This window comes from Chenopodium quinoa, unplaced genomic scaffold (genome assembly GCF_001683475.1).
Source record: "Chenopodium quinoa cultivar QQ74 unplaced genomic scaffold, ASM168347v1, whole genome shotgun sequence".
Lineage (NCBI taxonomy): Eukaryota > Viridiplantae > Streptophyta > Magnoliopsida > Caryophyllales > Amaranthaceae > Chenopodium > Chenopodium quinoa.
Genome location: NW_018745024.1, coordinates 932,872 through 1,004,960, shown reverse-complemented (window position 1 = coordinate 1,004,960; position 72,089 = coordinate 932,872). Strand labels below are relative to the sequence as shown.

Below are 72,089 nucleotides of genomic sequence, written 5' to 3'. Positions count from 1 at the left end.
AATAACAAAACCCCCCTTTTTTTTGTGCTTTACATTCTTCTTTACCTTTTTTTTTTCAATAATTCCTTTTTCCAAGCTTTTTTTTTTGTTTATTTTTTTTTTAAATGTCCTTGCCTCTTTTAACTTTGGACGGCTTTTTTTCTCAAAATGTATTTGGTTTTATGCAAAAAATTATATACAACACATACTTGCTTTGCAAATGAACTTATAATTCTAAACTTGCACCATAAACAATAAAACAAGCTCCAAAACAAAATTGCTTCACAAACTAAAGGTAGGATTTAAAGTGAAACCAAGGCTTCAAGGCTTGTATTGTGGCTAGAGAAAAGAAGGTATATGGCTCAAAAGGGCTAGCAAGAGGGGCAAATATAAACTAAACTCAAAAATAGAAAATCTATCCTATAAAAAGAGAAATTCCTTTGTCATCCCCTAAAGTGGCACGGTCGCGATCTTGGGAGCTAAAAGTCAAGTTCTAGATATGAGAATGCAATAGCCAAGGATCCAAATATGCCGCTCAACAAAGTATGATGAAGGCTAGAACAATTATACATCACTAGGGATAGCAATAACTAACTCTTGATTTCATATCCACTATAGAGAGCAACTCCATCTTACCACAAGCAAGTGAACTAGAGCTTCATGGTCCCAAAGTTCTTAGCCAACTACCTTAGCATACCATATCCTAGAGTCAACCTAACACATTCTCAAACCGTGCACACCTCTAAAATTTAGGAAGAAAGACATTCAAGAATACAAGTCCAAAAGTATTATGTCCAAAGCAAGAACAAAAGAAAACACATTGCAAATTTGCCTTGATAGAAACAAAATCTTTTTGGAATTTTCAAAATAAAGAAAATGGAAATGCATATACAAATGTGCATGGCATATATGAATCAAAATTCTACCAAACATGATAGAATACCCTCCCCCAAGCTTGAATGAGGCAACATGCTCAAACTTTAAACCAAAGAATCCATGGGAGGAGAAAAGAAAGAAAGTCATCCAACCAACCAACATATGTCCAACAAGTCACAAATCATTAGAGGAAGAGCAAGGAAGGATATTACCGTATTTTAGGTGGGTGTATATACCCGCAAATGACCCAATTAAAATTTCCAAAGCCACTCTTCTCAAGAATTGAATCTTGTTTTCCATATGATAGCAATTGTGGTGCCAAACTTCCTTGATTCTTGATCCAAATCAATGCACCAAAGTATATCAAGTTATGTACCTAGAAAAAGGCACACAAACATTTCCATGAGAGAAAATCTATTCTAAAAAGAAAAGAAAATGAAAGCAATAAAACACGGGTTACTTCCCGAGAAAGGCTTGCTTAAGGTCCAAGCTTGACCGCTCTAGTAAATAATATTGCAACGATCGCAAGAGCTTGTCAAATGCACTACTACACATCTCATAAGATAACAAGTAAGCAAATGATATAAGAAGGGCATGCACCAAGATTAGTGCACGCAAAAGAAGGTGAAGAGGGAGTTTCCAAGAAGAAGAAGAATCAAAAGAAAATTCAAGAAAATAAGAAGAAGAATAGAAAGGCAAACTCTCTTCATAAAAATCTTTTTGGGTGGCAAAATCACCCTTTTCCTCAATTGAAGACGAATGAGGGACATAAAAATCTTCATAGGCAAGGGGGTCCCCAATAGGCTCATTAACAAAGGAAGGAAGGGATATAAGAGTGTAGGGGATATGGTTGAAATTCCTTGAAAAAGGGACATGAGAGAAGGGGATAGGAGCAATGGTCTTACAAATGGTCTCTTCTTCACCACCATTCCTCAAATCACCAATTTGAGCATGAAAATCAATCATAGAATCCTCAAAAGAAGAACACTCATGATCATGATCTCCCTCAAACATCCAACTTCCAAGAGGAACTACATAATCCCCTTCACTACAATCATGAACAACAACTCCCTTAACTTCCTTAAAGCCTAAAATCTCAAAGCCATGCATGAATGGATGCAAATTCATTTCAAAATGGTCTCTCTCCCATGAAGCATTCTTAATGAACTCACTCAAAAGGCTATGGGTTTTCATTTGACACTCAATAAACACATTAGACATAACCTTAAATGAATCCAAATACTCATGGATAAAAGGATCACAATCATGCACTTGAGACTCATCAAGATGGGAAAAAGGGTTAGGATTTTCAAAATCAACACTCTCTTCATTCTCAAATCCTTCACCATCACTCATATGCTCACCAATGGGATCCTCACACTCTCTTGGTTGCTCAAAATCATCATCATCATCCTCAACACACACATTAAATTGGGATTTTTCACAAACAAGCATCAAGGGTGACAATTGGCTTTCTAACTCTTCTTTTCTTCTCCTTCCCTCCTCAAGACGCTCCTGATTCTTTTTCATTATCTCTAATTGACCTCTCATAGAATTAAGAATCATTTCCTTACTAGGCCCAAGCTCATTATCAAGCTCAATGCACCTAATTTGAGATTCAAAAGTAGCAATAAGGGATTCAAAAGGCGTTGAAGGTTGAGGCTCAACAAGAGAAGAAGAAGTACAACCAAGATTGGAAAAATCAACATTAAGATCATGAGCATATACATCACATTGGGGAGTGGGGGCACAATCAAACACATGAGATTCATCATTAAGGGAACGAAGCACATCACAAGAAGGCATGGTAAATAATGAAGAATATTGAAACACACCATTAGCATCAACTTGAGCATGTACCTCATCATCATGAACAAAAGAGGAAATAGAGTTGAAATCATGTGTTTTAGGTTCACTTAATGGATCATGTAACAAATCATGGGAATTCATGCTAATATTAGAAGTATCAACACATTGCATATCAATAATAGAATCATGATTACCCTTATTATAGACATCCCAAGCAAACCAAACATAAAAATCCCAAGCATCATCAATTGATAATGCTCTAAATTCACCATTATGCATGCATTCAACTTCATCCCTAGTTTGCTCATTCAAACCAAAATAACAAATCTCACAAGCCTCCCAAAGACTACAACAATCAAAATCCAAATATCCCACAAGTCTATTGAAATATTCACAAAAAGGCTCATTGTCATATTGAGGAAACGAGTTACTTGCCATTTTTTTTTTTACAAAAACAAGCAAAAATTAAAAAAAAATAAAATAAAAAGAAAAGTATACACAAAGACCTAGACTCAAGCAATCAAAAACAATCAAGCATTGACACCGCTCCCCGGCAACGGCGCCATTTTGATGGGCGTTAGAACGGTCGCACATTCCACACTCAATCAAATAAATTTATAAATCCTAAAACTAACCCCTAAACAAGTCTAGTGGTAAGTTCGGAGTCGAACCACAAGGAACGGTAATGCTAGATTGTTCTTAATCTAATGCCTAAGCTATGCCGAAGTCGATTTACGGATAAAGGACACTACAACTACACTAAAACACATATAAAGAACAGGGTATGATAAAGTCTACTAGGGGAAAAGATCCACTTTGAACAATTAACAAGTTAATGGGAATCGATTTGATAATCAATCATGCAAAGAAAGAATTAAAATGGGAATTAATTACCATCAAGAGCAATCTCTCAAATTCCTAGCCTAGATCCCTCATTGACTAGGTGCATAGAAGAAATTTACCCAAAATGAAATCAAATATATAAATTCTAATTCACAATCCCTTGTCAAACTAGAACTAACATGCAATTAAGTTTGCTATCTTGGGAGATCAATCCAATCAAAAACAAACAACATGCCATCATCAATTCAATCAATTTAATCACACAATTATCATCAAATTTATCTCAAATAACTCAATTAACCATAACAAAGCTTCACTCAACACCTAGTAGAAGGAAATCTACTCAAACATGATTAACAAAGCAATTAATAAAGCATAAAGAGAGAAGAGAGTAAGAAATGCTCATTGATATAAAATGGAGATCTTCAAATCATCAAATTCCTCCTTTGATTATCCAAAATCCATGAAAACCATTGTGCTCCTCACTTTCTCTCTCCAAAATTTGAGAGTTTCTCTCTCTAAAACCTAAAACTAACCTAAAATCTATTCTAAACTGAAAAATCCTCCTTTCTTTAATGAGCAAAAAAGAACTATTTATACCCCTTACAAAATTGCTTAGGAAGCTCCGCAAAAAGTCAGCTGAAACGGGAAAAGGTCCGACCGAACTCTGTGTAGGTTCGGTCGGACTCAGGGTAGGTTCGGCCGAACTCAGGGTAGGTTCGGTCGAACCTCCCTGATCCTTGTTTGGTCGAACTTTCCTGGTTCGACCCCTCCTGTAAACATGCTGAAAACTTGGTTGAAACTGCCTTGGAGGTTCGGTCGAACTTTTCAAAAGTTTGACCACACCTTGGTTCGACCGAACCTCTTAAAGGTTCGGCCACACCTCCTCTTGAACTTCCTCTTCTTGCTTCCTCTTCTTCCCTTTTGCTCCACTAGTCTTTGTCCATGCCTCCATACTTGGCCAAGGGGCCTCCTACCGTGCTTAGGACCGTCATGGAACCTGCAAAAGATAGCAAAGATCACGAGAGCATGGGGATGATAAAATTATGCATAAAGATTATCACAACAAGCGCAAATAAGCATACTTTTCATCCATTAAAGAAAAGGAAGCCATAAGAGGAGAAAAGAGGTAGAAAACCTAAGAAAAACAGGAGAAAAGAGACCAATACACTACCCCTAAGGGTAACATAAATGTCACTCATCAACATCTGATTTTGTTTATAATTTTCTTTTAAGTGTTTGTCATCATTGTCATATGTTGCTAATTGAAAGTGAAGTTCTTTCAATTAAATAAGCACCATAGTTTGAAAATGAATGTTTATCAAACCTAGGTTTGGTGGAATGTTAGAATAATTTATAAAATTGTTCTAATCACTTTCCAAAATATGGTCTCATTTCAAAACGAAAGTTGTGTGAGACCTATATTTTTGTAGCCCCCAAGTGTAACCTTAGGTGGCTTTTGCAATTTATGTATACAGATGCTAGTGGATATTTCTCATGTTTATTTGAATCCCCAAGATTTGTATTTTGAATTTGTGGAATATTGCATATGTTTATCATGAATTGTATGATCAGATCAAGGAATATAATTAATTATCTTGATAAAATAATAGGAAGTGGTATTTTTTCCTTTGTCATTTAAAGTTGTTAAGATGGTTCGTAATAAGCTTTGCATGACATTGATTTTGCAACATAAATAACGTGTTCAAATATGTAAATAGAGAGAAGTGGGGGTGTCCAGGCTTTTTTAGTCCCCAATTTGAGGTAAAGAGTGAAAATATTATACTAATTTTCAAGTATTTAGTTGGCAAATGGGAGGAATCATCCTGACTTACCCCCTAAAAAAGAAATGAACAAAAAAGACGGATTTTTATAAAAAAGGAAGGGGAATCCAACTTTTTCATAGAAGAATAAAGAAAGAGAATTAGACATGTTTTCGAAAAGCAAGGATTATTGACTTAATATTTGAATCATCGTGATGACTTGCTTGTGAGGTATACGTGTGATACCGATAATGATCATTTTTTCATGTAACAATCATGTTCAATCAATGTTCTTCGCTTGGAGAAGATGGAGATATCCCACGCTGGCGGACATATTAGTTGCTCATGATAAGTGAGAAGACCAATGCTCAAGAGTTGTAAAAGACATCTAAAGTTGACGTCGAGGCTGTCGATAAATCAAATCAATTTATTGTATTAACTCTTTTTCTTTATAGGAAATGTACATAGAACTTGAATTACCTCGGTAATAAATAACCCTATCATTAAAAGAAAATAAGATGAGTGTTTTTTTTTAAAGTTATTAGTCATCTCATTTTTCTTGGCAAAAATTATGGAAAACATCGAATTTAGTTTGATTCGATATGATTGCTTTACTAAAATGGTGTCATCAAGCCAATGGCTATCAAATCTTCCAAATCATTTGATTTTTTTATATGATTTTGTAACCATAACTCAACACTTTATGCATTTTATATATGGGCATGACAACTCAATAGTAGGTCCATATGTGCAAAGGCCTAAGATTGGCCATATTTTCATGGAATGATGATTTAGGTATATGGTTATGGTCTACCTCAAGGAGGGCCTTTGCAATGTTGTAATGTGGCTAGGCTTGGGGTTATGAAGAATGGACAGGGTCAAGTATACTCCCATAACCCTTACTTTTGGTGATTATCAAATTAAAACCTTTCTGCTTTGTGTGGCAACTTCCTACATTAGGTGCCTTTTTCTTGTCCTCTCTTTCTCTTTTTTTTTGACAAGTTTTGTTTTGGGTTTAGAACGATTTTTTCTTTCTTTCACATTGGGTCTTTTGGTTTAGATTAACTTTGTGTCCCCCTCTTATGTTTCGTTCCCCCAATTTCCTATTTGTATCTCTTTGCACCATTCTCATCCCAAGGTGTGGAATAATGTAGGTTGAATAACAAAGACTCAACTGACGAGGCTCAAAAGGGCTGTCAAAAAGATGGATTTTCTCTAAGGTTAAGAACATGGGATTATCTTTGTGGAGTTTCAAGTTGCCTCCTGGTGAAATCATTAGATCCTTTATTTGTGGGCCAAAGATGGGCCTCTTTTCATTTGATAAATTTAGTAAGCCAAAGCTCATCAAGATTCTTAAAGTTTTGAGTATGTATGCCTTTTTTATATTGCCTGTTTATATGTATACACTTTATTTAATTCAAGCCAAAAACAATAAAGAGATTGAAAAGACAACAAGATAGACGTACTTGAAAATATATATTTTTTATTCATTAATTAATGAGAGTACAAAATAAGTAGATTCGACAACATGAATCTCTTAGTCTATCATTTAAAAAAAAAACAAAAAACAAGACCTAGGGTGCTACATCTTGAATGGTTGACAACTTCTTGAGATTGCGTCTTCGAGCTTTGTCCGTTTCTGACGTAGGTGAAATCCTCTCTAAAAATCTAGTCCATTCATGGTTTCATTTATCAAGTCCCTTTCAATTATTGTTCCCACAATATAGACCTTTTGAAATGTGTCTAAACCAAGGTATTATAAATGACACTTGTATGGTGGAGACATATTGTCTATGAACTTTGGGACAAGTTCATGATCTGGAGGTCTTTGTGGAAGAAGAGAAACCATTTTTTCTTTTTTGGGTGTGAAAGTCGGATACCCTCCATTAATAATAAAAATGACGGAAATTTTTGCGCAAAATTAATCACAATTCTTTGCACACACACATATGCACATAAAAATGAAAAATAAATGCAAAAATAATATAGTCATAGTAGATAAAAGTCTGTATATACAAAATATGTCTAACAAATGAGTCAATCAGGCAAAGTCCTATAAAAGTCAAAATAAATAAACAACCCAGGTACAACTACGGCGCTGGAGGACGCAGATGATGAGGAATGTTCATCATATCAAAGAAATGCGCAGAAAGAGGAGTATGCTTCCCACCAACTCTAGTCTCTCCAAGAGGAGGAAAACTCAGCTCAGGACCCGTCCACCCAAGGTCTCCCTGGTGATGAATCAGCAGAGGCTGAGGCTACGGAGGCTGCGGAGGCTGCTGTGACAATGAGCCGACCTCGTACGTCCCACCACCTCTCGGAGCTGAAGTCGCCTCTCCCTAGCTTGTCGGCTCAGCATGCGCACTCTCAGATGAAAAGCCCGAGCCCTCCACTGCCTCGATCCAGGCAGCGTCAGATCGGCCACCCCGACCACCAGAAGTAGTGCGGCGACGCCTCGAGCTAGACCTAGCTGGCTCTCTTCGAACCGCTAATCTCGTCCGGGTACGGGAAGGAAAGGGATGTCCCTGCAAGTACAAATCAAGTCAGAAGCAACGAAAATAGAAATATAAACAATGCAGAAATAAAGAGAAAAAGCTACCTCCTAAACAACGTCGTCGCGACGACAGGAAGCCACGTTCCTCATCCACACGAGCTGGCTCCGAAAGGCGTCTATGCACCTCGCCATCGCCGTAACCACCTCGCGTGAGAAGTGTTAAAGAGATAAAATCAGTAACCATATAAGACATATATGAACAAATAGCAAGTAAATAACTCACCCGAGTCTGGTGGCGAGGGATAGATCCTTCAACAAAGCGCTGATCCTCGGGAGCCGGAGGGATCATCTCCTCAATAGGCCCGTATATCCCCTAATAGTGGATGGACATACGAGGGGGCACGAACTCAATAGGCTCAGTCTGGTAAAAAGCAAATCAAAGTGAATAAAATATCGCTTGGGGGCTACTTAGCTAAAAAGATAGAATAGGGCCGGAGCTAACAACGGCAACAACTCCTCCTCGTAGCACCGCCTTGGAATAGCATGAGATCGCCAAGGAGTACCAGCAGGCGACCACTTCGACATGCTGAGCAGCCTCGCGTCATTAAACATGTGGCGTGGCAGAAGAGCAGGGACGACAAGAATCTCTGAGGAGTGCTGAATAGCAACTCCCCTTCTAGGTACACCGCCGCCCCATATGTCCCTAGGAAGTAGTGACGCTCAGCAGTATACTGCGCAGCCTGCCTAGGGATAACCAAACCGCCCCATGGCCGGTATAGCACTTCAGGCTCCTGCAAAGAATGCTTATGAGATAAAGATCTACCAAAAAGCGATACAAAGATGTTATTTATGCAAAAGATCATACTGAAAGGATTAGCTCTCGAACACGGGCAGTAGTCGCCCGGTTGTTGTAGCGGCCTCCCCAGCAGGCACCAACAGGAAACTCGCGTGTATGCCTCTACGACTCTCCAGAAGCCAGAAAGAGCGATGTCTCCCATATAAGGCCGGTGTCGACAAGAGTCTCGCAATGCGCGCAGAAAGTCAGCATAGGCCAAGCTGGCCCAATCATAAGTCCCGATCAGCTGAAGATCGCGAACAGTAGGAAGGTAGTAGAGTAGCACCCTATTACCCTTGTCAGGGGAAAACGTCCCTGACAGCAAAATAAGCGCAAAGATGCACACCCTCTGCTCTCGGGTGGTCGCATCGTCCTCAAAAGCTATCGCTAGAGTAGACCGACGAATGCACAAGGAGCTGAATCGTGATGGCTCCACCTCAGCACGGGCCTGAACATCAATCGGACCCAACAGCTCATCAAGCTCAGGAGAGTAGACGCTGAAGTCGATATGAGACTGAAGTCGGCTGGGGTGACCATCATCTCACCCCAACGGAAGTGAAAAGTGTTGGTGGTGTCCCAGAAGAACTCCACCAAAGCACGAACCACGCGGTGACTCTCTCCAAAAGAGTACATGGAATGTGTTGCCCGAAACAGGGAAGTCATCCCATAAGACTCCCAGAGAAGTCGCAACCCCTCATCGATGCTGAAGGACGTGTTGTACAACTTGCCTAGGGTGTCGTTACCCGAGTCGTGTCAGCGCGTCCTACCAACAATAATCCCGCGACGCACCCTCTAGAAATGTGGTGGTCAGGGGCAAAGTACAGTGTCCGCTCATCCCACTCGGGGAAGGGACCAAGAGAAGTGGACGGGTCAGCTTCCTCCTCAACGGGCTCATGCCCCCGTCGTGTGTCTCGGACCGTGAACCTGTACCTCGCTGTCTAGCCATACTACATTGTGCAAAATTGATAAAAATTAAGTTTCTATAGTATCTAAGGTTCGCCTAGCCACATGATACTATGTTCGCAAAAAAAAAACAGAGTACATAGTACTAAAACAGAGCACAATTTCAATTCAAGCACCCAAACAATTTCTTGCAATATTATGATAATTATTGTGACAAATTGGACAAGAATTGCTAGTAAGAACATCAAGAACGAGCCACATTGTTTTCCCGACCTTAAGGGGGTCAACAATGGTGAATTGTTCGTTTCTTCACCAAATTGAGTCAAACAAGTCTCAAAATACTCCCAAGGAAATATAAAAACATAATCAATCAATTTCATGGAATAAAATTTGACAAACCAAGCAAATTAAGCAAAATAAGTTTTGAATTTTCAAGAAATTCGTGAAAAAACATGTGCGAAATTCATCAAAATTCGAGTGAGTTTGGAAAAAAATTACATAGATTAGGAAACTAGATGAACAAAGCTTTGATTTGCAACAAATTTGAGCGAATTTGGTTGAGAAACGAGCAGGAACAAGCAATTCGAAGTTTTTCGTGGCGAAACTCGAAAAAATAAAGTAGTATCAGCAACACAGGGAAGAAGGGGGATTTATACGAAATTTCCAATTCTAGGATTGAACGACAGCTCTGCACCTAGCGACAGAGTGCAGTGTCTAGCGACAAAGTGCAACGTCTGGTGACAGAGCAAAATCGTGGCGCTAGTGGCGTTGCAACGACGACAGAGCTCGAAGCCTCTCAGAACGGTTGTTTCGACCTCGTATAGAAATTTTGGGTTCCTTGGTACGCTATTTAGCCCCTATAAGCAATTTGACATGATTTAGTAATCGGCTCAGTTACTATCACATTAAGTGATCGACTTGATAAATGATCGTCTCACTTAGCTTAAAGCGCCTAAACATTGGCTCATTGCAAAGACACCAACATAATGGTTATAAACAACAGAAGCACCTACTGGTTCACAATTCAGAAGCACCGATATACTGGTTCATAAGTAGAAAAAGCACCGACGCACTAGCATAGAAAAAGCAAAGTTTAGGCGAACTTTAAAGGATCGACAGGCGTTGGTCTTCGGTGATACTCTTCAGGGTATTGTCGCAACAAATGAGGATATCTTCAGGCGAAGCAATCGTCGGTCATGTTCCCTGGCTTGCGGAAGATGGTCACAAAGTGCTAGACGGTCGTTTCAGGCGAAGCAATCTTCGATAGGTTTCTCTAGCTTGTAGAAGTCTATCACGGCGGAATTGGAGGCAGTTACAGGCGTAGCAGTCTTCAGGCGGTATTCTCTAGCTCAAGGAAGATCGTCAAAACAGCGGGATGGCGTTCCCTAGCTTGTGGAAGGTTGTCACAACGACAAATGCAGCAACAAATTGGTTACTCCTAGAGATGTGTGCTCGACGGTGCAATATACGCGTTTTTTTAATTCTTTTATCTGTTTAACTAACTCTAGTTTGCAGGTATTGGAGTTACAAGAATGATTTAGGATCGTAGAACGTTCTGAATCATTCTCCGTCCCTATCGATACTTTGACTTTTGTTTTCAAAACTTACGTTTCTCCAAACTCAGTCAAAGTGCGGGCTTCTGTAGACACCCATATGTGTCTCCCCAAAACCAAACCCAGTGATGAGTACCTTTCACGTTGAATCATAATCGAATGAAGTGAAAGTGTGGAAAGTCTAGTGTTGCGGTTAGTTTTTATTTCTTCTCTTTCCCTTTATTTTTGAAAACCTGTTTTGTGAAAATAGCCAATCCAGTTTGGTTTGGTCCATGTCAAGGGTCCAATAATAGTGTATTTATGTCGGGTTCGAAAAGAGCTTTCCAACAATATATTATAAGCTCAATTCCAATGAATAATGAGGAAGTTATGGCCAAATTACTAAACTAGGCCCGGTTTGATTCCTATATGCGGCCCAATGATCTAGAGGAGGGCCTATTATGATTTATCATTCCTAATGCAATTAGGATTGATTATAGTCTTCTAGAACTAGAATTTTCTAGAAGGTTCTTTTGGATCCTAATTTGATTAGCATTAATAAATTGACTTTTAAGAGTTTTAATTGGAATAAAAGAAGTGTTTTTAAGGAAATTACAGTTTTACCCCCTTGTACGAACGCGTGGAAAAACTGATTGTAGTGCCGGAACTGCAGTATGTCGCCTGGCGTCGCGGCGACACGTCTAGCGCCTGGAGACAGGCACGTGTTTGCCAAAAGCGTCGTGTTTTATTCTTTTCGAAACTCTGATTCGTTTTCTATCATATTCGGATGATTTTATTTATAAATACCCTTCTAAAACCTCCATTTTCAATCACCAACTCTCATTAAGAAATTCTTGATACTCTATATCTCTCTTTTCTAAACTAGCCTTCTCTCATACAAGATTCCGCATTCACAAGATCTAGACACACCTAGCATAATTCGAAGTTGCCTTCACCCTAGACGTGAAAGGTTTAATTTCTGAGGGTTTAGTCCTAAATCTGTCTTTCATTTATTTAATTTAATTGTTGTTTAATATTTTCCTTGAAGTTACTAACGCGTGTATTTTGTTATTAGAAAGAGATACGAGGCATCCAAGTAAGTTCTTCAATTGTTTTATTGATGTTATGATAAAGAAATCATGTCTAGGTTCCTATTTTGATTCCTAGTATCATTTTAGTATAATGTTTAGCATGACAACAATGATTCCTAGTATCATGTCTAGGGTAAAAGTTATAATATCAAATATGTTTATAATAATTTCTTTTATGCCTTTGATTTTCTTTCCTAATATTCATGTTAGTATCATGTTAGGGCTATATATTTGATCTTTGATGCTAAGTGACATGCTAGGGTTTGTTATTAATCTTGTTAGTATCATGCCTAGGATCTTGCAATTATTATGCTTTAACATGATTATGATTATTTTTAATTATTTTGGTTATTATGATGATTATTATTATTATTATGATTATTATGTTACTTGATTTATATTATTGTTATTGCATGATCACACCTTTTATGCATGTTTAAAGGGAATTGGTACTTGTAAGAATGCTTAATAAGATAATTAATAGTCTTGTTTAGGGTTAATATGATTATAATTTAAGTGATCGCCATTAATAAATTTGTTTGTGCATTAATATTCAACCAACATAGATTAAACAGGTTTAGGGTTAGCCTATTGATTGCATGTTAGTCAGAAAGCGCACATGAATACGAGACGAATAAAGTAGAGGCCTATTATTAGGGAAAGTTCAATCTCTTTTAGGTTGGATTTGTACCTTCATCCCCGAACTTCCAGTCATGGTTCCAGACCTATTGGAGTTAACGATCTCCTGGATCGTTAAGGGGTGTAACCTTCACCCTGTGAACGGTTTACAAGTTCCTAAAACTTGTTTGCGACTCTTTTGCTCTAGCTTCCTTCTCTTTGGAGGCCACCATGATTAAGTGTATGATCACAATGGGGTTCAAGTTTGGGGTAATGCTTGAAATATTCCCTACGGATTCTGTAGGCGTCGCTCGAAGTGCGCCTACGTAAAAGCATGTGGTGAATATGCTTGGCACTCATAGGAAGTGGGAATTGACATAATACGATTAGGGACAAAAAAAGTAGGGAGCCGCCAACAAGTTTTTAAGGAACTTGTAAACCGTTCACGGATCATAAAAGGCAACCACGATTAAGGGACAACGATAGGCAACAACGATTGACCCGTGAAGGTTACACCCCATTCATAATCCATGAGATTACTAACTCCATATGGTTCGGAACCACAAAAGGAGGATCAGGGATGATGGTACGAAGTGAGTCATGGAGTCACATTCGCCTGTATTGGCCTCTACTCGATTCTTATAGTGAAAAGTGATTCCTGCGATCTCAAAGGCATACAAATAAAATATTCAATTCGCTCCAAACTATTATTAAGCTAAATTGGTTTAATATTAATGCAACACATAATTCTAAAATATTTGTGATCACTTGAATTAAACAACAACATTAAAAAGGAATCTAAACCGGTTGTCCAAATTATCTTATTAGGCGTGATTTTCAATTACATATTCCCTTTAAACATGCAATATGATGATCATAAAAATAATAATAGAATAAACATTAATATTGGAAGCAATTCAACAATAATAGAGTTAGTCAAATTAAATACAAAATAACCTAATCATGATACTAGCAATAAGAAAATAAAATAAGAGTAATTAAATTAATTAATTACTCACATTTCGCGCGTTCCTTTAAATTGCTACATCATGAATAAACTGTTAGTAACTTCAATAAAAATATAAAGTAAATGGAAATTAAATTAAATTAAAAGTAGAGTTGATTTGGTCCAAACCCTTAGTTATTTGTACCTTTCACGCCTTGGTTTAAGGACGGAACCTCGGGTTATGTATAGACTCCTTGGAGTGCTTAGGGGAATTATTATGGAAGAACAAGGACGCTAGAAATTAGTTTAAAGAGGGAGAAGAGAATGATTTTTGGTGTAAGATGAGAGAGAATGATTATTGCTGCCCCGTACATCAGAAATGAGGGGGTATTTATAGAGAAAATGTGCTGAGGAAGCACACGGAACCCTAAAAAAGTATCCCGTGACACGGCAAACTGTACCGTAACACGGGAAGTCCCACCATCAGACGGAAAACTTTCCCGCGACACGGGAAGTCCCACCGTCAAACGGAAAACTTTCCCGCGACACGGTACATTTTCAGTGTGACGCGGGAAATTTTCAGAAAACGGGAAAGAAAACGCGTTAAGGGTTTACGCAGAAAAGACACGGAATGTCCCGTGACACGGAACAGGTACCGTGACATGGTACAGTACACCGTGGTACGGTATGGGAGACGCGGAAATTACACGGAAACAACTCCGTGTCACGGGGAATCCCACCGTAAGACGGTGTAAATTCCCGTGACACGGTGGAAAATGTCGTGGCGCGGGAGTTGTTTAGGTACGAAGAATGCAAATATGAAACGGAATAGCCCCGCGTCACATCCAGGGCATCGTGTCACGGGGATTCCCACCGTCAGACGGTGCAATTTCCCGTGACACGGTGGAATTGCACTGTGCGCGGTGATTTCAGGTTTTTACCCGTTTTTTAAAACCATCATAACTTTTGATCCGTAACTTGGAATAAGGCATATAATATATCAATGGAAAGTTTATCAAGTCTAATTTCCAACCCAGTTAGAATCAAGTAAAAATAATATCTATTTTTGAAGATATGGTCGTTTTAGTGGAAGGGTGTCGGTTTTAGGCCGAGTTTAGTGTTTTGCTCAAATGTTTTTCGTTATAGCTCGGAATTTTTCTTATTATATATGGTTGGAAAGCTTATTTAAAGAATTTTCGAAAAAAATAATAATTGGATCAAAATTTTATAGCCATAAAATCAGTTTCTCTCAGTTTTGCGATGTGGACACGAAAAGTGGAAAATAGGTTATGGTTTAGGAAATGAGCTAGAAATTGGATTGGTTCATGAAATATATTGGATAGAACATGGATTTAAGCACTCAAAATATTAAATACTCAAATCGACCAATAATAGCGGTGAAAGGTGTTCATCAACGGGTTTGGTATTGGGGAGACATTTTTAGGTGTCTACAGAAGCCCCCACTTTGACTAAGTTTGTAGAAACGTCAGTTTCGAAAACGATAGTCAAAGTAGCCGATAGGGACAGAGAATTATTTAAGATGTTCTGCGATCCTAAATCATTCTGTATACGCCGATACCTGCAGAAAAATGTTAGTTCTACAGATAAAAGAGTAAAGGGATAGAATGCTTATCTAACACCAGTGTATCGGTGGAAAATGAGCTTGGTAGCTTCCTATGCTTGAAGGAATCCACCGGATGACGTCTGTTGAAACGCTTTCCATGCCTGAGGAAAGCCGACTGAGGAGTTTGGTAGTTTTCTAAGCCTGAAGAAACCTACTGGATAATACTTTCCATGCTTGAGGAAAGTCGACGTATGAATTTGGTGTCATTATATGCTTGAAGAAATCCACTGATGATGCTTTCCATGCTTGAGGAAAGCCGACTTGGCGGTTTTCTATACTTGAAGAAAAATCCACCGATAACGCTTTCCAAGCTTGAGGAAAGTCGACTTGGCGGTTTTCTATACTTGAAGAAAAATCCACCGATAACGCTTTCCAAGCCTGAGGAAAGCCGACTGATGAATATGGTGTCATTCTATGCTTGAAGAATTCCACCGATAATGCCTTCCATGCTTGAGGAAAGCCGATTTGGCGGTTTTCTATACTTGAAGAAAAATCCACCGGATAATACTTTCCATGCTTGAGGAAATTCGAAAGATGATGAGATTGCTTGTCCCCGGACGTGGGCTATAGATGGTCCGCTTGTCCCCGGACGTGGGCTGTAGATGGTCCGCTTGTCCCCGGACGTGGGCTGTAAATGGTCCGTTTGTCCCCGGACGTGGGCTGTAGATGGTCCGCTTGTCCCCGGACGTGGGCTGTAGATAAGACCTGCAAAAATAAATTTGCCAATGGACTCGTATATACTGTGATTGACTTGACCACTAACTTGACCAAGTTTGACTTGATGTGACATGACATGTGTATGACTTGTGAGTGTGTGTGTGTGTATGTATATGTGTGTGTGCAGACACAAGCAAACGAAGATGCAAAAGCAAAAATTTTCCGTCAATTTTTGTCATGAGTGGAGGGTACCGACTTTCTCCCGAAAAAGAAAGATGTGAAAGCTGAACTTTTATTTTCGAACTTCCTTCGATGAAAACTTGGAAAAAGTTTTTGAACTTCCCCAAAATAAAATAATGAAAAAGGAGAGAAGTTTTGAACTTCCTCCTTGAGCAAGACGAAATGAATCGTATGGATTGAATTGTTTGTCCTGAAAATAATGTATGCATGATGCATGTCCTTAGGCCTGGAGGCTAAGGACAATTACATCGTGTGACACGATAGATGAATGAACTTAAGTCATGGAGCTAAGCATCATATATGGTGTAAAGAAGCGATTTTGAACGTCACTTAGGTTTGGAAGCTAAGCACGTATAGTGATTATTGCATAATGAACGTTGCTTAGGTCAAGGAGCTAAGCACGATATGCTTTGTATGATTAAAAATCATTGATGTATAAATGTTTCTTAGCACATTATGCGAAACAATGAACATTGCTCAGGTCAGGAAGCTAAGCAAGCATACAATGTTTCTTCTACTGAATGTTGTCTTTAAATATGATGAAACATGCACAGTGTTGAAACAAGATTTCATGATAAAGGGCTCTTAAAGGGAAGGATGATTGATATGGATATGGATGTGTGAGTGAAGTGTGTGAATGTGATACTAAGGCTGGCTGCAAGGGTTATAGCGGTGGAAAGAGATGTGAGAAGAGTTAAAGATGATGACTCTTCAGGCTGGGTAAGCTAATGTGATTTGGGTTCAAGCCCCCAAGTCTAGCTCTAAATGGGTAGGGATAAGCATTAGATATTCTTTGAATCGATCATGCATGGATATGAATATGAATGTGGCCGTACCTCGATGTGAGGTTGCGTACGTATCCGTTAGGAATCAGGCCGAACATAGCTATAACCGAACTTTGCACAAGTGTATGTACACCTCAAAGAGGTCTTTCAAGGGTTGTAATGTGGTTAAGTTGATGGTTTAAGGAAGAAAGGGGTAAAAGGCTTAAGACCCGAGAGAATCTCCAAGATGTGTAATTTTGAATTTGAAAATTTTGAATTTTGCAAGTTTATTTTCAACTTTTTTTTTTTTTTTTTTTTGAATTTCTTTTTTTCTCTTTTTTTTTTTTATTCTTTTGAATCAATGTAGACAATCTCAAATCATGTAGTCCATCACTCACTTAGCATTCATGTTTCTCAGGCACGGTACCAAGCACTCGATGAGAGACGCAATTTGAGACGTGTTCATATCAAAGACATTGGAACACTTGCCTTTAGACATTGTTTTATTGTTGCTTTGCTGCTTTCTTTTTTTTTTTTTTTTTTTTACTTGCTTTTTGAATGTTATACAATTACACATCTTCCAATCCCAGGGTTAAGTGAATGTGGGTTGAAGAAATGAAGGCCAAACGTTAGACGAGGCTCAAAATGGTTGATGAAGAAATGGAATGTGATTGAACGGTTAACAGGGAATGACATGGTTGCAAAGGTTCCTCAAGTCATTGGTGTATCTTGGGTTTAGTTCGGTAATTGATTTTTTTTTTTGAGAATGAATGAATGAAAAATCCTATGATCGAGATGTAAAGGAAAATTGCTCATTTTATTGATGGAAAAGGTGAATGAAACACATGAAACATATAAAAATTCAAAATGGAAAACCTATGCTAGACATGAATGGGGAATGGAGATGAATGATAAAGAAAGAAATCATGAAATCTTGAACAAAGGATCTGTGTGCCTTGTATTCATTACTTCTTGCCGCCTAGAGGGACAGGAAGTTTGTTTGCATCCATCAATTCTTGAATGACGTCCTTCAAATTCCAAAATTGCTCCGTAGTGTGGCCCCTTCCTTGATGGTACTTGCAATAGGCATTGGGATTCCATTTGGCGCTCCTTTCTTCAGGTTTTGGCTCTGGAAATGGTCCAATAGGTGTGATCAAGCCTTGACCGTAAAGGCGATCAAAGGCCGCATCATAAGTCATTCCTAAATGAGTGTAAATTCTTTTCTTCTTGGGCAATGGAGCATCAAGATCTAACACTTCATTGATATCAACTTGGCTTATATTGTTGGTAGTATTTTCGTGCTTAGAAGACGAAGAAGAAGGATGGTCGTTCTTCTTGTTTTTCCAAGTGTTATTATTGTTACTACCAGCAGTCTTTATTAGCTCATCCTCGATATTGATGCCGATGTCGTATACAGCTTCGAAAGTGTTCAGTGGAAGAAATTTGAGATGTTCCCTATATTTATGAGTCAAATTTTGAATAAAGGGGCGAACCATCTCTCTTTCTTTGGGAGGATCTACCAAGAGTGAAGTTGTTTCCCTCCACCTGTTCAAGTAAGCGGTGAAGCCTTCATTCTCTTTCTGTTTGAGAATGGAGAGTTCACGTTCAGAAGTTTTAGTTTGAATGTTACACTTGTAACGATTCATGAAACTGTCGGTGACATCTTGCCAAATTGCAATATGCTTAACATCTAAGGAATAAAACCATTGTTGGCAAGCATGTTCTAAGGAGAGAGGAAACACCGTTGGGAAGAGTGTTACGTCCAATCCCTTAAGAGCCATGGTTTCAGAGAATGCCTTCAAATGGAATATTGGATTGTCAGTAGGCTTGAACTTTGAAATATCAGCAGTGGAGAAATTTTCAGGGAGTCTGTCCTTCACATTCAAAGGAGTGGGAGGCCGTTCCACATAAGTGAAATCCTCAGAAATCTTACTCATTTGTTCCTTCAGTTTGTCAAGGGTGGAAACAGTGACCTTGTTTTGTTCCATGGTAGTGACCCTAGTGGTAAGGGTTTGCATCATGGCAGACAGTGCCTCGATGGATTTGTTGATGTTCTCAATATCTTCTTTAGTGGCCATTGAAAGGTGATGAGTAATGGAGATGGAAAAGTTCTCTTTGAACGCCTATTAGATCTGAGAGATTGTTGCGGTAATGACTCGAACCGTATTAATCTATCCCTGTTCCTTAACCAAGTAATGTGAAATAAAATAATTCACTTAATTGTTTGACTCATTGCTCAAGATAGGAAAGGAAGGAAAAAATAGACATTTGAAAACAGGTGAGAAAACTCCACTCATTTTTTTATTATGACGAAAAAAGGGTGCATGAACCTAATATACGATCATAAACGACCTGGTGCACGACTCGAGTCGGAACATAAAGAAAGTGTGTGGACTATACTTGACTCGTGAGTGACTAAGTGATGTCATAAGACTCGTGGTATGATCGTATGGCTAGATATGTGAACAATAACCAAAATGACTGACGCGAGGACCAAATTAACACGGAAGACTTGACTAACGCGGTTTTTTTTTTATTGCAGGTCCACTGCGCCACAGTGGACTGTGCCGTGGCACGTGACTGTTTACCGCGCCACGGGAAACTCCACCGTGCCACGGGGAATGTTTTTTTTTTTTAAATCTATAATTTTGAAATTCTACTTGTTTATTTTTAAAGGGAGGATATCATCCGACTTACTCCGAAAAAAAAACACAAAAAACAAGAATACCCTAAAATACGGTCAAAAAGTAGTGCACGACTAAAGAAAAAAGTGTGTGAACACGATATGTGAGTGATTAGGTGAGGTTATGGACGCGTACAACTAGACATGACACCAAACCGGACACAGCATACGTACGCACAAGAATAAAAAAAAGACTGACAGGACACTTTTCCTGGGCACCCTGTCACGGTGCAGACTGTCGTGACACGGTGCAGTCTACCGTCAGACGGTAGTGAGCCCCGTGTCACACCACTGTTCACCGTGGCGCGGCAGAACATGCCGTGACACGGTGCGCAGTTCCAGGTCAGTTTTGTGGTTTTTCCAGATTTTAACCGATTTTAGGTCCGTACTAATTACTATGTGAGAATAAAAACCCTCGGTCATGGGTTAAACAAAAGAGTAAACACATGAAGGTTAGCACCAAACAACCACATAACATTTAGGCACGATGATGTAAAAAAAAGTTCGCAACCTAGAGTCAAGATCTATGTTCAACTATAGGTCAAGCTTTGGGTGTCAAAAGGGTACCATGGTTAAGAGTTTGGACGCGTTAGCAAGGCAGCCTCCCTTGAGGGTGTATGCCAACTGGCGGCTCCGCGAGTTCGTTATGAAATCGAACTCGACTCCATGGTTTGGTTGAATTTAATAACTCGGATGAACCCTTATTGCCATGAGCGTTTTTGGGTCGATAGAGCTTAAATTCCCCGAGGCTAAGACGCATGTAGAACACATACGTTTTTTCAGAAAAATCGAAGGAAGTTGACTGTGCGAAGAGAAAATAAGCCACCGGACTGTGAGAAGATCTGACTGGTGCCCTGTTTTCCTTCGCGCGCAACCAATTTATCCAATTTTTCCTACGGGACAGACCTGAATGCGACGTTAAAACGTCTATGCTGATGCAAAAATGCCAAATTCATCACAGGAATATTTTTTCAAGAATCTTTCCAGTCTCATCCACTCATCTTAATTAAATACCGATCACTCAAATCGATAAATAATCAAGAATCCTCCCCAGTGGAGTCGCCAAATTGTAGGCGTCGCTCGAAGTGCGCATACGTAAAAGCATGTGGTGAATATGTTAGGCACTCATAGGAAGTGGGAATTGACATAATACGATTAGGGACAAATAAAGTAGGGAGCCGCCAACAAGTTTTTAAGGAACTTGTAAACCGTTCACGGATCATAAAAGGCAACCACGATTAAGGGACATCAATAGGCAACAACGATTGACCCATGAAGGTTACACCCCATTCATAATCCATGAGATTACTAACTCCATATGGTTCGGAACCACGAAAGGAGGATCGGGGATGATGGTACGAAGTGAGTCATGGAGTCGCATTCGCCCGTATTGGCCTCTACTCGATTCTTATAGTGAAAAGTGATTCCTGCGATCTCAAAGGCATACAAATAAAATATTCAATTCGCTCCAAACTATTATTAAGCTAAATTGGTTTAATATTAATGCAACAAATAATTCTAAAATATTTGTGATCACTTGAATTAAACAACAAGATTAAAAAGGAACCTAAACCGATTGTCCAAATTATCTTATTAGGCGTGATTTTCAATTACATATTCCCTTTAAACATGCAATATGGTGATCATAAAAATAACAATAGAATAAACATTAATATTGGAAGCAATTCAACAATAATAGCGTTAGTCAAATTAAATACAAAATAACCTAATCAGGATACTAGCAATAAGAAAATAAAATAAGAGTAATTAAATTAACGGAAATTTCATGAAATGCCCCTGAGTAATTTTTTTATTCACCAAATACCCATCAAAACTTTCAAATTCACCAAATACTCCTGAGTTTAAAAAAAATTCACTAAATGCCCTTAATGACTAACGGCGGTTAACATCGTTAGTCATTAATGACTAATACACCACGTGGCAGCCTTTAATTGGTTGTTGTAATATAAATAAATTAATTATTAAAAATACTATTAAAATATAAAGAAAAACTTAAAAAAAATTAAAAAAAATACCCCCACCACCCCCAAGACCCACCCCTCCCCACCACCAGCCCTTCTCAGACGGCGCCGGCCGCGACCGCCAGCTCCCAGCCGGAAGCGGCGCCGGTCGCAGGCGAGGCCAGCCCCACCACCCTCGACACCCCAACCCCTACCCCCAGCCCCCTCTCCCTCCGTTTCCCCTCCCTAACCCAAAACCCCTTCTCCGCAACCAATCACCCCGAAACCCCCAATTCCAAAACCCCAAATTCGCAACCAACATTCCCCGAAACCCGTCACCGGCAGCTAGATTTCATCCTTCACGTCGCCGTCGGTCACCTTAGCCAAAAAATACCACCCCCGAAACCCTAAAACCCCAAAATCGAAACCCTAAAAATCAAATCTAGGGTTTCGATTTTGTGGGGGTTATTTTTTAGGGGCTTCAGTGAGGTGGTTTAGGGGGTGGAGATGGAAGGGGAAGACGCGGTTTAGGTTTTCCTGTACAAAGAGGGAGGTTTGGACGCCGGTGGTGGAGAGGGGAGAGATTTTCGAGGGAGAAGAGGGTGGATTTTTGAGGGATAAAGGTGGTTGGGTTGTGTCGCCGGTGCAGGGCAGCTGGGCAAGGTCGCCGTCGTGGGGCTTCAGGTTGGTGGTGGTGGCGTGGGGGTAGGCTGGTGGCGGCGTGGGGGTAGGCTGGTGGTGGCAGTGGCGGTGGTTGTGGGCTGTGGTGGATTAGTTTTTTTTTAAAAAAAATTTAAATTTTTTTAATTATATAATTAATTTACTTATTTAATAAGCAACCAATCATAAGCCGCCACGTGGCGTAGTTAGCCTTAATGACTAACGAAGTTAACTGCCGTTAGTCAATAAGGGCATTTGGTGATAATTATGTGAAACTCAAGTGTATATCGTGAATTTAAAAATTGTTATGGGTATATGGTGAATAAAAAAATTACTCAGGGGCATTTGATGAAATAGCCGTTAAATTAATTAATTACTCACATTCCGCGCGTTCCTTTAAATTGCTACATCATGAATAAACTGTTAGTAACTTCAATAAAAATATAAAGTAAATGGAAACTAAATTAAATTAAAAGCAGAGTTGATTTGGTCCAAACCCTCAGTTATTTGTACCTTTCACGCCTTAGTTTAAGGACGGAACCTCGGGTTAAGTATAGACTCCTTGGAGTGCTTAGGGGAATTATTATGGAAGAATAAGGAGGCTAGAAATTAGGTTAGAGAGGGAGAAGAGAATGATTTTTGGTGTAAGATGAGAGAGAATGATTATTGTTGCCCCGTACATCAGAAATGAGGGGGTATTTATAGAGAAAATGTGCTGAGGGAGCACACGGAACCCTAAAATGATAAAAACCCTAAAAAAGTATCCCGTGACACGAAAAACTGTACCGTGACACATGAAGTCCCACCATCTGACGGCAAACTTTCCCGCGACACGGTACATTTTCAGTGTGACGCGTGAAATTTTCAGAAAACGGGAAAGAAAACGCGTTAAGGGTTTACGCGGAAAAGACACGGAATGTCCCGTGACACGGTAGTATCCACCGTGACACGGTACAGTACACCGTGTCACGGTATGGGAGACGCGGAAATTACACGGAAACAGCTCCGTGTCACGGGGAATCCCACCGTCAGACGGTGTAAATTCCCGTGACACGGTACAGTACACCGTGTCACGGTATGGGAGACGCGGAAATTACACGGAAACAGCTCCGTGTCACGGGGAATCCCACCGTCAGACGGTGTAAATTCCCGTGACACGGTGGAAAATGCCGTGGCGCGGGAGTTGTTTAGGTACAAAGAACGCAAATAGGACACGGAATAGCCCCGCGTCACAGCAAGGGCACCGTGTCACGGGGATTCCCACCGTCAGACGGTGCAATTTCCCGTGACACGGTGGAATTGCACTGTGCGCGGTGATTTCAGGTTTTTACCCGTTTTTTAAAACCATCATAACTTTTGATCCGTAACTCGGAATAAGACATATAATATATCATTGGAAATTTTATCAAGTCTACTTTCCAACACAATTATAATCAAGTCAAAATGTTATGTATATTTTAATATATGGTCGTTTTAGTGTAAGGGTGTTGGTTTTAGGCCGAGTTTAGTGTTTTGCTCATATCTTTTTCGTTATAGCTCGGAATTGGGCTTATGATATATGGTTGGAAAGATTTTTTAAAGGCCTATCCAAAAAAATAATAATTGGTTCAAAATTGTATAGCCATAAAATCAGTTTCTCTCAGTTTTGTAATGTGGACACAAAAAGTGGAAAATAGGTTATGGTTTAGGGAAATGAGCTAGAAGTTGGATTGGTTCATGAAATATATTGGATAGAACATGGATTTAAGCACTCCAAAGATTAAATACTCAAATCGACCAATAATGGCGGTGAAAGGTGTTCATCAACGGGTTTGGTATTAGGGAGACATTTTTAGGTGTCTACAGCTTCTAACAACTTTTTAACCTCGGCAACTGCCGCCTGACTTCTCTCCTCGCCATGATTTCTTTTCTTTTTCCGGATGGCCTTCTTTTTATGATCAACGGCGAGTTTGTGGACAGCGAGATCTAAGCTTATGCCTGACATCTCTCTTACTTTAAAGGAAAAAATGTCTTTGAATTCCTTCAGCAGAAGGTACAAGTCTGCACCGAACTTAGCAAAAGCAACCGTCCCCATCTTAACAATTTGCTCTCTCCGGCTGTTATCCAGAGGAATATCAATGTGATTGCTAGCAGACTAGGGATGGAGCTCCTCTGACCGATCTCCGGTCAGTGATTGCTATTTTTTCTCCTTCTTCATCTCTACCAATTGATTAGGTTTTATTTACTTGGCGGATGGTAGGGCTGGGTCGGGATCCTTGACATTTTCAAGGTATATTTTCTCCTCTCCTTGGCCATCTGCTGCCATAATAGGCTTGACGTTTGAGAGTTAACACTCCCTAGCTGTCTTTTGACCCCAGTTTAGGGAGCCAACAGAACCATCATCCCTTTCATATTTCAACAACATGAGGGACAGGATTATAACTGCCTTGGATTCGTTCAGATTTAGACAGCCCAAAATGATGTTATAGGCGATCAACTCCTCAACGACCAAGAACTTGACGACCAGTTGTCGTCCTTCCTTTTTCTCTCCAAGCCGGATGGGTAAATCAATCCTGCCAAATAGATGCACCCCTCCTGGCATTCCACCCCCAAATCTAACTAAGGGATGGGTGACCAGGTGCATGCTACTGGGCTTGTACTTGATTTTTTTAAGCACTTGTAGCTGATGAGGTTAAAAGAGCTACCCGTGTCTATAAGAATCCGACCAACCAATTTGTTGGCAACCTTACATTCAATGACCTGGATGGTCGGGCCACCCCTCACGAACTCGCCTGTGATGGTGTAGATCGGCTCTTTGTTAGTGTCCAAACTACTAGTAGGCTGGATAGTCTTTTTGGACGATTGCCCTGGGTTTGTGCTGAGAGTCACTTTGGACTTCAAAATATATGATTTCATCACCCCCTTGTCATCCAGACAGTCCAACATTCGCTTGAGGCTATAGCAGTCGTTGGTGTCACAGCCAACTTCCTCATGGAAGTAGCAGTATTTGTTTTTGTTTTGCGACCAAATGGAACACTTCATTGGACTCGACTTCTCAATGGTCAGCCAATCCTTTATCTCGATAACGATGGAGTAGTAGTATTTGTTAAACTCGTACTTGGGGACGTACGTTTTAAACTCTTTCTTCTTTTTCTGGGAAGGTTGATCAGAATCAATGACCGCCTAGACTTCTTTTCTCTTTTTACTCTCTTCAGCTTTCTAAGCCGGATGAGCAGACCGGCTATCCTTTTTCCTTTTAGAATTTTTAGAGTCTGACTGATTGTTAGACAAGCAGAGGTCGGTAGCTTGAATAAAGCTCTCCGCCTCCATGAGCACCTCTTGGAGGGTGAATACCCTGTGTCTGACGAGGTTAAACTTAAAGGTTAACCCGTCCTTCAGACCGTTAAAGAAGTTTGTGTAAGCTACCTTTTCAGATAGTCCTTGAATCTAGATTCTCACCAGATTAAACCGTCTGACATAGGAGCGAAGACCTTCTCTCTCTTCCTACCGTATGGTGCTTAAGTTGAGACTTGTTTTCTTGGAAGGGATGTTCATCGAGAAGTTTGAAGAAAACAATAAGGCAAGCCTCTTGAAGGTATCAATACATCCGGTAGCAGGTTACCAAACCATTATTGGGCTATGACCTTCAAGGTAGCCTGAAAGTATTTGCACCACATGACATCATCCAACCCCTGCATGTGCATAGGTTGGTGTAGGCAATGAGATCATCCTTAGGGTTGGTGGTACCATCATAGGCACCAACAAAGACACTCTTAACCTTGGCCGGCTGAGCCGCCTTGGTTATTTCCCTGGTGAACGCAGAATTTTGTTCACCAAGTCTGAGCAGCCATAGCTGCCAGTCTAAGGGTTGGACATTGTATGCCGGCTATCCTCCAAAGACGGTCGACTGCATGAATGGTGGGGCATATTGCCCGTATGGCATCTTAGGAACATATGGGGTAGACCCGATCATTTGAGGGTGTGTGTGGACGGACTTGTCGCCTGTATAGCTCCCATGCAAGGATTGAGAATTCCTTGATGTTGTGTTTTTGAAGCTGTCTGGGAAGCTCGATGTAGAGGCTGACTCAGACAGCAACTATTGGAGAATGTTTCTTGCTGCCATCCGTCTAAACTGTCCCGATATCCTTCTTTTTGCCCGCCTAAGGCAGAAGGACCTTAGAACAGTCAATGGCAGGGGTGGTCGCCTTCTCCTTTGGATATGGAGTGAGTTTCTTATCTCTAACTGGCTTTCTTCTCTCAGCTTAAGGAGTATTCTTGGCTGACTTACCCTTGCTAGAGCCAGTCATCCTTTTGTTGATCGGGTCCTTGATTTCATCCTTGAAACTTGTCATGAATTTCATAAGTTTGTCTCGAATGAGTGGGCCTGGCCCCTTGCCGTTTAGGTTTCCCCAGGCGGTGCTCTAGTAGATTTACTGAGACCGGTATCATAGTTACCCTATTCAAGCTTATCTCTGCGACAGATGCACTTTGAGATGAGTGAACCGTCAGGGGCCATATAAGTTTTGACTTTATAGTCGTTATCTGTATCATTGTCCGTATGGACCTCCCCGTTAACCGTAGGCCGGTTAGGTTCAGGTGGCGATACAAAATCTTAAACTATTTTAATGGCACTCTCCCCCACAAACGGCCCCAAGAGTTACATCACCAGGACTGATCCTGCGCGATCTGTACCTGCAAAACACGGAGACTCCGGTTGGTAGGAGCTCCGCCTCCGACGATCAAGTTAGTATTGGTCGTAAAAGATGAAAAGGTTTGGAAAAGGTAAAGTGAGATCTTCTCGGATTCCGAGATCATGTGTGTTTTCTATGATGAGAGAAAATGTAGGGTTGTTGTAATAAATGAACGTGCCCCGGAAAAGGAAAAAATCTCCCTGTTTATAGGGTCCTCGAGAATTGTGCCCCTACCTAGAATACAGGAAACCTAGGACTGATGGCTTGCGCCGCATTACGGCTTTTTTTAGGATTTGGACCATGAAGGCAGCCTTTCTTCCCAATTGTATGGAGTGACACATGTCATGATGTGATTGATCCATTTGGACCTTTCATAGTTTGACTTGTGTCGCCCTCTGATAGGGCCACGTGGCTTGGGTAATTTTACCCAAAACAGACTGCAACCATTCTTCAGAGTACTCTTTTGGTTTTGGCCCGGTTTTGCCAATTGCCTTTGAACTGACATCAACAACCCCCCCCCCCCAATTTTGTCTTTGCTTCCATACATCATCCAAAAGTTTTGTTATTGTACTCTTGTGAACATCATACTCTCTGGAAAGTGATAATTTGAGCCCCCTTGGTAGCTTCCCATTTTGTTACATTGCTAACATAGTGTCAACTATTGCCCTTTTTGGTGGAGCTTTAAATGTGGTTTGTGTCTCTTGTTTGGTGGACTATATTGTTCTTCATTTTCTAACTGAAAGAACACATGCTCCTTTTCCATTAAGATTTGCTCCAAATTGTAAAATTCCTCATTAAACATGTCTGCCATTTTGTATTTTTTTTTCTTTTTTTTTTCTTTTTAATTTTCAATTTGAATGAGATTGAGTAGAAGAAGAAGGAAAAGAAGAACTGAACAAGTGCTTGAACACAAGCTAAGAAGAAGCAGAATTTCTTCCTTTCTCGTTTGGCTATTGGGTTGTAGGACAAGTATGGCACTCGTTGCAGGTCGATTGGCTATGGGTTTCTTCCTTTCTCCTTTTCTTCATTATTGTAGGACAAGACCTGGACCGGACCTTAATCGGATTGGACCGGGGCCAGAATGGACCGTTTTCTCGGACTGGCAACAAACCAGAATAAACCGGTCTGGATCAAACTTGTTCCGGTTCAGGTCCGGTTTTAGGTCCTTTTTTTTTGTACACACCTAGTCATAATAGTTGCAACACACTATAATTGGAAAGTATTTTATGTCAAAAGTTGTACTATTATCCTTATTATAATCTCATGGTCAACTAAATTATACTCTTAATTATCTCACTCCTCCATTTAAATTGTTTTAAATCACATGAGACTGACTTTTGTTAAAAACCGTAAAAAAGGGTGTGTTGCAAGCATTAAAAAACGGAGGAAATACAAACCAACAATTATTTTTTTAAAATAAATAGTGACCCATTTTAGAACAAGAAAAAAAATTACTCGGCTTTTTTTTTCCTACTTTTATTTTCGTTGAATGGTAAGTTACAATTAAAAAACGCAAATACCAAATCAACCTAACAAAAACTTTTATTATTCATCGACTAATATACTATATTCTTATACCCCATCAATAATCAAGTTCAATGTTTTCATCGTCTTGATCAGAAGTACTATCCTTATTATCATATGATTTTGCCTTCTCTTGTAATTTGTTAAGCCAAACATCTATGTAAAACAATAAGAGTGTGTTTAGATGAAAGGAAATGGGGGAAAGTATAGAAGTATAAGAAGAGAAATTGAGAGAGTTTCTTTCATTTGAATAAAAAAAATTAGGGATGAATAAAATGGGAGAAAGAGAAAAATAGGAATTAAATTTGATAAAAAAATCCCTCTAAGAGCACCCACAATGGGGTATATGATCCTCATCCTTTTTACATTTTTTGTGAAGTTAGAGGATAAGGATTGTTGTAGATACTTTTAAGAGGATCCTCAATGGTAGAGGATGTTGGTGGATCCTCTATAAATTGAGGATGAACATGCATTGGCTCAAGAGCCAAATTTTGGGTGGAATGGTGGGGTGGGTGACACGTGAAAGAGATAAGGATTTTTTTTTAAAACACATAAATATGCACCTATAACTATTTGACACTTGGAAATGCACCTTTTTTTGCTGAATGTGTTCAATTGTTCATGCATTTTTGTTCAAGCATTTGCAACGTTACAATTTTGTAACGGATATAAATTAACGGCTACTTTTATTTATTTATTTTTTTTAAATTACCAACCTTTGTCAAATATTTTTGTGTATATATAGAGTATAATTTTGTCATAATTTAAGCCACTCCTACATATTTTCCTCATCTCCCTTTGTATTACTAAGTTTTAATTTTTATCCATTCAAAATTTAAACATTACCTTTGTATTAGTAAATTTTAATTTCTTTCCATTCTTACAATAATAGGAGTAATTATGGATAACAACAATCCAAATTATGGTACCAACCCAAATTCGCAATATGGTCTACATAATATTCCGTTTGAAATTGATCCGAGTATTCTAAGTAATCCCAAAGTTCAGTCTTACTTACAATATCTATCTACTCAATCGAGCCAAAATAATCAAACTTCCCTTCCACAAAATTCAAATCTGGTATTTCCAATGTCCCAACACATTAGCCAACAAATGGAAAGCTCTCTAGGCGGGGATGGTAGTAGCAACGCTACTCCAACATCCGAATCTAGGGGAGCTCAACATCTTGAAGAGATTGAGGATCTTACTGTTAATTTGTTTTCGGAACAAATTAATGTTGGTTCAAATGCGAACCAACAAAAAAGGCAATTGAAGAAGGCAACAACATCATCACAAGCAAGGTGTGCGCCGCGAAAGAGGGAGAATTTGACCATTAAAGAAGATGAAGCGTTGGTGTCGGGTTATATCAATGTCGTAGGAGATGTTGGTGATGGGACAACTCAAACTAAAATCCATTTATGGAATAACATTGCCGCGTTGTATGAGCAGACACGCTTAGAAAATCCCAAGGACGACATCAAACAAAGGACGATGAAAGCTTTGTAAGTAAGGTGGGATAAAATCAATGGAACTGTTGGGAAATGGGTATGTGCTACTCTGAATGCCAACGTGGCAAACCCAGTGGGACGACTGAGGAAGATGTTGAGGGTGCGGCTTATGAAAGTTATGAAAAGTTACATGGTCAACGATTCATGTTGATGCATTGTTGGAAGCATATGAGAAAGAAGCAGAAGTGGGGTGCTGGAACCATGGTGCTACCAACTTGTAGTCAAGGAAGTTCTAAAAGAGGGGAGCCAAAGTACGTTGGGGGTGAGTCCTCAGAGAGTCGACCCGATGGAGATAATAAGGCGAAAAAGAAAGGGCAAACAGTTGCTCCAACTGACTCCTCGGCCATTGACTTTGAAACCTTGACATATACGCTAGATTAAATTAGTGACAAAAGGTATGATCAAGGAGAAAGAATGCATGATCTAATTAGGGAGCGAAGTGATGAAAGAAAAAGGCAGAAGGAAGAGGAGGCAAAGTTAAGGATTTGCAGCATATTAGCCTCTAACCCTAATCGCGACAGTGAAGACAAAAAGACGTACAAGAAGCTAAGGGATGAATTTAAGGGACGATACTATTAGTATTAATAGTTATTCATTGTCATGTTTTGTTATTGTCATGTTTAATTGTATTGTCATGTATTGTTAATGATTGTCATGCTTTATTATTCTCACTTTTTTATTTATTATTGTCATGTTTTATTATAGTTAAATATATTGTCATGGAATTTTATTGATTGTCATGTTTTATTGTAATGTTGATTATTATCCAGTTTCAATATATTATTGTCTTGTATTGTAACATGTAAACAAAAAAGGACATACTTTTTTTTTGTTGTGTTCTCATGACAAGCATTGACATGTCTGATAATTTCAGACATGCATTGATAAATTTCAGTCAAATCTTCAGAAATTTATTGAAAATTTTATCAACACAAACTACTTTTCTTACATCCTACAGTACATTGTTATCCTTACAATCCACTTACCTTATCTTTTAAGGATTTCCATAAAATATCAACCTATCATTCTGATTTTCTTTATCCTATTACTCATTTTATATATTGTATAATTTCAGGATAAAGTCACATACATAACACCATCAAAAGATTTATGAATATCCCTTGTTTTACTAAAATAGTATTAAGTTTTTTAGTTATCCAATTCAAAATTCTACACAATATTTCAATATCCGTAAAATTTTTGCTTTAAGAAATGAACTTTGATTGTGGCTCCTCTGATTCTAGTGATGAAATCTATGACTGGATGTTATTAAATTTCATTGAAGAGAACAAAACCATGCAGGTGGTAGAGGATGCAATAAGAGTTGTTGCTCCCTCTGCCACTAAACAACGTGTTACTAAGGGATCCAACTCAAAGAAAACCAGAACATTTCTTCCAAGAGATCGTGAAGGAGCTGACGACCGTTTAATATCAGATTACTTTAGTAACACGCCATTGTACGATGATAAAAAATTTCGAAGGAGATTTCTCATGCAAAAACATGTTTTTATTCGCATTGTCGATACCTTAACCGAAGCCGACGATTTCTTTAAACAAAGGCCAGATGCAACTGGAAGACTTGGTGCCTCTCCACTACAAAAATGCACTGCAGCAATACGGATGCTAGCATACGACACTTCAGCTGATCATGTTGACGAGTATTTGAAGTATGGAGCTAGTACGGCAAGAGAATGTCCTACACATTTTGTTGAAGGGGTCATTGCTTGCTTCTCATAGCAATATTTGTGTCTTCTGTAGACACCCATTTGTGTCTCCCCAAAACAAAACCCAGTGATGAGTACCTTTCACGTCGAATCATAATCGAATGAAGTGAAAGTGTGGAAAGTTTAGTGTTGCGGAAAATTTTGAATTCTTTTCTCTTCTCTCTATTTTTGAAAATCTATTTTGAGAAAACAGCCAATCCAGTTTGGTTGGTCCATGATATGGGTCCAATAGTAGTTCAGTTCGATAGGGCTTGAAAAGAGCTTTCCAACGATATATTATAAGCCCAATTCCGATGAATATTAAGGAAGTTATGACCAAAATACTAAACTGGGCCCGGTTTGAGCCTTATATGCGGTCCAATGATCGAGAGGAGGGCCTAATATGGATTTATCATTCCTAATGCAATTAGGAATGGTTTTAGTCTTCTAGATTCTTCTAGAAGGTTCTTTTCATTCCTAATTCAATTAGCATTGATAAATTTATTTTTGTTGACTTTTTAGAGTTTTAATCAGAATCGAAGAACGTTTTTTGAGGAAAATACGATTTTATCCTCCTGTATGGCAATTTCTATCTGATTTTAAGAAAACGCGTGAATTTCTGAGTCGGCGCCAAACGCCAGCTGTAGCGCCTAACGCTACGCTTGGCGCCTGACGCTAGCCTTAGCATCTGGCGCTAAGGTCAGCGTTTGACGCCAACTTGTTTTTTTGCGTCAGAATTCTGTTTTTGATGTTTTATCTTTTTGGCTGATTTTCTCTATAAATAACGTCGTAAAAAGTCCGTTTTGATTCACCAATTCTCACCAACTCTTATCAACATTTTCTTGATTTCTCTCTCTCTCTATTCTAAACTAGCCTTCTCTCAAATATAAAAATTCTGCAGTCATTAGACTTAGATACTCCTAGCCATATTCGAATTTGTCTTCGCCCTAGACGTGAAAGGTTTTAATTTCTGAGGGTTTGGTCCCAAATCTCTATTTCAATTATTTAATTTAATTGTTGTTTATTATTTTCTTTGAAATTATTAACGTGTGTATTTTGTTATTAGAAAGAGGTACGAGGCACCCAAGTAAGTGCTTTAATTGGTTTATTGATATTATGATATAGAAATCATGCTTGGATTGTTATTATGATTCCTAGCGTCATGTTAGGGTGTTTTAATCATCCTAGATCATGTTTCGGGTAATAACTATAATTTTTAATATCAAACATGACAATTACGATTTCTGCGATGTTTTCTATTTTCTTTCCTAATACCATGTTAGTATCATGTTAGGGCTAAATAATTGATTTTTATTGTTTAGTGACATGCTAGGGTTTGTTATTAATCTTGTTAGTATCATGCCTAGGATCTTGCTATTATTATGCTTTAACATGATTATTTTAATTATGATTATTTTTATATAATTGTTATAATTATAATTTTGATTATTATTTATGATGATTATTATAATGTTGCTTGATATATATTGTTATTGCTTGATCACGCCTTTAATGCATGTTTAAAGGGAATTTGTATTTGTAATCACGCTTAATAAGATAATTATTAATCTTGTTTGGGTTAATATGATTATAATTCAAGTGATCGCCAATAATAGTTTTATTTGTGCATTAATATTCAACCAACATAGATAAACAGGTTTAGGGTTAATCCTATTGCTTGCATGTTAGTCAGAAAGCGCACATGAATACGATCAGAATAAAGTAGAGGCCTATTATTAGGGCAGGTTCAATCTCTTTTAGGTTGGATTTGTACCTTCATCCCCGAACCCTATTTGGTTCAAGACCTTATGGAGTTGACGATCTCTTGGATCGTTAAGGGGTGTAACCTTCACCTCGTGAACGGTTTACAAGTTCCTTAAAAAACTTGTTGGCGACTCTTTTGCTCTATCTTCTTTCCCTTTGTACGCCACCGTACTTTAGTGTATGATCACACTGGGGTTCGAGCTAGGGATTAACGCTTGAAATATTCCATATATAGTTTTTGGCGCTCCACTAGGGACGATTTCTATTTTAATTCCTGAAATTTATTTCGTCAATGATTTAGAATGAGTGGATGAGACTCGAAAAGTTCTAAGTATTTCATGTGCGTAATTTTGATTAACATTATTGTCATATGCATAAAAAATATATCATTGCAAAGACCATCCGTAATGAGTTAAAACATAGTATTTTTACACGTAGGAAATTTGAGAAATATCTTTCACAACTAGGACCGAAATAACACCGCGCGAAACTGGAAAATTTTATCGAGCACAGAAAGCTGCTGAGGCATGTAGGAATTAGCGTCAACGAACAGAATATTAGTGCCAGACATTTAACTGTAGCGCTAGACGAAAGTTCTGTCGCCAGGTGCTACAGCTAAAACTTGGCGCCAATCTCTGTTTGCTGGCGCCAAATTCTTCCAATACCGAGCCAGAAATATGCGTTCTAATTTCGACTAGTTTTTCGCATTGTTTGCTTGATCCTACTTCCTGATTGAGTTTTTCTCACTTTTCTGAAACCAATATGTGTTCTACATATGGACATAACCCTCTGGGAATTCATGCTCCATCTACCTGATTGAACACTCTGAGCAACAAAGGGTACATCCGAGATTGTTGAATTCACCAAACCATGGAAGCGAGTTTTTTTTAAAACTCGCGGTGTCCCATTCACTCGCGCCAACCCTTCACGGTTAGGCTTCCGCGTGTGCATCCGGACAATTAACCATGGACCCTCTATTGACTAAACCATATCCCGAACTTTAAAGAACTAGAGCCATGGTTAGGTTGCAAAGTCATTGCATCATATTGTGCCTACTTGACTAATTGTGCTTTATTTGTTGTGCATATACTATGTTTTCTTAATCGTTTGTTTGACTTGTGTTGAGATTTAATGAATTAATGACTTAAAGAACTTTGCCTAATTAATTAATTAATTTAATTTAATTTAATTTAATAAAGTCTAATATTTTAATCAGAATTGACCTAGTACGACTTTAGGCATACCCCAATTGATTAATAACACCGAAAACAGTTCCAGATTGAAGCTCTAGCAATGGCGCCAAAGTCTGGACTGTGGCGCCACTCTGTGAAGTGTGGCGCTTAAAGACAACTCTGTCGTCTGGCGCTACACTATAAAGAGAGGCACCAGTCCTGTCGTTTTGACGACAATTCGGATTATAGATCGAGTCATCACCTAGTGTCTAATTAACCAGTTTTCTAATTAATTCGGTTAAATTTCGCTGTCAATAATACTTTGTTAAGTCATTACACTACTAGAAATAGGCCTATTTTCGACGGACTGGTTCCGACGGATATGTAATTCCGTCGGAAAACTCAAAAATTCCGACGGATTTTTATTCCGTCGGAAAAAAATCCGTAGGAATATATGGGCTTTCCGACGGAATATTTGGTCGGAAATTACATTTTCCGACGGAATACAAATCCGTCGGAAATTTCCAACGGAAATTTCGGTCGCAACATATTTAAAAAAAAAAAAAACAACCTCCTTGAAAACTAAAAACCCTAAATCCCCCACTTCACTTTTCCGCCCCTAATCTCCCTTTCCCCCTTCTCCTTCTATCTCTTCTTTCACTCTCTCGGTCCTCTTCTCTCTGCTTTTTCCTTTCACCTTCTCATTCCTCTTCTCTCTTCTTTCTCCTCTTTCCTTTCACCTCTACCACCGCCCCCCTTCTCCTTCTGCCCCCCTTCTCCTTCTTTTTCTTTCTCCTTCTATTTCCCTTTCGACCTCCTTCTGTCTCCTTTTCGATCTCCTTCTGTCCCCCTTATTAATATTTTCGTTCATCTTCTCTCATCTCTTTCACCCACCTTACTACCACCATTCCGCCGCAATAACACCAACAACATCGATATCAACTAAAACGGCACCAACAATGACATCAACAACGAAGGTTTTGGGTCAAATTCGACCATGAAAACTTTAGATCTAGAGTTTTCATGGTCGAATTTGGCTTATAAACCCAATTTCGAGGTTATTTTTTGTCAAATTAAGGTATTTATCTTTTTTTTTCTTAATTTTGATTTTATTTTGTTAATTTTGTTTTGGGGTTTTTTTTTTGAAATATATGGTGGTGGTGGTGGTGGTTGGAGTTTCGATTTTGGGGGTTGGGTTGGTGATGTGTGGTTAGATTTTTTTGATTTTTTTTGGGTTGCGGTGTCGTGGTCGGCAGATCTAGGTACGTGGGGTTTAAATTGGTGCTGAAGGGAGGGAGGTGGTGGTGGGTAGATCTGGGTTTTGTTTAGGGATTTTTTTTTATGTTTGTTTTTTTGTTGCGGTGGGGTGGTTTGGTGGTGGGGACTGGTGGGGATATAGGTCTGTTGGTGGGGTGGTTTGGTGGTGGGGACTAGTGGGGATATAGGTCTGTTGGAGGTGGTTAAACGCCGTGCCGATGGTGGTGCAGCGTTTTTTTTTATTTCGGTTGAAATTGTTTCCGACGGAATTCCCGTCGTAAATTTATGACGGAATGTAAAATCCATCGGAAATTTACGACGGATTTTCCCAGTGTCGAAAATTGTCTTCTGATGGAAAATTCCGTCGGAAATTCCGTCGGAAAAGTGTTTTCGACGGAATTTACGACGGAAAATGTCATTTTTCCTACGATGCCTTTTCCGACGGACCAACACCGACGGAATACCGTCGGAAACCCGCTTTCCGACGGAAAACAGGTTGTTTCCAAGGAAAAACGTCCGTCGGAAAACGGTCTTTTTCTTGTAGTGTTAATTGAGTCTAGTCACACAGTCTAGCCACATGACCATGACACGAGTCTTAACATGTCACCTATACTCACTAGTCTTAGCACACACTTTGAGTATATATGACCATGACCATGTCTTAGGTTTCATGCGTGAATCAGTTTTTTTTCGTCATTTGAGTCGGGGGTACATTCTATTCCTAATTTTTCATATCCCTCCATCTACATCACCTTTTTTCACTTCCTCCATCCATTGCATGTTTAATAAAGTTTGAGTCAAATAATTAACAATGAATATCCCCAAATTCCTTTTCCACAGTACTTGGTCGAGGAGAGAATGGCGATTAATCAAGGACAACCTCTTTATTCAAGTCTTACTTTTTGATAAACCAATTCGTCAAAAGAGAAAGGCAAAAAAGATAATGGCAAGTCAAGAAGAGGTCAATGAACTTAGGAATCAATTGAATGACGTGACTGAGGTGTTAAAGGCTTTAACCCTCAAAATTGATGACCCTGTGAAGCAACAACAAATGAACCTTATGCAAGAAAGTTTGAGCAAGCTATCTAGTGACTATAAATTTCAGGGCATTAGTTCACAAGGGGTCTCGCTGGACAAGTAACTCCTTCCGCATAAGTTCAACGCCACTGACATCCCTAAATTCAAGGCAACAGATAGCCCTTACTTTCATCTAAGAGCTTTTGAAACTATAATGAGCATTAAGGGTATCGATAAGAAGGTTTTCCCCTTTCTGTTCTCACTATCTCTCGAGACCGTTTGCCAGCAATGGTTCTTTTCTCTAGAGAAAGAAAAAACCTCCACCTGGGAGTCCATAGCAAACGCTTTCATAGATAGATATAAGTGCAACATCCAAGACAAAACAGACCATAGACAACTCGAGATGTTATAACAAAAAGAAAACGAAGGGTTCACTTCTTTCTTCAACAAATGGAAGGAAACTTCCGCTAATATGGTCAAGGCTCCTATCGAAAAAGAATCTGTGAGGATGTTTATGAAGAATCTCTTAGAGAAGTATTCGAAGCATTTAAAATATCAACATAATTTGAATACTTTCAAAGCCGTTTATGACATCGGAATTGAAATCGAAGATGACCGCGCAAAGCAAAAAGCTACTAACAATAGTAACCACGGTGGCTGGAAAGGAAAGAAGAACGACAATCCTTCTTCTTCCGAAAACGCCCACTCTAATAATAATGTTAGCACCTTTGACCATAACGGTGTCTTAGCCATGGACAATCAAGGATATAAAAAGAAACCTAGGAGAGAACTCAAACCCATTGGAATGACCTACGATGCTGCTTTCGACCGTCTTTACGATCGAGGATTAATAAATCCTATTGGCCCTACTGAGGATCCAACGCCAGAAAATCGATCTTCGAGATGGAATCCCAACTCCTATTGCAAGTACCATCGAGGAAACGGTCATACCACTGATGAATGCTATAGGTTTCAAAATCTCATTCAAGATCTCATAGAAGCAAACAAGATCCCATTGCCTCTAGCTAGCGAGAAGACTCGATGATGTCGGGGCAAACGACACAAGACAAGAGGCGAGCTTCAACGACAAGATTTCATGACCTCTTTTTCTATTTCTTTTTCATTTTTTCCTTTCCCCAATAAGTCTAGCATAGGCACATTTCTTTTCCCTTAGATTAATTTTGTAGAATCTTTCTTTTTCCCTTTTAATAAAATGAGCATTTTATTCTCTTACATATGATCATCACATCACATTGCATTGCATAAAAAAAAAAAAAATCTATGTCAAACTAATCACAAGGTATACCAATGATTTGAGGCACCCCTTGTAGCCACATCATATTACCTTTCACCCTTCAAATATGCAATCCTATTTTTGATAAACCACTTTGAGCCTCGTCTAACGATAGACCATTCATTTATTAACCCATATCTACCTAACTTTGGGATGGGATGGTGTGTAACTTATGCAATTACAAAAAGCTTGAATGATTTCAAAAAATAAAAAGCAATAGAAATAAAAAAAATAATAAATAAAAGTGTACAAAAGGGCAAGTGTTCCAATGTCTTTGACATGAACATGTCTTTGATATGAACACGTCTCAGATTGCGTCTTTTATCGAGTGCTCGGTACCGTGCCTGAGAAACATGAATGCCAAGTGAGTGATAGACTGCATGATCGAGATTGCCCACACTTATAAAAATAAGATAAATGCTAAAGCAAAAAGAAATAAAAAAAGAGAGTAAGAAACCTCAAGCATAAAAATATAAAGATTCAAAAGCAAGGTTGCACACCTTGGGGGGATTATCGAGGGTCTTGAGCCTTTATCCCCTTCTTCTATAACCTTTAGCCTAACCACGTTACAACCCTTAAAAAGACCTTTTTGAGGTATACAAATACTTGTGCAAGGTTCGGCTAGAGCTACGTTCGGCCTCATTCCTAACGGATACGTAGGCAACCTCACATCGAGGTGCGATCGTAATAAAAATGCCTTCATATTCATATTCAGACTCTTACACCGTGATCGTATCAAGGGATTCCCTATATTTATCCCTATTCATTTAGAGCTAGACTTTGGGGCTTGATCCCTACATTATTAGCTTACCTAGCCTAAGAGTCACCATTATTTACTCTTCTAAAAACAATATTTTCTCCACACACTTAGCCTTTGTGGCCTAACTTTAGTGTCACTTTCACACACATCACAGATACATGACCAAATAGTATTTCCCTTAGGAACCCTTTGTCATGAAATCTTAACATAATGCTGAATCATGACTTGTCATGTGAAAATCACTCATCAATCATATTCATCATTGCATCGAAGTATGAAGAGCTTAGCCTCCGTGCTTAGTTAACCAAATACTTTCATCATTGAGTCAACAATTGAGATAGCTTAGGATGAGTTAATCCTTGCACATTGAGAGATAGTATCAAACAACATTTGACTAAGCTCATTCAACATGCACCTTCAAAAACTTTGATTCTTTTTTTGCGTCTTTCTTTTTCGGGAGAAAGTCGGTACCCTCCACAAAAATGACAGAAAATTTTTGCTGTTTTGCATTTTCGAGTCGCACGATCACATTACAATGCACACACGAGTCATGTACACATTGAGTCATGTCGTGTCATATCACCTTGATTTAAGTCTAACACATGTGCCAAAAACTTTGAGTCGAGTCAACCTCGAGTCAATCACAGCGAGTTAAGTTTATACCTTGAGTCGTGTCAAGTCAATGAGTCAAGCAACGCTAAGCCTTAGGTCAACCCTAAGATAATTAAAGAGATTAGCAAAGTCCTATAGTAAAAAATAAATACAGGTGCAGCAGAATAGGGAAGACCCTACTCCAGCGCCAGACGAAAACATCTAGCGTCTGGCAATAGTTTTTAGCGTCTGGCGCTAGATCACAGCGTCTGGCGACAGAGTCAATTCTTGGCGCCAGAGATATTCCAGCAGCGACAGAGCTCGAAGCCTCTCAGAAAGTTGATTTCGACCTCATACAGCAATTTTTGGGTTCCTTGGTACGCCAGTTAGCCCCTATAAGCAATGTGACATGATTAAGTAGTCGGTTCGATTACAATCGCAATAAGTGATCGACCTAACGAAAGGTCGTCTCACTTAGCTTAAAGCGCCTAAACATTGGCTCATCACGGAGGCACCAACATAATGGTTCACAAGCAGCAAAAGCGCCAACGTACTGGCATAACGGAAGCAAAGTTCAAGCGAGTTTTAGAGATCGACCAGCGTTGGTCTTCGGAAGTTTTCTTTGGAATATTATCGCAACAAACATTTAAGTATTAAAGCTCTTTTGTTCAGAGACGCGTGGACAATCCTTTCAAAACTCTTTTGTTTAGAGATGCGTGGACATTTCCATCAAGCTCTTTTGCTCTAGAGACGCGTGGGCATATCATCAAAGCTCTTTTGTTTAGAGACGCGTAGACATTTCTTTCAAGCTCTTTTGCTCATAGACGCGTGAGCATCCTATTATCAAGCTCTTTGTTAAGAGACGCGTGGACACATCATTCAGAAGTTCATATTAAAAAAAATAAGCTCTTTGTTCAGAGACGCGTGGACATGTATTTCAAGCTCTTTTGTTCATAGACGCGTGGACAATCCTTTCAAAGCTCTTTTGTTCAGAGACGCGTGGACATTTCCATCAAGCTCTTTTGCTCTAGAGACGCGTGGGCATATCATCAAAGCTCTTTTGTTCAGAGACGCGTGGACATTTCTTTCAAGCTCTTTTGCACAGAGACGCGTGGGCATCCTATTTTCAAGCTCTTTTGTTCAGAGACGAGTGGACAATCCTTTCAAGCTCTTTTGTTCAGAGATGCGTGGACAATCTTTTCAAGCTCTTTTGTTCAGAGACGCGTGGACAATCCTTTCAAGCTCTTTTGTTTAGAGATGCGTAGACATATCATTCAAAGCTCTTTTGTTCAGAGACGCGTGGACATGTCATAAAAGCTCTTTTGTTCAGAGACGCGTGGTCATATCATTCAGAAGCTCTTTGCTCAGAGACGCGTGAACATATCAAAAAAAAAAGAAGCTCTTTGTTCATAGACGAGTGAACATCGAAACAGCAAGATGGCGTTCCCTAGATTATGGAGAGTTGTCAAAAACAACTGAAGGTGATTTCAAGCGAAGTTGTCTTCGATCATGTTCCCTTAAACGTGGAAGATGGTCACAAAGAGGAAGAGGATCGTTTCAAGCAAAGAAATCTTCTATATTGGAAGCAGTTACAAGCGTAGCGGTTTTCAAGCGGGATGACATTCTCTTGGCAAAAGGTCATAAAATCAGTAAAGCGGCAGCAAATTGGTTAATTTCAGAGACGTGTGCTCGACGGTGCAAGATACGCGTTTCTTAACTCTTTTATCTGTTTAACTAACGCTAGTTTGCAGGTATCGGCGTTACAAGAATTATTTAGGATCCCGCAGAACGTTCTGAATCATTCTCCGTCCCTATCGATACTTTGACTTTCGTTTTCAAAACTTGCGTTTCTCCAAACTCAGTCAAAGTGGGAGCTTCTGTAGACACCCATTTGTGTCTCCCCAAAACCAAACCCAGTGATGAGTACCTTTCACGTCAAATCATAATCGAATGAAGTGAAAGTGTGGAAAGTTTAGTGTTGCGGAAAGTTTTAAATTCTTTTCTCTTCTCTCTGTTTTTGAAAACCTGTTTTGAGAAAACAGCCAATCCAGTTTGGTTGGTCCATGATACGGGTCCAATAGTAGTGTAGATGGATAGGGCTTGAAAAGAGCTTTCCAACGATATATTATAAACCCAATTCTGATGAATACTGAGGAAGTTACGGTCATATTCGAATTTGTCTTCGCCCTAGACGTGAAAGGTTTTAATTTCTGAGGGTTTGGTCCCAAATCTCTATTTCAATTATTTAATTTAATTTTTGTTTATTATTTTCTTTGAAATTATTAACGTGTGTATTTTGTTATTAGAAAGAGGTACGAGGCACCCAAGTAAGTGCTTTAATTGATTTATTGATATTATGATATAGAAATCTTGCTTGGATTGTTATTATGATTCCTAGCGTCATGTTAGGGTGTTTTGATCTTCCCTAGTATCATGTTTAGGGTAATAACTATAATTTTTAATATCAAACATGACAATTACGATTTCTGCGATGTTTCCTATTTTCTTTCCTAATAGCATGTTAGTATCATGTTACGGCTAAATATTTGATTTTTATTGTTTAGTGACATGCTAGGGTTTGTTATTAATCTTGTTAGTATCATACCTAGGATCTTGCTATTATTATGCTTTAACATGATTATTTTAATTATAATTATTTTTATATAATTGTTATAATTATAATTTTGATTATTATTTATGATGATTATTATTATGTTGCTTGAAATTTATTGTTATTGCTTGATCACGCCTTTAATGCATGTTTAAAGGGAATTTGTACTTGTAATCACGCTTAATAAGATAATTATTAATCTTGTTTGGGTTAATATGATTATAATTCAAGTGATCGTCAATAATAGTTTTATTTGTGCATAAATATTCAACCAACATAGATAAACAGGTTTAGGGTTAATCCTATTGCTTTCATGTTAGTCAGAAAGCGCACATGAATACGATCAGAATAAAGTAGAGGCCTATTATTAGGGCAGGTTCAATCTCTTTTAGGTTGGATTTGTACCTTCATCCCCGAACCCTATTTGGTTCAAGACCTTATGGAGTTGACGATCTCTTGGATCGTTAAGGGGTGTAACCTTCACCTCGTGAATGGTTTACAAGTTCCTTAAAAAACTTGTTGGCGACTCTTTTGCTCTATCTTCTTTCCCTTTGGACGCCACCGTAATTTAGTGTATGATCACAGTGGGGTTTGAGCTAGGGATTAACGCTTGAAATATTCCATCTACAGATATCAATGTACTCAACGTTCACCTGTTTTCGACGATTTGTTAAATGGTCGATCACCACAAATTAGTTATGTTGAGAATGGGAATACCTACACTCAAGGTTATTACCTTACCGACGGTATATATCCCAAGTGGGCAGGTGTCATGGACGCTATCACAGCTCCTCAAAAAGCTAAGAAAAAGTTATTTAGTAAGAGACAAGAGAGTGTTAGAAAGGATGTTGAACGTGCTTTTGGGGTATTACAAGCAAGGTTTGCTATAATTCGTAATCTCGCATTGGTGTGGACCCCTGAGATACTATGGAAAATTATGATGGTATGTATTATCATGCACAACATGATTGTAGAAGATGAACGAGAATCATATCAAAACTATAGAGACCCATGTGATGACTTGGCTGAGGAACAACCGGAAAATGTAGCCGGTTCATCAACTGGAAATGCTAAGGGACCATTTCTTGTTACTCGTCGGCAGTTCACAGAGCGAAATTTAAATCATTTTATGGCAAGGAGGGAAGACCTTCGGAATAAACAAATGCATATGCGCTTGAAGAACGACTTGGAACATATATGGAGAAAATATCAAGGATCTATTTCATAATCTACGTTTAACAAATTGCTTACTTTAAAGTTTATGTTATTTGCATTTTAACGTTTCTTTATCGAATTAACTTTGTTATTTAATATTAGAAGTTTTGATGAATTTTTTTAATTAACGCCTTAATGTTATTAATTCTAATTAACGTCTTATTGTTATTTTTATTTTCAATTTGTTATAAATGAGTTTAGTATTTCAGTAAAAAAAAATAATGTAACAAATGTTTGTTGACAAAATATATAATGGGATATTTGTAAAAAGTAGGAGAGGGAAGAGGAGGATGAGAAAGAGGATCCGTAATTGTTGTGGGGGAAATAGAGGATGAAAAATAGTTAAAAGGATGAAGTTAGTGGAAAGTGGAGTATATGAAAGAGAAAATGAGGTGTCAAAACAAGAATAAAAGATAAAGTATATTAGAGGATGAGGATGATGTTATTGCCCATGCTCTAATAATAGAGAAATTTGGAAAGAAAAGTCATCCTTCTTCACTCTCCTTCTTCTCTTCCCTTCCCTCCCTTGCACCTCCCTCCATTTCTTTCCACAAGTATGACTGAGTAATTCTTCTAAAGCGAAATTGATACAATAATACCCGTATGTATTAACATAGCAGACGGTCATTCTTTGCAAACTCAAAGAAGCAGAATCTAAAAAGGCGTTGGATGCTTCCTCACAGCACTAACATAATCATAATCAGCACGCTTACATAAAATCGCCTCACACGAGGATGTAAATGATACAACCGGCTCACACGAGGTAGTAACTTGTAAGAGATGGCGACTTGCAGAGCCAAACAAGCTTAATGGAAAGGTTTTGAGTGTGATTTCATCCGGAGATTACTAGTTTAATTCCTTCACATAACTGATCAGAGCCAGTAAGTTGTAGGACTTATTAGAGCCCAACAATGCTTCTTCATGCTTGCAAATAAAAAGGTAGACCAAAATGGTGTCCATCTTGTAATAATTTTTTTTTTCTTTCTGGTGTTCCACCTAGCTTAGTCACCCTTTGGACTAATACATATTCGGGGCTCAAATATGGATGGTTAAATTTCAATCCCCTCTCAAGTGATGTTATGGGAGATCAAACACGCAGTCCTCCTTTATAAGTGCAGTCTCTATCACCATTAATATTCAATTGGTTCATCATAAATAAGTTAATAAGTCTTAGAGATAAGTGATACATTTTCTTTCAATGATAAAAGATCGCCATTATTTAACAAAGCAGTCAGTCAGTCTTTGAATTTTGAGAATGCTAGAACAGTTTTGGGCATCTCAGAGGTGAGATATTAGAAAGTGATAAACAACTACTCTAAATACAACCGTCTTACACAAGGATGTAAATTATACTCACTCCTAGATTAGAACATATCAATACCATCATCATCATCGTCTTTGAATTCATACTTAGCCATCACCTCAGCCATAGCCTCGCAATCCGCACACTTTACATTTGGAGGATGATAAACCCATGGACTAGGACCAATACCGGGGACAAATTCATCTGAAAAAAAGATGCACAAGAATGCCAATATTTTAGTGCCTTAGACATACTACAATTGAAAAACAAAGCGAAGTAAACAGTTAGGTCGTGTTTTGTTCATCAGATTCATTAAGCCCACATAAGATTAAACGTACCAAAGGAAATGGGACTGGGATTCAGAATACAACACTTAATCTCTCGCTCTGAACGACAACCGAACATATCAGCATAAAATAGCTCTGGAGAAGAATCATTGTCTTTCTGACGAGCAAAGAAGTTCATATGAACACCATAACCCCGGCGTCCTCTACCCATATACGGACTTTGTGCAACAATCACCACACATTCATAATCAGCATCCTATATACATAGGCAACAAAAAAGTATCAGCACAATATTAACTAGGGAAACACAAATAAGTGAAAACAACAGAGAGACGATGAAGCAAAACCTTGTGAATCGAATTGTAATATTTCAGCACCTCCTTAGCCATTTTACGAAAAACTGCAAAATTATCCTCGTCTCTTGCAGACCTGCCGTCAAGTATCATCAGATTATGATCACAACACCAACTAACAGATTAAACCAATCAAGTAAGTTCATTAAGAGTGAATACATATGGCTAAATTCTACAGGCTGAAATATATGAGCAAATGTAATGATATGAACTATGTACGGATTAATTCAGCACTCGTTGAATAACTTGTGCAAATAATTCAAGTTAATTTCACCCAAACATAGTAGACACATTGAAACTCACCAACAAAGTAGAGTAGTAGACACATTGCCTGCAATCCGAACTGAGGACGGGTTTTTGGGGTTAGCTCACCCTCGCGGGATCGCTTAAGTATTCGATACAACATTGGAACAATATTAACTCACCAAAGTAGAGTAGTAAACACATCAAATACCAAGGGAATGGAAGAAGGGGAGGACAGTGAATCAACTACTCCATATAACATTGGAAAAAATTAACTCACCAAAGTACACACATAGAACAAGTATCCATATAACATTAGAATAAAAGACGGTAGGCATCAAACAAAGATTACGTATATAACATTAGAGGCTTGGAGCATGTATAGAATAGAAGTCTACACAAATTAAACATGTTATCGACTAAACAAGTCGAGTATTATACAAATGAAAACATAGTAGCCTGCAATACATACATAAATAACGATCATATCTTAGCAATGCAAGTGGAAAAATATTCAACAAGACGGGATTGATTGATAACAAAAACGCACCCTTCATCATCAGATACATCGGAATCGGATGAGTAGTAACGGAGACGCTTCTTTGGAGGAGATTCATCAGATTTGTCACTGAAAAAAACCAAACATTAGAATAAATTCTCAATAACTAATATAAATTGCGAATTAATTGAAGGATACACGCAAAGTTCAGAGCTTACGGTTTAGATGCTACGACACTATCTTTAAGGGCAGACATTGCGTCAAAGAGAGCATCTCTGGAAAAACATTAAATTGACAAAAGTTAGAGATTAGAATTTCTGGAACCAAATTTAAGAGGCCGAAACATCCATGGAATTTCATAATTTTGACGACTTTTCTCAAAACATGTGTGGACAAAATACTAAATTGATATATAGAGAGAGGTTTTCTGGAATTAAATTTCAAAATTTTGAAAATTATTTGCAAAAACATCTTTGAAAAAAGTTGATAAATATTGATAATTTAAACCCAATCAACAAACAAGTAACAACCAAATTAAAAATTGTAACTTTGAACATATCTAGGTTTAAAATTACAATATAAACTGGAAATTAAAAGAACGAGAGGTAGATATGTACAGCTCGTTAATTGCAGCGAAATTTGCGTGTCCTCCATCTACAGGTTTCGAAATAGACACTTGTTTTTAAGGGTTTCTGTGTGTGAGGGTTGGATCGGTGGAAAGGGGTGCCTATTTGTAGTTAAGAATCGAAAGGGCGGTGTTAAAAAAATACTACGTAAATACTACTCCGTATCTTTGAAGTTTTAAACAATACTGCAAGGGCACTTTGGTGATTGAGATTTTTTTTTTTTTTTTGAAAGATTGGTAATTGAGATTTGGTAAAAGTAATGTTTGATTCTAGTCTAAATTAGAGATGTCAATAGATCCTAATCCGGCTCAATGGATCCTCATCCATTTTATAGGACTAGGTCTTCGATTTTTGAACCTGCTAGAATAAAATCCGTTTTGATGGGTTTGGGTTTGGGTTTGGATTTGGGTTTGAATATGGATTCTTTTTTTTTTTTTTTTTTTAATTTTTGCAACCTTTATTTAAAGGAGAACAAAAACTTAAGGAACATCATAAGCAATAGCAGCAGGCCAGCAGCTACACTATTCCTCAATCCACACCCTAAGATTATCATATTGTCCACTAAGGATGTGAAAAGCTGACACGACACGATAACCCGACATGAAATAAGCGGGTTTGGATCAAGAACTCTCAACCCGTTTAAGCAATTGGGTCGACACGAAATTAAACGGGTTAGGTTTAGGTTGAAATTTTCAACCTGAAATCGACACACATAACCCGATTATATTAATGGGATGAACATCCGTTAACCTGATTTCGACATGAATGCTTAACTTGACTATTGAAGTAGTCGAAATAATTGAATTTTCCTTACTAATCCTTCTAACTACTTAATTTGGTAGTATAAATATTTTAGTAAAAACTTTTAGTGAGCAAAATTTTTGTTTTGGCGGACAAATCTTACTATTCTTTCACTTAAAAGTCTTCTATAGTTTTGACTTACCCTTAGTCACTCACCCTCAATTCTTACGCCATTTTTCCTTCACCCTGGCATTTTAATATTTTATTTAATTTAATAAGATAAAATATGTCTTTTTAAATTTTAAATATGAATATTAATTAGTTTATTAAGTACTAAATTATATAATGTATTGTATGAATTAATAAAGTAAGTGGGTAAAAGGTTACACGGCTAACCCGTTTAATAAGTGGGGTTAGGTTTGGGTCAAGGGTTTTCAACCTATTTAATAAATGGGTTAGATTTGGGTCAAGGGTTTATCAACCCATTTAATGTTGACACGAACCCAACACGACACGACCCGTTTCATAGCCTTACTCTCTACTAACATTAGCCAATTTATTTGCAACCCCATTGCCCCTTCTCCCCACATGAAAGAATTTTATAGAAGATCAAAGGCTGCCCAAGTACAAAATGTCACTCACAATAACACCCAAAGCCGAGCTCTCACGTTTTTTGTTGTACAGTTTATGAAAAAGGTTCAAATTATCAACTTCAAGCACAATGTGAGAAAGACCCGCTTCCATAGCAATAGACAAAGCATGACTAGCCAATAGCACTTCAGTCACAACAATCTCAAACTGACCCCTCATGCTCAGTAGGCTTTTTTTTTTTCATATTGGCTGCAATCATCTTTCTTACTTATTGGCTGCAATCATCTTTCTTACTTATTGGCTGCAATCATCTTTCTTACTTATACATATATGCATTAGTACCTGGGGAAGTGAACAAGCAAACATCTTTAACTTTATTAGTTGAATGGATCCCATTGTCTGAAATGTATGGTTAGATGTCTCTCCCGATTAACATTCAACTGGAGATCCCTTGGAACAGATGTGGATTGGCATGCCACATAGTTTTGCTGAAGGCTTCAACAAAGGAATAAACATGTACATACTTAATTTAGCAACTAAATCATCTTCCTTATGCATGGTAGGCTCATGGAGATAGCCTGTTCTGCTATGTCTAAGGTAAGAGCCTGGAAGTTATGATTAATTTAGGACCATATCTACTAAATTACAAAGTTTAATTTAGTTAAGGATCAAGTTAAGAACTACGTTGTCATTAACTTAGGATCCTTCTATTTTGAGCCAAAGCTATGGATTTTAAATCAATTAATAATATACAAGGAAATGTGTCCTCGACTTTAGTGCAATTACTTAATATAATTATGGATCGTATTATGGAGATAGTAATTCGTTTATTTAGGTCGTCTATTCGTCTTGCTAGAGAATGCTATAGAACTTTGGGTGACAAAAGCCCGCCTAAACGGATCCTACAAGGTCACACATTAGGCTTGGATCAATAAAGAAACCCGAAGCCCAAAGTGGGTGACCGGCCAAAGAGGGAAAGGGGAGAGAAAAACCCTAACCTAATTAATAATAATATGATTATATATTAATTAGTTATAGGGAAAATAAAATAACACAGTATTCGGTTTTCTGAAAACAACATAAGTTTTTCTCTCAATATTTTCTCTCTAAAATTGGTTCTCAACTCCAAGAAAGGTGAAAGGTTTTTCCCGTCCAAATAGCATTGGTGGAGTATTGATTCAATCCGGTCGACCAAATAGAGGAGTTACAATTGAGGCTCTTTATCTCCGGTAGAGAAGTAAATTGCTAAGAGGATTCACGCTTCAAAGGTTAATTCTAAACTATTATGTGATCCTTTATTTGTATATGCATGAGATCCTGTTTAGGTGTGTATGAATGAGATTCACGAAATTCCGCTTAGAGTACCTAAAACCCTACTGTGGTATCAGTTAACCCCTTTCATATAATTTACTGGTCACAATAATATGATTATTTTGATGTGTGAATTAGGCTAATTTTAATTTGATTAAGGGGAGAAATTGAATTATGGATTAAAATAACCTTATTAAAATATGATTTTAATTGATTGGAATTGATTAAATTGTGAATTTAATAGCTCAAATAGCCTCTAACCATATTTTTTAAAGAACCCTAAAGCCCTAATTTCGAATTTTAATTGTTATGAACCCAAATTTTCGATTTTAATTGTTAAATTTATATAATATAATCTATTTTTCATATTTAAAATTGTTTAGATATGATTAATTAATTCATGTAAAATTGGTTTTATATGAACTGAGAATTATTTTATATGAAAAGCCCTAAATTAATTAAAATGGAGATTTTGATTAATTTTTTCTGAAATTATGCATAAAGGAGTTTGTGTTTAATTATAATTAAATCACCAAAATTAATTTTGCAAAAGTTGTAAAATTAATTTAACTCAAAAACAAAAAAAAAATAATAAATTGCTTGAAGGGGAGCAGCCACGGCTAGGTGGAAGAACCACCTAATGGTGGGCCACGGTGGCTGCTTCGGTGGTCGGAAATGGCGGAGGGCAGCAGCTAGAGGTTCAGGGGAGGGGGCAGTGGCTGAAACGTGCAACTGTTGCACGGTTCCAGCCACTGCCCCTGCTGGTTGGTGTGCTGGGCTGCTGCCTGGTGCGCCAGCCAGCGCTGCTGTGGCTGGGCGGCTGCCTGGCTGCGGCGGCCAACTGCTGTGGTGGCTGGGCTCCGGCATGGCTGCTGCTGCGGTTGTGACGTGGCTGGGCAGCAAGCTTAGTCACGACAACCCTGTTTTTCAGTTCTTAAAAAAATTAAAAAAAAAAAAAAAATCCTAATTTATTTATTTTGGATAATATTGAAAAACTGTTATTAGGAGGATTTTGAGCAATTCCAATTAAGGTTGTTTTGACTTGATTATAAGATAATTACATAATTTGATTTTTTAATCTAATTAAAATTAGTTGGTTAACTTATTTTTAGGATAAAATCTTTGTGGTGGTTAGGATTTCAGTTTATCAAATATGATTTATATTCTAGGATTTCCTAATTAATTGATTTATCCACTTACCATAATTAAGAATATATGATATTTTAATTATTGGCAAGTATAATATGTGATATTATTATGTGGCATTTTTATATATATGATATATTATTGCTATAAATGACTAGTATGGCCCTAGATTTAAATTATAAATACGATCTGCGTATCTTTATGTATTTTTGTAATTTAAATACAATCTGCGTATCATTAAGTATTTTTGTAATTTTATTTAATTAGGAATTAGTTTAATTATTTAAATTCTTAATTAATCCAAAGAAGAGCCCAGATGAGAAGGCCCATGATGAAGGTGGATGGAGATCCATGAAGAATCCAAGGAGGTGCCCTTTCAGGCTTAGTTCTTAGGATTAGGGGCCATACTAGCTCATATTTAATTTTGCATTTTATTATTATTATTAAAATGCTTATAAGTTTATTGTATGTATGTTATCAATGCGCTAGAGTTCACTAATTAATAACGACATAATAAACTTAGGTCCCGCAAATATTGAGGTTTACTTTTCCAAATATAAAGTACTTACTAACCCTTAATTAATAGTAATAGGTCATGCCTCCGCAGGGTATTGTTATTAATTTTGGGAGGTGAGGTGAAATTGCGAATTTTGCACACTTAATTTGGTTAACCTCAACAAAATCATCAAAAGCATTTTGGATTTTGAAGCAAAGGGACAGTTAAGCATGAGATATTTTTTTGTCTAACCAAGAATTACAAATGTTATAATTAGTAAAGAGTTTACTTACCTTGAAAATGTAATTTTAAGAAAATGCCTCCGTCTGCTTAACATTGCATGTTGATAGGATCTTGGAATCACTTATTCAAATTGGGACAATAAAATTGAATAGAGTGCTAAGTAACCTAGAAACTATTGCATGTTTTAGGTGCTTTTATAAACATAAAATTGAACTTTGCCTATTTTCTGTCTGTAGATATCATGTCTAACAACAACAACAACTCCTCTATTCCAAGCAAGTTGTACATAAAATTGAATTTGGGAGATTTTCTTGATTGGGAAAGGAACCTAAGAACTGTTCTAAGGTATCGCAATATGGAATATCCTTTGGATCGTCCTTACCCTAGTGAACATGACAAAGACATGACTACTGAGCTGGTTTCGAAATATGTTTCGGACGCTAAGATGGTTCTTAAGCTCATGCTAAACTCGATTCCAAGTAGTTGGAGTGCGAGATTTGTAAGTTATGAACCCTACATGTTGCTTAAGCACCTTTGTGACATTTGTAGAGGGAAGGTTCGAACTTATAAGAATGGTATCCAAGATGAAAATGTTGTTGATATCGTTAATTCGATTGCGAGGATCAACAACCCATGGAGAATAGGCTTCAGAGTTGATTCTTATAATACTCGAACTCAGCTACTTAATGCCAAACTCGCCCCAGGTGGATCACTGAAAGCCCATTTGCGAACAATGATGCGATTATTTGAACGCTTGGACTTGTTGGGAGCACTACTTGATGAGGCTATCTCCCATGATGTCATGTTACACTCTCTTCACGATGGTTTCGATAAGGGCAGACTTGTGCTGGACAGTGATGATTCCTTGAGTAAGCTGTTTGAGTTACTTGAACAAGCTGAACAGAATGAAGATTATATTAAGAAAGATATTATGGCTAACATAGAGAACGGTAAGGAGTTACCAGGTATTTATGTTATAGAAGTTAATTTGAATTCTACTTCTTTATGGGTATTTGATACCGGCTGTGGTTCTCACATATTTAATGATGTGCAGGGACTAAAAAGAAGTAGAAAGCTAGCAAAAGGCGAGGTGGAGCTTCGCGTCGGAAATGGAGCAAGAGTTGATGCACTTGTCGTCGGAAGTTATAGTCTACATTTACCGTCTGGATTAATTTTAGAACTTAATAATTATTATTTCGTTCCGTCAATTACTATGAAAATTATTTCTGTTTCTGTTTTGGATCATGAAGGTTTTTGTTTTGAGATTAAGAACAAATGTTTTTCCATTTCTTACAATAACATGTTCTATGCTAGTGAAAAATTGATTAATGGCTTATATGTACTTGATAGGACAGTACAAGTCTATAACATAAATAGCAAGAAACAAAAGTCGAATGATTTAAAGCCAACATATCTATGGCATTGTCGGATGGGTCATATAAACCAAAAGCGCATCCAAAAGTTACGAAAGGATGGAATCCTTACATCATTCGATTATGAATCATTTGATGTATGTGAATCATGCTTGTTGGGGAAAATGACAAAGTCACCTTTTACTGGAAAAGGTGAAAGAGCCAATGATCTCTTGGCTCTTATACATACAGATGTTTGTGGACCTATGAGTTCAAAGGCAAGAGGTGGGTTTAGTTACTTCATCACTTTTACTGATGATTTAAGCCGATATGGGTATATCTACTTAATGAAGCATAAGTCAGAATCATTTGAAAAGTTCAAAGAATTCCAAAATGAAGTACAGAATCAACTTGGTAAAACAATAAAAGCATTACGATCCGATCGTGGTGGCTAATATTTGACCCAAGAATTCGATGATCATCCGAAGGATTGTGGAATAATTTCACAGTTGACTCCACCAGGGACGCCACAGTTAAACGGTGTGTCTGAAAGGAGGAATCGAACTTTACTAGATATGGTTCGATCAATGATGAGTCTTGCTGATCTTCCAATTTCTTTTTGGGGATATGCTCTAGAAACAGCTGCACACACACTAAATAGAAGCCCGTCAAAGGCTGTAGAAAAGACTCCATATGAGATGTGGAATGGAAAAGTTCCAAACTTATCTTTTCTTAAAATATGGGGTTGTGAGGTCTATGTAAAACATTTACTATCAGACAAACTTGCACCCAAATCAGATAAATGTCTCTTTGTGGGATACCCAAAGGAGACAAGGGGTTACTACTTCTATAACCGTCAAAAGAAAAAAGTGTTTGTTGCTCGTGATGGTGTCTTTCTTGAAAAGGAGTTTATTTCCAGAAAGACAAGTGGGAGTAAAATAGTTCTCGAAGAAATTCAAGATGAGCAACAAATGGATGTGGATCAAACCACGTCAGAGGCGAGGGCGCATGACTCTGCTATGACAGGTCAGGTGTCGGAGCAAGCTAATTCATTAAGCGAAACTCCTGTCGTCCCACTTGAATTTAATTCATGCGAAAATCTTCAAGATGTTGAAGAGAAAATTTTTATTGATGCTCAAGCCCCACGTAGGTCGAGTAGAACAAGGATCCCAAACAAGCAGTTGGTTGATTTCCTGTTAACAGAAGACTCTGAAATATTGATTTTGGAAAACTCTGAACCTACTACCTACAAACAAGCTTTGACGAGCCCATACTCTGAGAAATGGCTTGAGGCCACTAAATCCGAAATGGACTCTATGTCTGAGAACAAAGTTTGGACCCTAGTCGACTTGCCTGATGGGGTCAAACCTATTGGATGCAAGTGGGTGTTCAAAATAAAAAACAGACAAGAATGGAAATGTCTATATCTATAAAGCAAGACTGGTTGCAAATGGATTCAAACAAATACATGGTACAGAATATGATGAAACCTTTTCTCTAGTGGTAAAGATTCAGTCAATTCGGATACTTTTGGCGATTGCTGCACATTACAATTATGAAATTTGGCAGATGGATGTCAAAACCGCCTTCTTGAATGGGTTATTGATAGAGGATGTGTACATGACAAAACCTGAGGGTTTTGAGGATCCAGAAAATCCCAAAAAAGTTTGCAAGCTTCAGAGATCCATTTATGGATTGAAGCAAGCGTCTCGGAGCTGGAATCTTCGATTTGATGAGGCAATCAAACAGTTTGGTTTTCTCAAGAGTGAAGAAGAATATTGTGTCTACAAGAAATTTAGTGGGAGTAGCTTAGTCTTCTTGGTTTTGTATGTAGATGACATACTACTCATAGGAAACGACATACCAATGCTTGAGTCAGACAAGGAATGGTTGAGAAGTTGTTTTTCCATGAAAGACCTTGGAGAAGCTGAGTACATTTTAGGAATCAAAATCCATAGAGATAGGTCTCAAAGGATGCTTAGACTAGCCAAGAGACTTATATTGATAAGGTTCTTTCAAGGTTCAACATGGAAAACTCTAAGAGAGGATTCATTCCCATGTCACATGGCATTTTGCTTAGCAAGAGTCAGTGCCCATCGGAGCCTGATGAGTTGAAGCGGGTGAGTAGCATACCTTACACCTCGGCTATAGGTTCTATCATGTATGCCATGATATGCACTCGACCAGATGTTGCATTTGCTCTGAGCTTATGTAGCAGATTCCAAGAAAATCCAGGTGAAGCACACTGGACTACGGCTAAGAAAAGGAATGTTTTTGGTCTATGGAGGAGTAGATGAATTGGTTGTTAAAGGTTATACTGATGCAAGTTTCCAGACCAACAGAGATGATTACTGCTCACAATCAGGGTACATCTTTTGTCTGAATGGAGGAGCAGTGAGCTGGAAGAGTTCAAAGCAAGGCACTGTAGCAGACTCTACGATAGAATCAGAATATTTAGCAGCGGTAGAAGCAGCTAAGGAAGATGTTTGGATAAAGAAGTTCCTAACAGAGCTAGGCATCGTACTAAGTGTTCTAGAAGGAATTGAGTTGTTTTGTAATAATAATGGAGCTATTGCGCAAGCAAAAGAACCAAGATCAAACGAAAAATCCAAGCATGTAATGAGGAAATATTACCTCACTCGCGAGATTGTAGACATGAATGATGTCAAGATCTGCAAAGTTCACACAGATGAGAATGTTGCTGATCCACTCACTAAACCTCTCCCTCAACCCAAGCATGAACGTCACTGCACGCTAGGGCTGTAGGGTTGAAGAAAGTGTTAGAATGGCTTTAAATTGTTTTTTGTTTAGAGAAACTTGTTACAATTTAAAGACATGATTTTCATGTTTTATGTTTATATGGTATGAAATTTTTTTTTCATCTTATTTAATTTTGGTTTAGTATTAAATAAAATGTCCAATATATTTATTGAATTTAATGGGCTTGTCAAATACGTGATTTGATGAATGAAACTCCATAAGTGAACTGAATTCATAAAATATTTAAGTTCCTAATCTGAGTTGTTAATTTGGCATAAATGACTCAATAAAAGGATTAGCATATAATATTGATTGATAGTGTCGTTTCATGCGCTATGGAAACATGGAGATGTTTAGTCAATCATATGGATATGTATAGTCGATACATGATCGAACACACCTACTTAGAAGTTCTAAAACTTCGCAAATTATATTAGTAGATGCCTTAGACATGAGTGGAACACTACTCAATTCAATAATTAGTGTAACTTTAATGTTGTCAAACGTCATTCTGTAAAAGGGGACTATAAAGGCAACACTCGGATTGTGCTAAAAGTTGAGTGGGAGTTTTGGTTGCCACAGGATTGAATAGGTCCTCCTATTTTAGATAGGATGGGTGTCTTGGCCTCTTGAAGAGTAAGAATTGAAAATGCATGGCCGTGCTCAAATGGATCATAAGATGATCATTTGCTTAGCAATTCAAACTCGGATTTCAAGAAATAATTTGAACGCTAGTATGGATAGCATAGAGATGTGATCATACTATCAAATTAGACACTAAGAGACTTAAGGCATTTGAATATTGCATACTTGTCTCGGACAAGTGGGAGATTGTAGGAAATGTGTCCTCGACTTTAGTGCAATTACTTAATATAATTGTGGATCGTATTATGGAGATAGTAATTCGTTTATTTGGGTCGTCTATTCGTCTTGCTAGAGAATGCTATAGAACTTTGGGTGACAAACCCGAAGCTTGCCTAAACGGATCCTACAAGGTCACACATTAGGCTTGGATCAATAAAGAAACCCGAAGCCCAAAGTGGGCCTTAGGGTGACCGGCCAAAGAGGGAAAGGGGAGAGAAAAACCCTAACCTAATTAATAATAATATGATTATATATTAATTAGTTATAGGGAAAATAAAATAACACAGTATTCGGTTTTCTGAAAACAACGTAAGTTTTTCTCTCAATATTTTCTCTCTAAAATTGGTTCTCAACTCCAAGAAAGGTGAAAGGTTTTTCCCGTCCAAATAGCATTGGTGGAGTATTGATTCAATCCGGTCGACCAAATAGAGGAGTTATAATTGAGGCTCTTTATCTCCGGTAGAGAAGTAAATTGCTAAGAGGATTCACGCTTCAAAGGTTAATTCTAAACTATTATGTGATCCTTTATTTGTATATGCATGAGATCCTGTTTAGGTGTGTATGAATGAGATTCACGAAATTCCGCTTAGAGTACCTAAAACCCTACATATACATCACTCGACAGTAGGGTAAAACCTTTAATCTGCTTTAGGCTAATTAGAACTTGTTATGTTTTTATTTATCCTAGAAAATTTGGAAAATATTAATTCCTCAACTTTTGATTTTTTTATTTTTTTATATAATTTGTATGGGATTTCTCGAAAGGTCGAATCCTACTAAGAAATTGTAGGCAGACTCAATGCTTTTGTGTTAGAGATATGAGATATCGGAAAATATTGTGTGATATATTTTCCGTAGATATCATTCAGAGAATAATATATTTAGGATATTTATGCTAAGATATTATTTTGAGAATATATCTTTAGGGTTTATGGTTATGGTGGTATATCTTTTAGGAATATTGTTTCCTATTTTATGATTGTAGGTTTTGTATAAATACTCTACCTATTGATGAATAATAAACAAGCTATTCTATTGTCTTCTTCTCTAATTTGTCATGGTATCAAGAGCGGGTTAGATCTTGGGGTCTCAAAAAAATTTCCTCTTGGGGTCTCAAAAAAATTTCCTCCTGCCGGTGGGTTAGAAAATTAAACCCACCAGTGGGATAAAACTTTAACCAAAGCTATAAATTTTTTTTTCTCAATAATAAAGAATCATGCGTGATGCTTGCTCCAATATAATCATGGGAGGAAGTTTTTGTTGAGTTTGTGTGAGGAGGTGAAAACAAGGGTCTCAGCTTTGACCCATGATTTAATTTTTTTAAAAAAAAAGTTTTCGGCTCTCTTGTGTCGTGAGACAAGATATATTTGGTTCTTCTTGTGCCGGTGAGACAAGGTTTGTGATTTGATTTGAGCATGATTTTGCTCCTTTGAGTGTGGTTTACTCTGAAAAACCAATAAGAGATTTGAGTGTGGTTTACTCTGAAAGACCATTACGAGATTTGAGTGTGGTTTACTCTGAAAGACCAATAAAAGATTTGAGTGTGGTTTACTCTGGAAAAACCAATATTTGATTGGAGCTCGATTTTGCTCTGGAAAAACCAAAAAATTGTTATTTGCAGGTTCGAAAAGAATGACATTCCTGTTTGATTGATGACTGATGAGTTCGAAAAGATGAACGTTCTCATCGTTGAAAAAGAAGAAACAAAAATTTGAAGGCAACATCACAAGAATGTGCATCTCGGCTTCAACAAATTGAAGAATTTCCAATCGCAACGTTCGTGTTACTGTCGTTACGATTGCGGGAGGGTGTTAGAGATATGAGATATCGGAAAATATTGTGTGATATATTTTCCGTAGATATCATTCAGAGAATATTATATTCACGATATTTATGTTAAGATATTATTTTGAGAATATATCTTTAGGGTTTATGGTTATAGTTGTATATCTTTTAGGAATATTGTTTCCTATTTTATGTTCGTAGGTTTTGTATAAATACTCTACCTATTGATGAATAATAAACAAGCTATTCTATTATCTTCTTCTCTAATTTGTTATTTTGATCAGAGGTTTCGATTCAACTGTCTTGGCTCACTACCAATATTGAGAAAGCCCTTCTGGTAACTAATTTATTCTAGAACTCCTTATGTAGTTTATTTCTAAGCAATCACATAATGTGACGAGATACATGTATGAAATCGTTTCTTTTTACAGTGAATGCAATGGAAATTTGAGAGAGTTTAGTTATATTGTCGCTTTTAATAAATGTTACTTGTCAATGTCGATAATTTTAGCATATGTGTTGTAGGTTTGTATGGGTGTTTGTGTCAGTAGTTAATCTGCTGGGTTCTGGTAGCTGCAAGAATTTGATTTTGTAATTTGTTTATTTAAACAAGTAAAACTTGTTTGTGCTATAACATTGTATGGGTGTTTGTGTTAGTAGTTTTAGGATTGAAGTAGTCCCGAGGATGTTTACCTAGATGGTTTATGTTATTTGTTGCTTAGAAGTTAGAATCTTTTTAAGCCAACTGAGCTTATTAACTTCTTAAGTTAAGAAATATAGGAATTCAGATATATTAAAATTGAATGAGCTAAGTCAAGTTTTTCTATGACCTTTACAAGATAAAAAAACAAAAGGTATATTGTCTTCAAAGTGTCATAGTTGCGTATTATATTTGAGAGGAAAAACTAGGTGATAAAGAAAAAAGTATTAGTACATTTCCCCTTACTAAACGTGGTTTGCAGAATAAAACTATGACACGTACTAATGAAAAAACAAGATACAGCTTTGAATTTGCGATAATATATGTATTGCCTGTACCATTGTTCTGCCTCAGAATACACAACAACTACACACGCTAATCAATAATTTGTATAGCATGTTTCTAATGCTTCCAGCACCATAAGATAAGTCCAATCTAATGGACCCCATCATTTTAGTTACAAAGAGAATCAAACCAAAAATGAACATTAACAGAAAGCTGGATTAAATTTTTTGACAGTTGAAAGCTTAAATAATCCAAATATTTTAAAAAAATAAAATAAAATAAAGGGCTAGCTATGACTGATACTAGCTCCTAACAGAAAGTTCGTAACACAATTAAGTTGTTGTTAAAAGGCAGATGAATCAAAGTAAGTTGAAAAGACCCTTAATTCTCATAATTTTATGATCCCTAGACATTCATCTACTCTTAGGCAGGTTGGTGCCGATTACTATGTTTCTATCTCCTAAAATATTTGGCAGCTGAGCTCTTAATTTCAGTGGAAAATATGTTTATTTGAGGATTTTTGCATTGTTGTGGTATTGTAATAAAAAAATTTTGTTTTAACAAATTCTCATGAAAACTTAGTGTGCAGAGTGTAATGCTCATGTTCCAAAAAAAAAAAGAAATCTTACTAGCCTATTATATGCATGATGTACTATGGAGCGTCGGAGTACGTATTTGTGTGTGTGATTACTGTAATATTAGTAATATGATTAACTTATTTAATATTAAATTCCATATTATAATTTCGGTAGCTTAGTAGTGTTCTATCAAAAGATTAAGGTTGAAAGTATGAGAGAGAGTGAGCTAGAGAAAGAAAGTGAGAGAGAAAAACAAAGAGTGTTAATTCCACCCGTCCGGCCGCCTGAAAACCAGCAGAAGGAGGCTACCACCAGACAATCCCTAACCTCTACCACCAAATCTTACCTACAATCTGTAACCCAACCCACCCCTACCATTATCCTAGCCAATGTCCTATCCCAATTCCCTGTTTCTCCCCCTGACTCTGTCGATAGACACCCAGTTAGTCCTATCCCTTCAAGGATTGGATTTAAGTCCAATTCTATCACCTTGGATTCATTCCATCATTTTCAAAACAATGGGGAAATCCTTTTCCTTTCAATTTCTATTTCAAACCCTGTCCAATGCTTGAAATCTCAAATCGGATGCAAAATTCTTCACCCTAGGAAAAGGATTTTACTATCTTTAACTTCGCTCTAAGGAGGAGCAAGTAGCCATAATTGGAGGAGGTCCATGGTTTGTGGGTAAGACCTTGGTTCACGTCCAACCTTGGACCCCGGGTTTCAAAGCTTCAGAAGCAAAAATCCAGTCTCTTCCTGTTTGGATATCATTATCCGAATTACCTGTGGAATTTTTCAATAGCTCTGTCTTAGAGAAAGTCGGAAATACCATCGGCAAATTTGTCAAAATTGATATGTCTCAATTCAATTCCAATCGAATGCAAGAGATTAAAATGTTAATCCTGATGATTCACCCAGATCTACATGTTCTGAAGGCACTCTGTCTCGTATTGGAAGTTTTTATGCGATGGTGGATGAAACTAGCACAAAGGGAGAACCTCCCATGGGTTTTACACCCGCAACTGGCCTTCTTAGCAAATCCCACTCCAATCCTCCCTCAATTGAGGAAAATCTTTACATTGAGCTTAGATCCGATCAAGCTAACCATAGAAAGCACGACGGACTCCGTTATCATCTTCCAAATCCAAAGGGAGGTTCTGCAACTACATATTAAAGCCAACTGTTTACAGGATGTAAACTCAGGGGACTTCCTGATGGAAGCAACATTCAAAAATTCCAACAACCACCTGTTCAGTCTAGCTCAGAACAAATTCCTACACCTGGGGCCCCAATCAAGCCAGCGAATCTGGAAGGAAGTACTTCAAGACGGACCTCTGCCTGAACCCATGATTATTGTTACTTGGAACTCAAGAGAGATTGCGCGTGGAACCTTCATCCCCCACGCTGAACATATTATAGATGAACATAAGCCAGACCTTCTCTTCATCTCCGAAACCAAAGCTTCCAAAGCCCACACTGAACACATAATCAAACCCCAAACCTTTGACAAATATTTCCTTGCTGAACCTTGGTCAACTAAAAGAAGAATTAGACCTATTTTGCAAAGACTTGACAGAGCTTGGATCAACTCTGAGTGGATCCAAGCTTTCCCCCAGACCTCTGTCCTTCACTTTCCTAGAGAAAGCTCTGATCATAGCCCTATCCTTCTCTCCTCTGACCCCACTGCCAACTCTCCCCCTGTCCCTAAGTTGTTCAAAATGGAATCCCTTTGGTACTTTCATCCTGGGTTCAAACTGTTTGTGGATAGTACCTGGTCAAATCTGCAAGGTAACCTCAGTGATAAACTTTCTGCTCTAACTCCTTCTATTCTCTCTTGGACAAATGACAATGTCCCCAACTTCAGGAAGGTTATTAGACAGAACTTAAAAAGGCTTGAGGGTGTTCAAAAAGCCATTGAATCTGAGCCCTCAAACCAGTTCCTCCATGATCTTGAGTCTAATCTTTGCTCTGACCTGTCAAAGCCTATAAAGAGGAACAAGACTTTTGGGCCATTAGATCTAGAATCAACTGGCTAAATGAGGGAGATAGGAACACTAGCTTTTTCCACAACTCTGTCCTGATTAAAAGAAGAAGGAACAGGATCCAAAACCTCAGGAACCATATGGGTAGAGATGGCAATGGATTGGATTTGGATCGGTTGGAGCTTCACCCGCATCCATCTATTATCCTAATTGCTTCATCCACATCCATCCGTCATCCGCTTCACCCATCATCCATATCCGTCCGTCCATCATCCACGGATGAAACGGGTGGAGCGGATGACAAATGGATGAGTACTAAAATGAAAAAAAAAAAAAACTCAGATAAACTTTAATTTTTGGTTATTTATATAATAATTTTTTAATTTATTAATAAAAAATAAACAATAACAACATATTGTTTGAAAAATTAATTTGCAACAAAAAAAAGACAAGTAATTTTCTTGCACATTCTATATTTTATTAGTAAAATTCTTTGATTAAAAATTTAATATATGTTAAACGGATGGGTGGATGGTTAGCGGTTGAAAAAAATATCATCCACATCCGATCCGATCCATCATCCGCTTCATCCGTCATCCGCTTCTCATCCATTTAATTCGGGTTTTCGTCCATATATTTTAAGCGGGTGGAGCGGGTTAGCGGATATCCACTTAATATTGCCATTTCTACATATGGGTGAGACTATCCCTGACCATCAGCTGACTGACCACATTTCCTCTTTCTTTTCCTCATTATTTTCCAGTCAGGGGTGTATCATTCCTGATGAACAAATTCCTACTCCTCACCTCAGCATTGTAAGGCCCCCTTCCTTAGGTGAAATACACCAGGCCATCTTCTCAATGGGGAAATTCAAGGCCCCTGGGCTTGATGGTTTCCACCCTTTCTTTTTTCCAGCAGCACTGGGCCACCATTTGGCCTGACTTGCCAGCTTTCTATCATTAGTGCTTCTCCACCAAGTCCCTTCCTTCAGGGACTAACAACACCTGCATCTCCCTAATTCCTAAAGTCCAAAACCCTGAGACTATCAAGCAGTTCAGACCTATAAGCCTCTGTAATACTTCCTACAAGATCATAACCAAGATCCTGGTGCAAAGAATCAGACCCCATCTTAATTCCATCATCTCCCCTAATCAAAGCAGTTTCTTACCTGGTAGAGGATGTGACAGTAATTACATAGCTGCTTATGAGATTCTCCACTCCATGAAAAAGAAAACTGGTCAAAAAGCTTGGTTCACTATTAAAATTGATTTAGAAAAAGCTTATGATAGACTTGAGTGGGATTTCATCCATTTTGCCTAACTAGGACTGGGTTTGATGGGTTTGATGGGGAAAAAGCTTATGATAGACTTGAGTGGGATTTCATCCATCATCTCTGACTGTCAAAGAGCAATCAAGGGAATCAACAACACTGACACTGTCTTTGATGAATTGGGGAACCATTACTTGTTTTGTAGGGATCAAATAAGTAGGATACCAAGGGAAAAGTTGTCCAAAGGCCCCAGGGATCAAGTCAGGGAAGCAGATTTGGTGGCCAAGCAAGCTTTGCTCAGTCTAACAACTTCAAGTAGGCAGGATTGGAGCTTTAGCACTCTGCTCAGGATTTGTGTAATTATTAACCCTCCTGTACCTGGAGTGGATCTATGTAATAGCAGTATTGTCTCCTTTGGCAGAAAAATATTAACCAATCTCAACTGAGACAGTTATTTGGGTGCTAGTGCACCACTTTTGAACCCACCCTGATCTATGGTGGTGTTAGTTGTAGTAAGGCCAACACAATGGTCAGGAAACTATAAACCTTTAATGCTTAACTTTTATTGAAGTTCCGATTTCACCAAAAAAAAAAGTAGTGTTCTATCTAAATAATCAAATTCAGCTTTTCCTTAAAAGGTAGTGTTTTATGTACCTAAGCTAGCGAGGATTTAGATTAAATGATATGGTAGAAAAGTGTTTAATTAATTTATAAATTATCATATACAGTATAGTAGTATGTAATGGTTCAAGTAGGCCACGCATATTAACAAGTATGTTAGTAAAATCAACTCCATTACAGCGGCTTGAAATAAGTAAGGTGGATTAAGATTAATATTTCCTTTCAATAACTATAGTATCGATCATGTCATTTGCCAAATAACGGTAACACATACGAAGTAGTAGCTAGCTAGGATATTAGGTAGGATGATGTGTACTGTAATTTATTTATTTATTTATTTTTTTAATTGATTTGAATGTGCAAAGTTTAATTTTGTTTATGAATGAATTTTAAGAGTCAAGTTTCTGTTTTATTTTTGAAATTTGGATATTTCGGACATTTTTAGCTGTTTTTAGTCACCAACAATTTTGAAACAATATGTTTTCAACTGTCTTTTGAATTTTAAATATTGGCTTTAAATATAGTACTATATGGACTTGTTGATATCTCTTTTGTAACTATATTGAGCAATAACATTAAAATGCTAGTTGATTCTGATATTTCCTAATATTATTGTGTTTTGTTTATTTGTACAGTATCCTGCACTCATCGCTCATTATGTACCAGTGTTGAAGCTCGATCGCGCCTTCTGTGGATCGACGAGGGGATTAACGACACTACAAAGGTCTATCGAGCATGTCCAGGCGACCTCGTACAGCGATACGGAGAGCCAAAAACAGCGCAAAAGCTCATAACACAAATCATCCAAGAATATTCTGGCAGATTAGTAGCTTCGAATCGTAAATCGCATGGCATTGTAAGTATACGAACAAATTTTTTATTCAAATTATTAAATAATAAAAAACTCATGTCTTCAAATTATTAAATTAATAAATCATCAGTACAATATAAATGTAGTCATTATATTTGATAGAATCCCAGCCATTTATTTATTTTGACTTAATATAAACTGTTGATTTAGATAATTATTTAATTTTTTATATATATAGGATAATTGACCCAAAAAAAACATGTTCTTTGATTCAGTTTCTCCTTTAATATTTTGATCCATTATCCTCTCTCTTTTGGTATTCTTCTCTATTCATTTAGATTTTAAAGGATTCTAACAAATTCAAATACAATGGAGATAATTGTTGACCCAACTTAAAAAAAAAATCATAAGAACATGAGTATGTCATTGAAGATCTTATCGAAATTAACAGTCTCCATGGTCGTGTATATTTTACTTTTAAGCTTTGCCTTAACAAATGAATTGAGGGGAAGGATGAATGGAACATTCAATAGATCAAGAAACTTGGACTTTGATTTGAGAAACAATTGGAGATTAAATATAAACATGTTCGATTAAGAAGAGAAGCAAAACAATGTATTAAAGGACAACGAAATTGGCATAACCTATTTTTTGGTTTTTTTAATCAATTTTTTTCTTAAAAAAATAATAAAATAAAAAAAACAAAAAATAAATAAATTTATCCATCTTTAATTCCAATCACCAGTTTGTAGTATGAGTTATAATAGATATAGGGTCTATTAAAAAAAAATAGATATAGGGTTGAGATTTGATCTAATATATTGGTCACAATTTTATCGTAGTTATTTGAAATTTATCCAATAAATTTTTGTAATTTATGTTTAAAAATTCATTATGTATACTGTTTTTTTTATATATAATTTAAATTTTATGATTTTATAATTTTATTTATTGTCTTTTTAACAGCCATTTGGTTTGGTCGATTATGTGTGTTATGAGCCATCGTCTGTTCAAGAGGCTATCAACCACCTCCACACTTCTGGCCCAATTTCGGGGACATTTCACCACAAATACAAGCCTTCAACTGGAAGAGTATTCGCCGGAGAAGGGGAAGTTAATCGGAGATGGTGCGACAAGAAGAATTGTACTGTTTATCAACGACATTGCGTTTGTATCGTAGGGACAGTAGATGTCATACACAAAGGAGTGCGAAAAGAGGCTTTTGAGTATCTTGAGTGTTTAGATCCAGCTTTGAGATCTGCTAATGGATATGGTTTATGTTACATGTTAACCGATGTAATGATTAAGTTAGTTGTTCCTATAGTAACTTAGGGTCTAGAATTCTCAAGGTCTAGAATCTCTCATCAAGACCAAATTGCGCTCTGCTTTTAATTTAATCAACTGTACTTTTTTAAAAAATTGGATATTCTGGGCATTTTTAGCTGTTTTTAGTTTAAACTCTTAGTTTTATCATCAATATTTGGCAGCTGAGCTCTTAATTTCAGTGGAAAATATGTTTATTTGAGGATTCTTGTATTGTTGTGGTATTGTAATAAAATCTTTTTGTTTTAACAAATTCTCATGAAAACTTAGTGTGTAGAGTGTAATGCTCATGTTTCCTCAAAAAAATAAAAAAAAATAACAAAAAAAAGCTTACTAGCCAATTATATGCATGATGTACTATGGAGCGTCGGAGTACGTATTTTTGTGTGTGATTACTGTGATATTAGTAATATGATTAACTTATTTAATATTAAATTCCATATTATAATTTCGGTAGCTTAGTAGTGTTCTATCTAAATAATCAAATTCAGCTTTTCCTTAAAAGGTAGTGTTATATGTACCTAAGCTAGCGAGGATTTAGATTAAATGATATGGTAGAAAAGTGTTTAATTAATTTATAAATTATCATATACAGTATAGTAGTATGTGTATGGGGAGATATGCAAAATGAGCCGACATCTTAGAAAATGCGGATATGGGCTCAGTGTGGTTATCAAATGGGATGGTATATTTCATAAAGCAGACATATCGTCTTGTCGGAACTCGGCACGTGGCAGCAGCGTCTTGACACTTGGCGAGGAAAGCCCTGCATGCCATGAAGCCACCTGTCATAAGGATTATTATAAATAGTAGGTTAAGCCTTATTATATTACTCTCTCTCTCTCTCTCTCTCTCTTTCTCTCTCTCTATCTCTCTCTCTCTCTTATTTCTCTTTCTTAAACACTTTCTGACTTTGTCATCGAAGTGGTTACCCCGGATCACCCCGGGGCTAGCTAATCTTTTCTTTTTGTGTAGGTTCTCGTCTGGCCGATAGGAGCTTAACGGGTTGCATACTCGAGCTTTGGACTTTGGAACCGGGTTGTTGGATCCTTGCAAGAACAATTGGCGCTAGAAAGAGGGGAAGCTACACAATTGCTTCTATCGCTTAAGAACCTCACATATTTCAAAAAAAAAATAAAAAATGCCTGAAAATCATAGCACACCGATAGCCGAAAAGGTAATTAACCACAAGGTCAGAGTGGGGGCTGGGGTGTCGAACCCAGAAATTGAGATTGAAGACGAAACCCATACTTTGGAAGATAATCAATTTCATATGCCGTTAACCCCGGAAGGGAAAGGTAGGGAGGACTCAGATCCCATGGCTGAGTTTACGCCAAAGGATTTGGAAACGGCATCAAGGGTAATGAGTGCCATGAGCAAGAAAAGGAAGGAAGCACTAGTAGAAAAATACAAAAAGGCGACCCCCAAATGGCACCGATTCAGGCCAAACCGGTGGCAAAAATGGGCTAAAAAAATGTGCGGCTTAATGAATTAGGACATATCGCACCGGTTCACTTCAAACCGGTGCCAAAAACATAAAGGCCACTATAGACACCTAAAAATGTCTCCCCAAAACCAAACCCGATGATGAACACCTTTCACCGTCATTATTGATTGGGTTGATTATTTAATCTTTGGAGTGCTTAAATCCATGTTCTATCCAATATATTTCATGAACCAATCCAATTTCTAGCTCATTTCCCTAAACCATAACCTATTTTTCACTTTTTGTGTCGACATCGCAAAACCGAGAGAAACTGATTTTATGGCTATATAATTTTGATCCAATTATTATTTTTTTGGATAGGCCTTGAAAAAAGCTTTCCAACCATATATCATAAGCCCAATTGCAAGGTATAACGAAAAAGATATAAGCAAAACACTATACTCGGCTTAAAACCGACACCCTTCCACTATTTAAAATCTAAAAATTATTTTGACCTGAGTTTAATTTTGTTGGAAAGTTAGAGATCAAAAAGTTATGATTATTTTAAAAACGGGTAAAAAAACTGAAATTACCGCGCAGCAGCTAAAACGCCGCGACGCGGCAAATGCTGACGTGTCACGGGGCTTATTCCCGTGACACGGTGCTCTTTTTGTGTAATTATGCACATTTAATCCACCCTATCAATGTGCAATTTCCTGTGCCACGGTGCCCATTCCGTGAACGGGGATATTCCGTGTAATTTCCGCGTACTTTTTACACCGTGACACGGCATACTGCACTGTGCCACGGTGGACAATGTCGTGTCACGACATGTCTTCCCGTGTCACGGTGCACATCTCGTGACACGGGATTTCTCTGTGTTTTCTCCGCGTAATCCCTAAACCCGTTTTCACAACCCGAAACCTAATTATTTCCCGCGTCACTCAGTTTTTCCCCGTGTCACGGGATCTTCCCCCGTCTGACGGTGTCTGGCACCGTGTCACGGTGCTCTTTGCCGTGACACGGTGTTATTTGTAGGGGTTTTTTTTTTTAATATTTTTAGGGTTTCGTGTGTTCCTTTTGCTCATTTTCCCTATAAATAGAACCCCCTTTCTGCAGTTCAGGGCATCAAATCCTTCTCTCTTTCTCTCTTTTACACCAAAAATTATTCTCTTCTCTTTCTCTCATATTCTAAGCTTTAAACCTATATTCCTAATTACATAAGCACTCCAAGGAGTCCATACTTAACCTGATGTTTCGTCCTTAATCCAAGGCGTGAAAGGTACACGTAACTGAGGGTTTGGACCAAATAAACTCTAATTTAATTTAATTGTTTCAATTTGATTTATAATTTAATTGAAGTTACTAACAATTTATTCATGATGTAGCAATTTAAAGGAACGCGCGGAATGTGAGTAATTAATTAATTACTCTTATTTTATTTTAATATTTCTAGTATCATGATTAGGTTAATTTTATATTTGATTTGACTAACAATTTATTGTTGAATTGCTTCCAATATTAATGTTTATTCTATTATTTTTATGATCGCCATATTGCATGTTTAAAGGGAATATGTAATTGAAAATCACGCCTAATAAGATAATTTGGACAACCGGTTTAGGTTCCTTTTTAATCTTGTTATTAATTAAAGTGATCACTAATATTTTAGAATTATGTGTTGCATTAATATTCAACCAATTTAGCATAATAATAGTTTGGAGCAAATTGAATCTTTGTTTGCATGCCTTTGAGATCGCCGGAATCACTTTTCACTATAAGAATCGAGTAGAGGCCAATACGGGCGAATGTGACTCCATGACTCACTTCGTACCATCGTCATCCCCGATCCTCCTTTCGTGGTTCCGAACCATATGGAGTTAGTAATCTCATGGATTATGAATGAGGTGTAACCTTCACGGGTCAATCGTTGTTGCCTTCGTTGTCCCTTAGTCGTGGTTGCCTTAAATGATCCGTGAATGGTTTACAAGTTCCTTAAAAACTTGTTGGCGGCTCCCTACTTTTCTTGTCCCTAATCGTATACGTAATTCCCACTTCCTAAGAGGGCCAAGCATATTCACACATGCTTTTAACGTAGCCGCACTTCGAGCGACGCGTACAGCCACCGGTTTGAACCGGTGCCTTTGTGAACCGGAGCAATAAACATATTAAAATAAAAACCCGTCCCATTTAAACCCCCCCAACCCTAACACTCCTCTCAGCCTCTTTCTCTCTCCTCTCATCCTCTCCCCCTCTCCTCTTCTCCCTTCTCGATCTCGATCTCGATCTCGATCTCCTCCTTCTATTTCTATTTTTGTTTCTCGATCTCCTTCTTCTCCTTATATTTCTCTTTTTCGATCTCCTTCTCCCTCACCACCACGAAAACCACATGCAACACTAATTTGAATCGATTTTCTGGGTTTTTAAAGATCGCATGCAACAGCGATTTCAATTGAATTTCTGGGTTTTGTTTTACTCGATTTTCTGGGTTGTTGTTGTAATCGATTTTCATGGTTTTTGTTTTAATCGATTTTCTGGGTTTTTGTTTTGATCGAATTTTTAATCGATTTTAAATTTAATCGAATTTTTAATCAATTTTTTTTTATTTTAATCAAATTTTTAATCAATTTTTTTTCGATTTCAATTTTTTTTTTTCTGGGTTTTTTCGAATACTTGATTTTTTCGATTTTAATTTTTTTCGCTTTCTAATTTTTTTCTGGGTTTTTTCGATTTCAATTTTTTTTTTCAAATTCTGGGTTAATACGAATACTGGGTTTAAATGGTTTCAAATTTTATTATTGGTTTTTTCGATTTTAATTTTTTTTTTCGTTTTCTTGGTTTATTCGAATATTGGGTTTTTTTCGATTTCAAGTTTTTTTTTGTGGGTTTTTTCGATTTAAATTTTTTCTGGGTTTGAATTTTTTTTTTTCAATTTTCGGGATTAAATTCTGGGTTTTTTTTAAGCTTAATTATATTAATGGATTTTTTTTAATTGGTGCAGGTATGTTATTTAGATCTGGAATCGAAGAAGCAAGATACAAGAATGAATGGGTTTTTTTTTTATTTATATTGTAATTTTTTTAAAAAATTTATATTGTAAGTTTTTTTTTGTATTTATATGTTGTAATCGAAGTATTTATATGTTGTAATTTTTTTTTTTGATTATGTATTACAATTTTCGATGATATTGATGTTGCAAATTTTCGATGATATTGATGTTGCAAATTTTCGATGATATTGATGTTGTTTTAATCGATATTCGCTTTATGGTTTGATGTTTTATGTATTTTAGTCTATTTAATTTTTAAGTGGAAAAAAAATTATATATATTTTGGCACTTTTGGCACCGGTTAACTGGTGCTAAAAACAACAAAATATTTTTTTTTGGCCATTTTAATTTCGAGTTTTGGCACCGGTTTGAACTGGTGCCTTTTTAAACCACTTATTGGCACCCCCCACATTGACACCGGTTCAAACCGGTGCCTTATGCTGGGTTTGAACCGGTGCCAATTTCATTTTTTCACGTAGTGAAGTAGGGGCAACCCAAGATGGAGGAGGGGTGCCAATTACAGATCATGGAAATCAGTTTAATCGGGCCAGAAGTTCACAAAGGCGTCGACATGAAAGGTCGCCGATAAGATCACAACCGATTCGCTGGGAATCAGAAGCTTAATCATCTAGTCCTGCTGTAAGTACAGGGACTCAACAACAAGGTGCGGTGTGGTGCGGTGCGATTAGTAGTCCAGTTGAGGGCGTCATCGTTTGCGCAGAGCATCCTAGATCAGCCCTATGGAGAAAATTAAAATGCCGACATGTCGATACGATGGAAGAGGAGATCCTAGCCAATACATAACATCCTATGAGGAACATATGATTTTGTACACCAATTCGGATGCCGTCTGGTGTAAGGTCTTTCCGACCACTTTGACTGGGGCTGCAGCAGATTGGTTTAACAACCTAGGAAATGGAACAGTAGACAGCTTTGAGAAGCTAACAAAAATGTTTATTGAGCAGTATATCAACAACAGTGTGCGATAGAGAACTTCAGGGGAATTGATGGCGGTGGAGCAAAGGTCGGATGAGTCTTTGAGGGATTATATCAAACGGTTTAACAATGAAGCAAACACAATTCCGAGGTTACAACAGGAGATAGCTGTAATGGCTTTGATGAACGGCTTTAATGACTCTTAATTCAAGCGCTAACTCACAAGAAAGAATTTTCCGACGTTGGCATCCTCTTTTAACAAAGCGCATGATTACATCAAAAGTGAAGAATTGATGAAAACGAGTAACAAGAATGTGTCTGCCGATAAGGGGAAATATCAGTCTGAAGGTGCAGCCTCCGGAAGTGGAAGGCCGAGAGCTCCGGCCCCAAGTAGGGGAGGAAGTCGGCAGGAAGTTAGGGCAGCAAGGCCACCGATGCGATACAACTCGTATACACCCCTGAACACACCGAGAGCAGCAATTTATTTGGTAAATCAGAACAGATAAGGATGGGTGAGACCAATCCCAATGAAAGCAAGGCCGAAAGATGCCAAGAAGTAATGTATGTTTCATAGGGATGTGGGTCATTATACCAAATAATGCACGCAATTGAAGGATTATTGAAGATTTTATAAGAAAAAGGCACTTAACTCAGTATCGGTTAGGTGCAGGAGGAAGTCAGCCACCGCCCCGTCAAATTGAGAGGCAACAGCTAGAAGCAAGGCCAGAGAGGCCGCAGGGTGGAATAGTCCGACAAGGAGATGGAGGAATGCCACCGTTATCAATGGGAAGAGGGGTATATGTGATAACGGGAGGGCCGGTGCATGGAGGAACAATCAGTGGGGCTAGGATGCACCTGTCCGAGCACCGTCATATAGTAAATGCCCTAGATGCCGATAAACGTCCTTGGCCGACTTCAATTCCTGACGTAGTGTTTACAGAGGAGGATGCAAGGGGAATTGTTTTCCCCCATGATGATCCGTTGGTTCCGATAACAAAGATTAATGGGGCTGACATCAAAAGAGTCCTGGTGGATGGGGGTAGCTCTGCAAATGTTTTGTTCATGAAAGATTTTAATGAGATGATGATTGGAAGACAATATCTGACACATGTGTCTTATCCAGTTATTGGGTTTAATGGATCAA

General features: G+C 37.8%; 2 protein-coding genes across 2 annotated transcripts; one reads left to right on the top strand and one right to left on the bottom strand.

The window, feature by feature from the left end:
* Window positions 1–31,192: 31,192 nt before the first annotated feature.
* On the top strand, window positions 31,193–43,377 carry LOC110708802. The gene is made up of 2 exons (XM_021887029.1): window positions 31,193–31,647; window positions 42,780–43,377. Exons 1-2 carry the CDS (start codon window positions 31,193–31,195, stop codon window positions 43,375–43,377), a joined length of 1,053 nt encoding a protein of 350 aa, XP_021742721.1.
* Window positions 43,378–44,511: 1,134 nt separating this feature from the next.
* On the bottom strand, window positions 44,512–47,021 carry LOC110708251. Its single transcript, XM_021886339.1, has 6 exons — window positions 46,667–47,021; window positions 46,268–46,324; window positions 46,101–46,178; window positions 45,302–45,383; window positions 45,006–45,210; window positions 44,512–44,871 (listed from the first exon to the last, which is right to left on the bottom strand). The coding sequence occupies exons 2-6, from the start codon at window positions 46,303–46,305 to the stop codon at window positions 44,729–44,731; spliced, it is 546 nt and encodes a 181-aa protein (XP_021742031.1). The 5' UTR covers window positions 46,306–46,324; window positions 46,667–47,021; the 3' UTR covers window positions 44,512–44,728.
* Between the last annotated feature and the right edge of the window lie 25,068 nt (window positions 47,022–72,089).

Coding starts and splice junctions, on each gene's coding strand:
- LOC110708802 (XM_021887029.1), top strand. CDS start 31,193: ATGAACTTTGATTGTGGCTCCTCTGATTCTAGTGATGAAATCTATGAC. Junction 31,648..42,779: donor CATGTTGACGAGTATTTGAA/GTATGGAGCTAG, acceptor TTCCATCTACAG/ATATCAATGTACTCAACGTT.
- LOC110708251 (XM_021886339.1), bottom strand. CDS start 46,305: ATGTCTGCCCTTAAAGATAGTGTCGTAGCATCTAAACC. Junction 45,384..46,100: donor GATGTATCTGATGATGAAGG/GTGCGTTTTTGT, acceptor ACTTGACGGCAG/GTCTGCAAGAGACGAGGATA. Junction 45,211..45,301: donor ATTACAATTCGATTCACAAG/GTTTTGCTTCAT, acceptor CTATGTATATAG/GATGCTGATTATGAATGTGT.